The sequence below is a fragment of the Aegilops tauschii genome, chromosome 2 (genome assembly GCF_002575655.3).
Source record: "Aegilops tauschii subsp. strangulata cultivar AL8/78 chromosome 2, Aet v6.0, whole genome shotgun sequence".
NCBI lineage: Eukaryota > Viridiplantae > Streptophyta > Magnoliopsida > Poales > Poaceae > Aegilops > Aegilops tauschii.
Window position 1 is genome coordinate 547,013,814 of NC_053036.3, and position 72,089 is coordinate 547,085,902.

General features: G+C 44.8%; 2 protein-coding genes across 2 annotated transcripts; both read left to right on the forward strand.

The window, feature by feature from the left end:
- The first annotated feature begins 6,185 nt into the window (after positions 1–6,185).
- LOC141041240 (uncharacterized) lies at positions 6,186–16,579 on the forward strand. The gene is made up of 15 exons (XM_073507361.1): positions 6,186–6,266; positions 7,073–7,609; positions 7,715–7,909; positions 8,012–8,370; positions 9,503–9,524; positions 9,587–9,827; positions 10,403–10,658; positions 10,754–10,970; positions 11,478–11,501; positions 11,626–11,840; positions 12,132–12,422; positions 13,133–14,324; positions 14,446–14,799; positions 15,023–15,260; positions 15,576–16,579. The coding sequence occupies exons 1-15, from the start codon at positions 6,186–6,188 to the stop codon at positions 16,577–16,579; spliced, it is 5,226 nt and encodes a 1,741-aa protein (XP_073363462.1).
- On the forward strand, positions 16,497–19,019 carry LOC120973699 (uncharacterized). The gene is made up of 3 exons (XM_040399680.3): positions 16,497–18,144; positions 18,239–18,354; positions 18,506–19,019. Exons 1-3 carry the CDS (start codon positions 16,618–16,620, stop codon positions 18,804–18,806), a joined length of 1,944 nt encoding a protein of 647 aa, XP_040255614.1. The 5' UTR covers positions 16,497–16,617; the 3' UTR covers positions 18,807–19,019.
- Positions 19,020–72,089: the final 53,070 nt, after the last annotated feature.

Consider the following 72,089-nt stretch of genomic DNA (forward strand, 5'->3'; position numbering starts at 1 on the left):
ATGCATATGTAGTGTAGATCCTTGCTTGCGAGTACTTTGGATGAGTACTCACGGTTGCTTTGCTCCCCCTTTTCCCCCTTTCTTCTTCTTTCCGGTTGATGCAACCAGATGTCGGAGCCTAGGAGCCAGATGCCACCGCCGATGCCTGCTACCACGTGGAGACCGCTGACGACCAGGAGTAGTTAGGAGGCTCCCAGGCAGGAGGCCTTGCCTTTTCGATCGTTGTTCTTTTTGTGCTAGCCTTCTTAAGGCAAACTTGTCTAACTCATGTCTGTACCCAGATATTGTTGCTTCCGCTGACACTTGTGTATTCGAGCCCTCGAGGCCCCTGGCTTGTAATATAAAGCTTGTATTATTTTAATTTGTGTCTAGAGTTGTGTTGTGATATCTTCCTGTGTGTCCTTGATCTTGATCGTACACATTTGCATGTATGATTAGTATATGATTGAATCGAGGGCGTCACAAAGTAGGACTCCCTCCACGGCGCGACCCCCCTTGGGCCGGCCACCTCTCCTCCCCCCTTTAAATACGTGGGAGGGCGGCACCCCAAAGGCAGACCAAGCCTTCTCTTAGACATGTGCGGTGCCCCCTCCATAGTTACACACCTCGGTCATATCGTCGTAGTGCTTAGGCGAAGCCCTGCGCCGGTAACTTCATCATCACCGTCGCCACGCCGTCTTGCTGACGGAACTATCCCTCGGCCTCAACTGGATCAAGAGCTCGAGGGACGTCATCGAGCTGAACGTGTGCTGAACGCGGAGGTGCTCCACTACGATTTGGATATTTGATCCGAGGGGCCTCTGGCCTGATAGCACTAACCATCACGTGGGCATAGTATGGGCGTTCTGCATCGTATGCATCAGCCGAAGCTTTAATAGACGTCAGCGACTGAGCGGCGCGCGCCGGGTTGGACTGCGTAAGCACCTGCCTTTTTGAAGGAGGTAGCTAGGTTTGCTCACCGGCCGCGTTCGCAACGTGCAGGAGTTCCCGGTGCGATGGCCCATGACCCCTGGGGGCATAGGTTTAGCCCGGCGTGCTGACCTCTCTATTAAGCCTAGGTCGGGTTGCGGCGTATTGTTTGGCCGAGGCCGGGCATGACCCAGGAAAGTGTGTCCAGCCAGAGTTAATCGAGCGTGGTGGGTAAGTTGGTGCACCCCTGCAGGGTAGAAAACATCTATCGATAGCCTGTCCTACGGTAACGGACACTTGGAGTTGTATCCCGATCGATACAACTAGAACTGGATACTTGAGATGAGACATGGATATAAGAAATGGATAGTATGTCTCTGGGATTGCTTTCTCGCAGGGAGTCGAGAAAGGATCTCTGGCCGAGGTTGATAACACTTCTACTACTTTACTTTATGCTACTCTACTCCCTCCTGTTGCTGCAAGATGGTGGTTTCCAGAAGATGCTAGTCTTCGATAGGCTAGGCTTTCCCCTTCTCTTCTGGCATTCTGCAGTCCAATCCACAGATATAGCCCTTTTCATTGATACCGATGCATATGTAGTGTAGATCCTTGCTTGCGATTACTTTGGATGAGTACTCACGGTTGCTTTGCTCCCCTTTTCCCCCTTTCTTCTTCTTTCCGGTTGATGCAACCAGATATCGGAGCCCAGGAGCCAGATGCCACCGCCGATGCCTGCTACCACGTGGAGACCGCTGACGACCAGGAGTAGTTAGGAGGCTCCCTGGCAGGAGGCCTTGCCTTTTCGATCGTTGTTCTTTTTGTGCTAGCCTTCTTAAGGCAAACTTGTCTAACTCATGTCTGTACTCAGATATTGTTGCTTCCGCTGACACTTGTGTATTCGAGCCCTCGAGGCCCCTGGCTTGTAATATAAAGCTTGTATTATTTTAATTTGTGTCTAGAGTTGTGTTGTGATATCTTCCTGTGAGTCCTTGATCTTGATCGTACACATTTGCGTGTATGATTAGTGTATGACTGAATCGAGGGCATCACAAAGTAGGACTCCCTCCACGGCGCGACCCCCCTTGGGCCGGCCACCTCTCCTCCCCCCTTTAAATACGTGGGAGGGCGGCACCCCAAAGAGAGACCAAGCCTTCTCTTAGACATGTGCGGTGCCCCCCTCCATAGTTACACACCTCGGTCATATCGTCGTAGTGCTTAGGCGAAGCCCTGCGCCGGTAACTTCATCATCACCGTCGCCACGCCGTCTTGCTGACGGAACTCTCCCTCGGCCTCAACTGGATCAAGAGCTCAAGGGACGTCATCGAGCTGAACGTGTGCTGAACGCGGAGGTGCTCCACTACGATTTGGATATTTGATCCGAGGGGCCTCTGGCCTGATAGCACTAACTATCACGTGGGCATAGTATGGGCGTTCTGCATCGTATGCATCAGCCGAAGCTTTAATAGACGTCAGCGACTGAGTGGCGCGCGCCGGGTTGGACTGCGTAAGCACCTGCCTTTTTGAAGGAGGTAGCTAGGTCTGCTCACCGGCCGCGTTCGCAACATGCAGGAGTTCCCGGGGCGATGGCCCATGACCCCTGGGGGCATAGGTTTAGTCCGGCGTGCTGACCTCTCTATTAAGCCTAGGTCGGGTTGCGGTGTATTGTTTGGCCGAGGCCGGGCATGACCCAGGAAAGTGTGTCCAGCCGGAGTTAATCGAGCGTGGTGTGTAAGTTGGTGCACCCCTGCAGGGAAGAAAACATCTATCGATAGCCTGTCCTACGGTAACGGACACTTGGAGTTGTATCCCGATCGATACAACTAGAACTGGATACTTGAGATGAGACATGGATATGAGAAATGGATAGTATGGCTCTGGGATTACTTTCTCGCAGGGAGTCGAGAAAGGATCTCTGGGCGAGGTTGATAACACTTCTACTACTTTACTTTATGCTACTCTACTCCCTCCTGTTGCTGCAAGATGGTGGTTTCCAGAAGATGCTAGTCTTCGATAGGCTAGGCTTTCCCCTTCTCTTCTAGCATTCTGCAGTCCAATCCACAGATATAGCCCTTTTCATTGATACCGATGCATATGTAGTGTAGATCCTTGCTTGCGAGTACTTTGGATGAGTACTCACGGTTGCTTTGCTCCCCCTTTTCCCCCTTTCTTCTTCTTTCCGGTTGATGCAACCAGATGTCGGAGCCCAGGAGCCAGATGCCACCGCCGATGCCTGCTACCACGTGGAGACCGCTGACGACCAGGAGTAGTTAGGAGGCTCCCAGGCAGGAGGCCTTGCCTTTTCGATCGTTGTTCTTTTTGTGCTAGCCTTCTTAAGGCAAACTTGTCTAACTCATGTCTATACTCAGATATTGTTGCTTCCGCTGACACTTGTGTATTCGAGCTTATGTATTCGAGCCCTCGAGGCCCCTGGCTTGTAATATAAAGCTTGTATTATTTTAATTTGTGTCTAGAGTTGTGTTGTGATATCTTCCTGTGAGTCCTTGATCTTGATCGTACACATTTGCGTGTATGATTAGTGTATGATTGAATCGAGGGCGTCACAAAGTAGGACTCCCTCCACGGCGCGACCCCCCTTGGGCCGGCCACCTCTCCTCCCCCCTTTATATACGTGGGAGGGGGGCACCCCAAAGACAGACCAAGCCTTCTCTTAGCCGTGTGCGGTGCCCCCTCCATAGTTACACACCTCGGTCACATCGTCGTAGTGCTTAGGCGAAGCCCTGCGCCAGTAACTTTATCATCACCGTCGCCACGCCGTCTTGCTGACGGAACCTTCCCTCGGCCTCAACTGGATCAAGAGCTCGAGGGACGTCATTGAGCTGAACGTGTGCTAAACGCGGAGGTGCCGTACGTTCGGTGCTTGGATCGGTTGGATCGCGAAGACGTTCGACTACGTCAACCGCGTTACTAAACGCTTCCGCTTTCGGTCTATGAGGGTATGTGGACACACTCTCCCCGCTCGTTGCTATGCTTCTCCTAGATAGATCTTGCGTGATCGTAGGAATTTTTTTGAAATACTACGTTCCCCAACAAAATTATCAAAGTAGCGAACACGAATCGAACCAACATGATGAAAGTGACTAGATGAAATTCCTGTGTACCCTCAAGAACGCTTTGCTTATCATAAGAGACTGTTTTGGCCTGTCCTTTGCCTCAAAAGATTTGGCTACCTTGCTGCACTTTTGTTACTATTACTGTTACTTGCTCGTTACAAATTATCTTGCTATCAAACTACTCTGTTACTTACAATTTCAGCACTTGCAGACATTACCTTGCTGAAAACCAGTTGTCATTTCCTTCTGCTCCTCGTTGGGTTCGACACTCTTACTTATTGAAAAGACTACAATTGATCCCATATACTTGTGGGTCATCAAGGGACTGAGAAATTAATCAAGTACAAAACTTATCTTCAAGCTTTACCTTATTTTGATCGTTTAGAAGGTGATCGTGAAGTCAATGAATGAAGTCCTCCCTCCCTATCTTTCGGAGGTGCTGCCCCGCTGCAAGGCAAATATGACTAAGTGACATATTGAATATGGCGATGACTACAACATGTTGTAGAAGGAGATAAGAGGTGGAGCCAATGACCCACTAAGACTCACGTATGTACAACTACATTCCCGAGGTCAAAATATCAGCTTGCTAGTTAAGTGGTGGTGAAAACTTGATATACAGCAAGGCCTTTGGCAAGATGTGATTCGAGCTAAATATCTTAATCGAGACATGATGGCTTCGGAACAGGGTTTCAAATGGGATCTCTTCGGAACAGAGACTTGCGACAGCGATAAAATTCTTCTGGAGGTACAACAGATGGTTTATTACGGTGGAAATAGGTCAAGGCGGTATCTGTGGGCCCCACATGGACGAGGGTGCGGCCACCCCCGAGCCACGCCACCTATTCGTGTGGGCCCCTCGTGACTCGTCTTGACTCCTCTGAAGCTTGCAGTGTTTCTTGTTGCCCCTAAAAAGTCATGTTAAGTGGGCAATATATTTTGACCTCCGTAGATATTGACTTCATGCGATAAAAAAAGCAGAAAACAAGAACTAACATTGGACATTGAACACTAAATTAATAGATCCATAAAAATGATATAAATTGCTATAAAAATTATGAAAAATGATAATGTAATAGCATTACACAACCAAAAATTATAGAAAAGAGGAGGAAGACTAGTCAACACCAATTTTTTTTTGAAATGACCTAGATCTATTATCAATGTTCACCTGAAGTACAAAGTATCTCAAACATAATAAAAATTACATCAAGATTTCAAAACCACCCAAACTACCACTACGGCCATCAGAACGAGCCGTCGATGTGTCGCCGTCGCCACTCCCGTACCGGAGCCGGCTTGATCTTACAGATGACAACCGGAAAGACACGGTCGTCGCTGTTGAATCATTGCATAGATCTGAAGCACCTAACACCAAATCACGACAAGAATCTACGCTGGAACTCTGTCGACTACGTCCAGACAGATGAACCCGAGGAGGATCGGAGCCCGGAGACGAACTCGAAGATGAACCCAAGGAGGATCGGAGCCCGGAAGACAAACTCGAAAAAGTAGCACCACCATCCGCCCAAGCTATTAACCGGAGCGGAGGCAGCAGGATTCCCTCTCCGCCATCGATCGCCGAAGTGGGAGGCTGAGGGGAGGCGAAACCACTGGCTTGCCGGCCGGTCAAGACCAAACTGACAACACGTTTTTTCTTTTTTTAGATGACTGACGTCACGTTCTACTACCTGTATTTTTTCCTTCAAAAGAAATAGTATTACCTGCATTTTTACCGCCACGAATTTACCCTACCAGCCAGCTCCGTAAAACCGGAGCCACTTCGCGCACTGTGCACCTCCGCCGCAGTCCATTCACCGCGGTTTACCTTCCCCGTGAGAAAAGGGCCGGACTCCCAAGCGTCCATTGATCACTCCCTCCCGAGAATCCCAAAAGCCTAGTAGCCCCGTAGCATCTTCTCCCAGAAGCAAAAGATTTCTGCCTGCGCAGCAGTAGCACGCACCCCTCTTCTTCCTCTCACGTCCCGTCGAGGCGTCGACCACTCCTGCCTTTCTCCACACAGCGCAGCAGCCACCCCACCCCGCCTCCCCCTTTGACTCGGTGAGGCTGCTCCACACCCCCTTCCTTCCGCTTCCTCCTCCAAATGCGTCTGCTCGCTCCGGTGTTGGCGCGTGAGCCCGCGGCTGGGGCGCGAGAGGACGGCCGGTGATAGCTACTAGTGCGATAGCCCCGGTCTCCGGCGACATGGGGGAGGTGGATTTGGGCGACGTGGTGCTCTCCTGGTCCATCCGGGACATCAACGACGACGACCTCTACCGGGGCAAGGTTCGTGCGCCCGTCATCGATCCTAGTTCCGGTGACGTTTTTCGCGAACGCGCGGCTGCCAGTTTGAGCTTCTTTTCTTTCCTTTTTTTTTTTGAATCTGTGCGCAGTCCCCCGAACGGGCGAAGTTGTAGGTATGCATGCATACGCGGGAGCTAGGTTTCCAGCCGTGCTTAAATCGGTGAATCGGTGATTGATTAGTGGCTTCTAGACTCTAGTGCTGGTCACGTTGCGAATTTGGTGATTCATGGTATTTCTGAAAATTTACATGTTGCATGTTGGTGCCATTTGTGACTGATTCGTGATGGTGTCCACTGCTGTTCAAAACAATGACGCACTAGTTTCATTCGTCAAGTGTTGCACTGCTCTTAATCGTCGTAGTATAATCGAGCCCGTCTCATTCCAAACACTGTAGAGATAACGCGCTAAATACATGTGGTTAGGTTAGACAGGTATGCTAATGTGAAAGGTTTACTACGTTGTGATATTGTGTACTAGTATGTTGCTGACACAAATTTTAATTTATTTTCTGTGCCAAGTTATGTCTTCAGAGTTCAGACTTTTTCTCACTTGTGTAACATCCTTGCTTGATCTTGCAGCTCTGTATTTATCCCTGTTTTTTTTTGCGGGGAGTATTTATCCTTGTTTGATTTTGCAGTATATGAGATTGACCACATAGCGCTGTTCTGCTAGCATTAGTTTTTTTAGAAGGTTCCAAAATTATTTGCATGCCATTTCTGTGCTCAAACAATCTTTAAAGAATATATTTTGCTAGCTGTAATTGTATTTTCGTTAACTTTTTTATGCAGGTTGAGACTATTCCCTGCAAATTCAGTTCACTTGATCACTATCTCCAATCATATCGTCCTCCACTGATTGAAGAAACAAGGTCGGATCTATGCTCATGCCTTGAACTCATCAGTGAAGCGCCCTCGTCGAAAATACTTTTCATGAAGGTAGCAGGAAAACCAGGATTATACTTCATGGATGTGGACTTTTGGGACAATGGTGCTGGCTTTTCTGCTGAGGCATATACGGCGAGGAGTGGTGATATATTCATTTTGTCTAGCTCGAAACCTGAATCTGCAGAGGACCTTAACCGCTACGGTGTGACATATTGCTTGGCAATGGTTACTGAGGTTTCTTTGGATGATGAATACCACAAGGCTTTCAGAGTTAAAGTTGCAAAGGATATTGGTTTGGAAGAAGACTTGAGTAAATTCAGACATGCAATATTTCTCAGTAATATCATGACAAGCATACGGATATGGAAAGCACTTTCCTATGACACGCACATGGATAACAATTTCACAGTAATCAAGTCGCTGTTAGCCCCAACAAATTTGGTAATATAACCTGGATAGTTGTGATTTAGTTTTACCTGCTTTTTTCTGTACCACTATAAATTGGTCTCTAACTTTTTGAGCTCCTCTCTGTTTGGTCTTTTGCAGGGTGAAGATGTGTGTGGTATCTGCAATGAACAGGATGAGGGCCCTTTGCCTTCTTTGACAGAGCAGTTACTTTCGATTAAACTTAATCAGTCACAAGTGGATGCTATTGAATCTGTGATCTCAGCTGTACGATGTAGGCATATGAACCTCTTGAAACTTATATGGGGTCCACCAGGTACTGGAAAGACCAAGACTGTTAGTGCTTTACTATGGGCTTTGGCGTGTATGAAATGCAGAACTCTTACTTGTGCTCCCACTAATGTTGCTGTCGTTGGAGTTTGCACTCGTTTCCTTCAGAACTTGAAGGATTTCAACCAGCACATTGACAAAAATGGTCTACCCTTTTCTCTTGGAGACGTCGTGCTGTTTGGGAACAAGCAGCGAATGGACATCACCGAGGATCTTCAGGAAGTTTTCTTGGATTTTCGTGTGGACGAACTTCTTGAGTGCTTTTCCTCGTTGTCTGGATGGAACTACAGAATAGCTTCAATGGTGTCCTTTTTTGATGACTGTGCTTTACGTTACGACATGCTTCTTGAGGATGATGGGAATAGTGATCCTGTCAGCTTCCTGGACTTCATAAAGAAGCAGTTTGATGTGGCAGCAATAGCTCTTAAGAGATGCATAGTGAATTTGTTGGTTCACCTTCCCCGAAGGTGCTTTTCTCGCGATAGTGACATAAATATATCTACATTGCTTAATATGCTGCAAAAATTTGGTGGCCTTCTGTGCGACGTAGGCTTGACTGACGACGGCTTGAAAAGGGGCCTTGGTTGTTTGTTAACTGAAAACTCCGTTTTTGCACGGCCAATATCTTCTATTGAGAAGGAACTGGATGGAGCAAGATCTGCATGCCTTAAATTGCTTAAAGATCTACAACACTCCCTCAATTTACCCACTGGAGTAGAAAAAGACTGGGTCCAGAGCTACTGCATACGCAATGCTACACTTCTTTTCTGTACTACCTCCAGCTCTTATCGGTTGCATCACATGAAGATTGCACCCCTCGACGTCTTAATCGTTGACGAGGCTGCTCAAGTGCGGGAGTGTGAGTTGGTGATCCCACTACGTTTGCATTGGTTGAAGCATGTTGTTTTGGTAGGAGATGACTGTCAGCTGAGTGCAATGGTTAAAAGTAAAGTAAGTTTCGCCTTACCCTCTTTATACTGTATGGTGTCATACTGTCATTCCGTAGTCATCAGTTCAGTTCTCTACACCATCAACTTCCGATAATAAAATGACACAACATTCTTTTTTGTTATTGGTGTATCTGTCTACAGAACTATTGACCACGCATGTGAATGCATGTCTTGTCTAATATAAATTAATAAAAAAATCTATTTTACAGTACAATATTTTTGTACATTCTAAATTTAATGAAGATTTATACCATAAAAGTTGCAAGCATCAAAATTAACCAAACATGGAATTGTCTGCATTGGATAAATTTAATATTTTCTTTTAAGTTGGATGGATAACATCATAACACGATCCATACAACTGTTCAAATGGCTAAAAAAAAGATGGATTTGGTACAAGTATTTTTTGGGATATTTGGTACTCCCTCCATCCGGAAATACTTTTAGGAGAATGAATGTATCTAGACCTATTTTAGTTCTAGATACATCCATTTTTATCCATTTATGCGACAAATAATTCTGGACGGAGGGATTATCTCTTTTCGGGAGATTGGTTCATGATAATCTTAGTTCTTGCCTTTCATTTGGAAAAAAAGCTAGATCTGTTCATGATAATAGTAGTTCTTACCTTTCATTGTTTTATCTTTAGGTATGCAAAGAAGCTGGCTTCGGTACAAGTCTTTTTGGGAGATTGGTTACACTGAAATTCGATAAACATTTGCTGAATATACAGTATCGCATGAATCCTTGTATTAGCCTGTTTCCAAATGCTCAGTTTTATGAGAGGAAGATTTTAGATGGTTCAAATGTCCTGTCTCCTAGCTATAACAAGGATTATAGAGGCCTCCCATTTGGCAGCTACACTCTTATAAATGTCACTGATGGTAGGGAAGACAAAGAGGGCACAGGAAACAGCCGACGAAACATGGTTGAAGTTGCTGTTGTTCTGCACCTCATCCAAACTATCTTTAAATGTATGTCTAAGCTGAACCCTCTTTTCTTCCAATATATCCTGCCTCGATATCCTTGGTAGTTATTAAATTGTTTCTGTATCAAGTGACTTCGCTGATACAACATGGCATCTTTAGAAGCTTATAGGGTCTTCCTTGTATTACATGTTGCATAACCTTCGTTGATAGAAAGGTGATCGCTGCAATACTTTATGTTCAACAATCCAGTTTGTTACCAATGTATATCTTCTGATTTTTTAACTCCATCATTCTGGGTTAATGCAAATTCAATTCCCTATGTATGTCTGTCAGCAAGTCCACTGTCATCTACTTCCCTGTTTAATAGATAATGTGACATTTTTATTTAGAAAAACTGAGAACATTAAGCAGTTGACATGAAAGATGAAACATAGTTGGCCACTACATGTACTCACTTTTGGTGTTTGTTTTTACCTTCAGAGCTGAAAAGTAATGCTATATCAAATGTAAGCTGATACAGAATCAACTTCAGTTTGCTAAAGAAAATTTTCTTTGCTAGTGTTGTGCAAAATCGACCCCAAAAGATCAGTAAAGACTTAACAGTTTAGTTTTTTCTGCAGGTTGGAAAAGTACAGGCAAAGCGCTTAGCGTTGGTGTGGTCTCTCCATATAGTTCTCAAGTTGATGCAATTAATGCTAGACTTGGCAAAAAATACGACACATGTGATGGCTTTCATGTGCGCGTCAAGTCTATTGATGGCTTTCAAGGAGAAGAGGATGATGTAATAATACTATCAACAGTTAGATCCAACGGCAAGGGAGTTGTTGGGTTTCTTGCTGATAAGCAAAGAACAAATGTTGCTCTTACCAGGGCAAAGTGAGCATTTTTTTTCCAGGACTTTGTTTGGTTACTGTTTAAAGTATGTCAGATTGATACTATAATTCATCTAATGGATGCTTTATTTGATGCAGGCACTGTCTTTGGGTTGTTGGTAATGCTCATACACTGTACAAAAGTGGAACTGTCTGGACAGACCTTGTTTCTGATGCTCAAAGACGTAAATGTGTTTTCAATGCCACTAATGACGCGGCCTTATGTAAGTTGGTTTTGCAAGTAAAGAAAGTGCTTGATGAACTTGAGGATCTTCTTAATGCTGATTCGGCTGTTTTCAGCAATACCAGATGGAAGGTAAGTAACATAGTGATGTTTAGTCAGTTTGACTTTGACCATACTTTCATGTGCTCCCGCTGCGTGTGCCTTTCTTTTCCTCCTTATCTTTTTGTTAGTAGTTTAGTTTGTAGCTTTTTCCTCTGTTGGTTGGCTTGGCTGCCAATTTTGAGCCATTTTGTAGCATGTTTGGACGCATGCTTGAGAAAAAAATTAAGTTGGTTCGGTTATTTGCATTTAGTGACTGTGCAAACTACATGTATGCATATTAGTCTGATAAGACTCATGCTTGTTGTCGGCTGCCAATTTTGCGCCATTTTGTAGCATGTTTGGACACATGCTCGAGAAAAAAAAATTAAGTTGGTTCGGCTATGTGCATTTGTTGTACTGGCTTTACTGAATATACAGTTCCTTTATAACATGTGGTTTTTTGTGTGGCCATGATTCATGAACAAATGTGTCTGCTTCTTGGAATCATCCATGTGGTTCGCTTGTTTCTGTTATGCTGTTTGTAATTAAAATTTGCAGGGACATGTGCTACTTTACACCATGGTATTCCTACAGATTACAGGCGATGTTGTGAATCTCCTAACTTTTTTTAAAGAACTATACCTGTATATATTTTTTAAAATCATCCTTACTCAGTCTCTATTTTGTGTACTGGTAAATTCAACAGGTCATTGTTAGCGATGAGTTTAGAAAGTCTTTCACCAAGCTGAAATCATCACAGCTCAGGAGGGAAATACTTCAAAAGCTTATTAAACTTGGTGATGGTTGGAGGACAACAGTTAGGAACTTGGATATACCTGGTGTTTCCCATCTTGCAAAAGCATACAAGATCAGGGACCTTTATCTTATTTGGAGTACTGACGTGGAGAAAAGTGAAGGAAGGTATATCCAGATAATAAGAATTTGGGACCTACTGTCACAACAACATGTTGCTAGAACCGTTCAACGTCTCGAGAACCTTTTTTCCATGTACACACATGATTACATGGATCACTGCCGAAGAGTGCAGACACTGGGGTATGCATTGTTCATTATTATTGGGCTATTCTTTGTTACTATTATTCTTTTACCTTTGATGCTTGAAAATGAACTGTTCTTAAATAGACATGCTTATAAATGGGCTGCTTGTAGACATTCTTCTTACTTTTTGCCTCTTTTTTTGGTGGATTACAGGAAACTGGAGGTTCCTATGGTTTGGGATGTTGAGCCTGATATTATTCGCTATAAGAAGGATTGCAGAGTTGATGCCCAGGAAGAGCTTGATCTAGTGGATACATCATATGCTATGGAAAATTCAAAAGTTCGCGAAAGCTTCTTGCTGATGAAATTCTACTCGTTATCATCTGGAGTGGCAAAACATTTGCTTACAGCTGCTGATGGTTCCGAAGTTGATATCCCCTTTGAATTGACTGATGAAGAGAAGATGATAATCCAATTCCCGCTCACTAGTTTTATACTTGGGAGGTCAGGCACCGGAAAAACCACTGTATTGACAATGAAACTGATTCAAAAAGAGCAACACTCATTGCTTGCATCCCAAGGTCTAAATTTGGATGGAGCTGATTTATCTGGGGTGGATGATAAAAATATTATGCCACTGAAGGACATAGGAGAAAGTTTTGTAAAACAAGTGTTTATAACTGTAAGCCCAAAGTTGTGTTCGGCCATAAAGAGTCACATTTCCGGACTCAAAAAGTAAGTTGGTTGAACTAGCCCCCTATTAGAAGTTTACACATGCTTAGCATTTTCGAAAATGTTTGTAAATATATTTAAAGTGGACAGGAATATGTGTGCAAGTTGGTTCAAGATATTTCTAACTGTACTCACTCCATTTTTATCGTATTTACGACTTTTTTTTATTTGTGAGGGTACCTATTTATAACTTCAAACTCTATAGATTCTTCCTTTGTTATGCCCCTTCAAAGTCTTTAGCGGTTTTATACATCTGAAGTACATTTTCTCTTTATATACTTTAATAACGATAAAAAACACTATACCTACGGGGACTAGCCCTTGTGGGTGGCTTGCACTTAAATGAATAGCCAAATGAGGGACTCTCCCTTTTTTTGTTGTTGAAATTTACACTCTTTGAATGATATTCACTTTGATTATTTTATGAGTTAGTCAACCATATTCCTCATATTAGTTGTAAGTGATCTCAATCTTTTTTATAGGTTTGGCTCTGGTGATGTCTCTGATCAGCCTAGTATTCTTCATATGCACGACATCTTTGATGACCAGGAAGAGTTTACGGAAATACCTGACAATTTTAGCAATCTACCTCATGAGCATTATCCTCTTACTATAACATATCGAAAGTTCTTGATGATGCTTGATGGAACATTCCGGATATCATTTTTTGATGTGATTTATGGTGAACTGAAGTCTAGCATTGATAGATGGCATTCAAACTCCCGGGCGCTGCAAACTTTTATTGAATCAAAGGAAGTTACCTATGAGAAATTTGCTGCTTCCTATTGGCCTCGTTTTAATGCAGACCTGTCGAAGAATCTTGATGCATCCACTGTCTTCACTGAAATAATTTCTCATATAAAGGGTAGATATCAAGCAAGCAACCCTTATATTGGCAAGCTTGGAAGACAAGATTATGTGATGCTCTCAGATAAAAGATTTTCATCTCTGAACAGTGAGAAGAGAGATAGGATTTATAATATTTTCAATACTTATGAGAGTATGAAATCCACTGCCAGAGAGTTTGATTTGTCAGATTTTTTCAACAGTCTTCACATCAGTCTTGTATCCGAGGGCTACAGTGGAGATCTGGTGGATTTTGTATACATAGATGAGGTGCAGGATCTAACCATGACACAGATTGCACTTCTTAAGTATGTCTGCAAGAACTTCAAGGAAGGCTTCCTTTTTGCTGGCGACACTGCACAGACTATAGCAAGGGGTATCGATTTCCGGTTTGAAGATATCCGTTCACTTTTTTACACTGCATTTCTATCAGAAACTGAGGTGTTTAATCAGGGAATTCAACATGGGAAACAAGTCCAACTCTCTGATATGTTCCAACTTACTCAAAATTTCCGCACACATTGTGGCATCCTTCACATGGCACAAAGTATCATGAGCCTTCTCTACTTCTTTTTCCCATCAAGTGTTGACAAGCTTAATCCAGAGACTGGACTAGTATATGGAGAAGCTCCCGTGCTGCTGGAGTCTGGTAATGATGAAAGTGCAATTATGGCTATATTTGGAGAAATCAAAAGTAAGCATGGTAACACGCATGCTGAGCAAGTCATATTAGTTCGTGATGATGCTACCAAAAAACAAATTGTTGATCTTGTTGGCAAACAGGCTCTTGTGTTGACTATTGTTGAATGCAAGGGCCTTGAGTTCCAGGTATGAGCATCTAAATTCACTTCCATCTGTGTTCATTTTGCAAAATCAATTATTAGTAAAGTGCTATGTTTTAACCTTTAAGATTTTGAGCGTTCTTACTGACTTTGAAGACATGGTGTAGGATGTGCTGCTGTACAACTTTTTTGGCTCATCTCCTTTGAGGAACAAATGGAGAGTGCTGTACAGCTACATGAAAGATAAAGATATTATAGCACAGTCTGGGGAGATCTCTCATCCGGATTTCGACAGAAGCAAGCATCATCTTCTCTGCTCAGAGCTGAAGCAACTCTATGTTGCAATCACACGCACGAGACAAAGACTGTGGATATGTGAGAATACAGATGATTACTGTCGACCAATGTTTGACTATTGGAAAAAGTTGCGTCTTGTAGAGGTTAGATTACTTGATCCTTCCCTCATTCAAGCAATGCAGACAGGAAGCAGTGCTGATGATTGGAGACTACGGGGAACCAAGGTCAGTGATCTTGTTTTCTGTGGAAAGCCAGTTTACCTTGCCATGCATTGTATGTTTGGACCTTTTTCATTTTCATGAAATTCATGGGCCTTTGTTGTTTGACAATTGGTCTATGCACATAAATTCTGTTTAGAGGTGTAATTGTGCCTACGCACTCTCAATTTTACTGTACTTCTCTTTTGAGGTTGTTATTCCATATCAGATGTGCTCGTTTTTCTTGTAGTTATTCAACGAGGGGCAATTTGAAATGGCTACAATGTGTTTTGAAAAGGCTGGTGATGCATACAGAGAGAAGTGGGCAAGAGCTGCCGGACTTGTAGCAATTGCTGAACGTGCGACGTCCTCAAATTTGGAGAATGGCAAGGCTCCAATGCAGAAAGCATCAGAAATCTATGAGTCCATAGGCATGCATGAGAAAGCTGCTACATGTTATATCAAATTAGGCGACTACAAAAAAGCAGGTCCGCTGACTCTACATAAGTTTCAAGCTGTATCCATTACTTCTGGGATTTATCATTCCATAACGTTTTTAATACAAGTTCTTCCTAAAGGGTTACCGTACAAGTGAACACCTTTATTTTGTAAAACATTTATGCTGTATCCATTATTTCTGTGATTTATCATTCCATAACGTTTTTAATATAAGTTGTTCCTAAAGAGTTACCGTACAAGTAAACACCTTAATTTTTATAAACATTTATGCATATTTTTTAGCTTTCATATGCACTCTACGCTACTCTATCTGACTAAACATTATTTTCCTTTCACTTCCCTAGGTATGCTCTATATGCAAAAATGTGGTGCTTCCAGGCTTGAGGATGCTGGTGATTGTTTTGCAATGACTGAGTGCTGGTTAGAGGCAGCTAAAGTGTTCTTCAAAGCTAAATGTTACACCAAGTGTTTATCAATGTGCTCGAAAGGAAAACTATTCGATCTTGGCTTGCAGTTCCTGCAACAGTTGAAGGAGGAACATTTGCTTGAGAATTCAAAATCCTTGGAGGTTTCTGCTATTAGAAAGACTTATCTTGAAAGTTGTGCTCAGCATTATTCCGAGCACGGCGACATAAAGCATATGATGCCTTTTGTTAGGGCTTTCAGTTCTATGGATCATGTACGGGCATTCTTGAAGTCTAAGAATCTTCTTGAAGAACTGTTTAGCTTAGAGGTGGATAGGGGTAATTTCCTCGAAGCTGCTGGAATAGCAAAGCAAAAAGGACATATCATACGGGAGGTAGACATGCTTGAGAAGGCAGATAAGACTGAGGATGCAACGCGGCTTCTCCTCCTCCATATCATTGCAGATTCCTTTTGGTCTTCAAATAGTAGAGGGTGGCCTCCCAAAAGATATCCAGAGAAGGAACATTTGCTTGCAAGAACCAAAGAGATGGCGAAAAAGGTCTCCGAGTGCTTCTACTGCTTTGTTTGCCTGCAAGCTGATGCACTGTCAGATATGAACAAGTCTCTTCCCAGTTTAAATTGCATTTTTCTTGAAGGCAGAAAATGTGGAAACTTGTTCGCTGAATTTATTGCTTCCCGTTCGATTCTTCATGTTCATCTTCAGTCTCAAGTCTCTGGATACAATTTGGAATTAGGGCCAGGATCTGAAGATGAAAGTGGCTGTAATGATATGGTGGCTCGTAACCAGATATCACCCGAAACCCTAGCGTATGCCTGGAATCACTGGAAGTCAATCATAATCAAAGTACTATCTCATCTTCGCCACACTGATGGTCCAGAATTAAATGAGTATGAAGATCTTGCGCTAAGTACTTTGGGTTGAGGAAAGATGGTGAAGATGACCGATATGTTGTGCTAAACATGAACTCAAGTTGGCTGTCTAACGCAGGCAGAAATTCTTTGCAGCAAGATGGCAAGCGTTGTTGGCTGGATATCCTTCAGTATCATTCATGTGCCCAGTCTTTCTTGATGAATGAGTTGTCTTCTGTTGGTTTCAGTGTACTTAAGAAGTTGGAGTCCATTGCTCGAATTTCTCCAAAGCCAGCATCTTCGTATGCCCTGGTGAGAACCATCCTTATTGTGAAGGAGATAGCTAACTTTCTGGAAGAACCAGAGTTCAGTATGCCGAAAAGTACAATGAAGTTAAGAAGCTTCTCTGTTCTCTGGGAGCGTCGCTTCTTCGAGTTAATTTTTCTTGTCTGGAGAGATGGGGCGCGGAGGAGCCTCTCGCATATACTTGACTCACCAGTTTCATATGGTTTGATTTCTGATTACATTGGTGCAAATCTTCAACCAACAAATAGAAAACTGACTCATGGGCATCTTGGGAGGACAACCATCCTTCTTGTCCATGCAGCACGATTGGATGATGCACTAATTTCAAGGCTGCTACAGTACCTAGGCAATGATTCTGAGTGGGCAAGTTTTTATCGATCTTTGAAGAGTTTTCTTGATGCTGGTGTCGATACCTCCTTGATCTCGAACTTCAGGCTTGCTCTTGACTTTACCTTCAATAGTGTTGAGTGGAGGGGTGAACTGGACTACATATCCCCAATATGCTATGTGGGTCTGATGGAGTGCCTTGGTTTTTTGTCTTCAGCACACCTGCTACAGAAAGGTTGTGGTGTGTACTGCACGAAATCTCAGTTGGTCAATATGCTGGAGTGCCGCACCAGCAAGGTTTACCTTGAAACCTGCCTGGCATCTACTTCAAGACCAGATTACGATCTTTATCAGACGATCTTCGATTCAGGCCGTTTCATATTTCGGACAATTATGAATATCCTGACAGATAAGAAAATGCTTCTGGAGTGGGTCCGGAGGACTTCAACTCCTAGTAGTTCATACACTGAAGTCCTCCTGAGACTAGTGGTCACACTTTATCCACTGATCCTAACTCATGACGTGGGGATTTCCTATTATAAGATCACAAATACTCTTCTGGAGTGTGGAGTCTTCGAGGATTTACCTCGGAAGTTCTCTCAGAAGATCTTACATGCTTTGCAAATGAGGCCTCGCGCACCAAGCAACTTGATAAGAGTGGTTGCTGACGCACTTGCTGCAATAGGAGATCGTATGGTCGTTATGGGTCCGTCCAAAGGCCCAGCAATCTGCGAGAACATAAATGTTGATATGATTAGCAAGGAGGATTTGTATGATGTTCCGAAGATAATGGCCATTCTTTGCCCTGAAGAGGGAAGTTCTGTAAAGCAAGAGGCTGCACTGCCAGAAAATTCTGATGGTAACAAATTGTGCAATGTTGCTGGAAACGTACCTAAGGCTGTACATGATACCAAGGTGGAGAGTACTGGAGAGATAGATTTACGCGATGAGAGTATTGCCTTCTGGGAGATGGTTGAGACTTTTCAGGTCAACAAGGAAGGCCAGGTGAGTTTCATATGTTACAATGCCTGTTCTGTTAATTTTCCATTTTGTCCCATTGAAACAAGGTCAACTTATTCTGAAATCTAATTTTCTGCAGAAAGATGCAAGGTCTATTATTCAGTTCCTTAGGAGCGCCATTCCATGGCTGACTGATGCACAACTGCTGGAAGAGGTCAGGCACATCTGCAGCGAATTCGAAGAATGTTCTGCCAGGTAGGCAAATGTTAAATCAGGGCCAATTCTAAATATCTTGATGGTAGTACACATGCCGTATTGCTCTTGATAGTAGACCGGTATGAGTGACTTCTTGTGAAACATGACTAGGTGATCCTGAATTTTTTGTGAAAATTTGCCATTTGCGCAGGACGGAGAAGACAACATGTCTGACTGTGGAGGATCTGTACTCAATGTGGCAAGGTGGCGAGAACAAACTGCAGACGATCATCAGCTTCCTGCGTTCCGCAAGGGCGTCCACGAAAGAAGATGGCAGAAGGAATGAAGCCGCAGCCGTCGGCCAGCCGCAGACTGACGGGGCAGACGGCCAGGCCGGATGCTCAGGCAAGGAGACGGAATCGGTGAAGGAAGAAGCGGCCACACAAAAGGGGGCTCAGAAGAAGAAGAACAAGAAGAAACCCAAGAAACCCAAAGGCCGTGGCAGGAAGTGAGGGGCTGTTTGGTTGCTACCCTGAGATGAATTTGCCTGGCCACAAGCTAGCCAGACACTGGCCTGAACCTTGTTTGGTTGCTACCCTGAGCATTCGTGCTGCTAGCCTGACCTGACCACACAGGCATGTGATTAGCCGGAGTCAGGCCACCGAAATCGGAGGCCTGAGACTCAGGCACGCGCATGCAGCTTACTTTAATGATTCACTAGCGTATTGATGGGTGTATGTATGGGCTGCATGCATGTAGCAATCAATGCTTGCTATCATTTTTTATTGCCTCATGCTCAGGCACGCTCAGGCACGAACCAAACAGCGTCCCAGCTAGGTTGCCTGGTCAGGCTAAAGTCGCAAGAATCACCGGCTACTCTCAGGCGTCTATTTTTCTCAGGCACGCTACTCAGGTCACCAACCAAACAGGTCCGAGCCGCTGTAGGGTGTAGGCTGTGCAGTTTCCATCTGTAACTGCAAACCCTTGCCTGCATTGGAGACCAGGGGCGAAACTGGGCCTGTGGCAGCTGGGGCTATAGCCCCAGGCGTGGCCCAAATAGTGTTATGCATCCAATAAATTTTTTTGTCTGGTTTCTAGCCTTAAAGAGGTCCAGTCCTAGGCGTCCTAACCCAACCACAGCCCCATGACTCAGCCCACGTAGCTCTGCAGCCCAACTGAGTTCCACGAACCCATGCTTCTTCAATCGCTACCGTTTTTAGGGTTAATCGCTACCATTTTCATCTCTCGTCTGATGCCCCGATCGTCGTTAAAATAGTCCTTAGTTCCTCCGCTGCGCCACCCCATTCGTTTCCCTCAGACGTACCAGGTGTACTATAACTTGCTAGATCGGATCTAAAACATGGATATAATTGTGTTAACATAAACGGTTCAGATCTGAGTTCATGGCATTCGGGCCTAAAATGAGCATTAAGCATAGCAAAGTCATAGCAACATCAATCTTAGAACATAGTGGATACGAGGGATCAAGCCCTAACAAAACTAACTCGATTACATGATGAATCTCATCCAACTCCTCACCAACCAGCGAGCCTACGAAGGAATTACTCACTCCCGGTGGGGAGCATCGTGGAATTGGTGATGGAGAAGGGTTAGTGATGACGAAGAACGAAGATCCCCATCTCCGGAGCCCCAAACGGACTCCAGATCCGGCCTCCCGATGAAGAACAAGAGGTGACGGCGGCTCCATCTCGTGGATCGCAATAATTCTTTCTCCCTAAATTTTTTCTAGAAAAATAGGATTTTATAGCATCGGTTTCAGGGTCTGCGGGGCCACCAGGTGGGGACAACCCACCTAGGCGCGCCAGGAGAGGGGGGTGCGCCCTGTTGGGTTTTGCCCACCCAGGGGCCCCTCTCCAGTAGGTCTTGACTCCAGAAATTCTTATATATCATATAAAAATTCCTCGCAAAGTTTCATTCCATTTCGAGAACATTTATTTCAGCAAAAAACAACACCATGATATTTCTGCTGAAAATAGCGTCAGTCCGGGGTTAGTTTCATTCAAATCATGCAAATTAGAGACCAAAACACGAGGAAAAGCGTTAGAAAAAGTAGATACGTTGGAGACGTATCAACTCCCCCAAGCTTAAACCTTTGCTTGTCCTCAAGCAATTCAGTTGATAAACTGAAAGTGAAAAAGAAAAACTTTTATGAACTTTTTTGCTCTTGTTTGCATAAATAGGCTTAAACAACACCCAGGTTTTCAGCCAACATTATAACTAACCATGCCGACAATAACTCTTAAAGATTATATTAACTCATATCAATGACATAATCAGCTAGCGAGCAATAATAAGATATCTCAAACAGCAACAAGTTGTCAAAACAACCATGATATAATATGACAATAGTGGTATCTCGCTAGCCCTTTCCGAGACCGCAAAACATAAATGCAGAGCACCTCCAAAGTTCAAGCATCGACTAAATATTGTAATTCATGGTAGAAAAGATCCAGTCATGATGCAGCCAACATTAGCTACATATAATGCATAAGTCATGACAACTGTGCTCTTAGGTTCTGGCGCTTGTTTTAGAAGGTGATGACACAACATAAAAAATAAATAGGTAGTCCCTTCGTAGAGGGAAGCAGTGATTTGCAGAGGTGCCAGAGCTTAAGTTTTTAAAACAGAGGTAAATGATATTTTGAGACATGCGCTCTTCCCATTTACTTCACGATCATCAGTTATTAATATCTTCCATGCTAAGCACGCTAGTGGCGGTTCCCAAGCGATAAAAGTAAAGGTTTTGACTCAATTAGGAGTTTTTGTTTGATTATTTGAGAGATTAACTCTTTTTCAGTTTGCAGTTTGGGACTGGGCATCCCTATTACCGCCCTTTTCTCGTGCGATGGCAAGTGAGTAAACACTCGACCTGAGAATAACCCGCTTAGCATGGAAGATACCGACCACCTACTGTCGTTCCATGAATGATCCGGGCACACAAAAAGGATATTTTTTTAGAAGTTTTTAGAGGTGGCACATGCAAATTTACTTAGGACGGCAGGGTAATACCTCATATAGGTAGGTATGGTGGACTCATATGGAATAACTTTAGGTTCAAGGTTTTTGATGTACAAGCAGAATTCCCACTTAGTACAGGCGAAGGCTAGCAAATAGATTGAGAAGCGGCCAACTAAAGAGCAACAACAGTCATAAACATGCATTATGCATAAGTAACATTGGACACTAGCATGAGTAGGATATGAACACCATGAACATAAATATCATAGAGGCTATGTTGGTTTTGATTCAACTACATTCATGAACATGTGTCATGTCAAGCCACTCGAACATTCAGAGGAGGATACCATATCATCATACCACATCACAATCATTTTAACGCTATGTTGATATCCAAGATAAATCATTATCCACTCCTAGCTACTTATGCATGGCATGAGAAACTATAATATTTAATTGTCATTGCAAACATGTTTAATCATAATGGGCTGAATCATGGATTCTAGGTTAAACATATTTACACAAACAGAACAAGTCGAGTTCATACCAGTTTCTCTCTGCCACAGCCAGTTCATCGAATATCGTCATTATTGCCTTTCACTTGCATGACCGAATGATATGAAAATAATAATAGTGCAAGAGTGCCGTGTACTAAGCTGAAATCTGCAAACATTTTATTCAGCAGGAGAAGACAAGGTAAAATGGGCTCTTTATTAGTTTAACATTTATTCATATGAGAGCCACTCAACATTTTCATCGTGGTCTTCTCCTCGGTAAGACTCAAATAAAAAGAAAAGAAATTCAGAGAAACACACTGAAATATTTTTGGAGTTTTTGGTTTTCTTGAACATGCAAATAAAAGGAAAAACAAAAACAAGAAAAACTAATTACACGGGAAAGCTCCCAACAAGCAAAAGAAGAACAAGGAAATCTTTTTGGATTTCTTTTTAGTGCTACTACTAAGCATGCATAGAAAGTAAACTACTACAACTAATTTTTTTTGTTTTTCTTAAGTTTTTCAAACACATAAGAAGAAAGCAAGAAAATAAATTTAAGCATGGATGATACAATGAAAAAGTGTGAACACCGACAAATGGAATGATATGCGTGAACATGAATATAATGTCGGTGAGGAACACATACTCCCCCAAGCTTAGGCTTTTGGCCTAGCTTAGTAGTCGATCAGTAGCTTGAATAGTAGTCGGCGTGGTAGCTCACGGAGGCTCTTGGTGCGGATGCCTAGGCCCGCCGTGCTGCCTCCACCGCCGCATTGTGAGCTCGGGCCTCACTCTCAAGAACAAAATATGTTCCCTTGCTGATAGTCAAAAAGAGCAGGCGCACGCAAATATGTGTGCACAACAGATGTTTGGTTAAACAACAAATTGTAAGTGAAGTCATGAATCTTTCCTTTAAGGATTTTATGATCTTTTAAGGTGTCAAAATCTAAATACCGCATGGGTAGGATAGGATCAAAGGGCAAAGGTGAAACACTCAGCCCTCGTGCTAAACGCGTGGCATATATTCCACCATAGGAATAGCCACTGTTAGTGTTATGCTAAAGTCTGCGTGCAACAATCGCTCCAAGGTTATAATTCCTTTCACCGGTGAGAGCGGTGCGAATGAGGGTTAAGTCTGGAGCATAACGTGTACTACAGTCTTGCTTGCCTACTATACATTTCCCGTTGTTCACTAGTGAGAGCGGTGCGAATGAGGCTTAAGTCTGGAGCACAAAGTGTACTATAGCCTTGCTTGCCTACTATACATTTCCCGTTGAATAATGCAAAGTACTGAATTGCGGGAAAATGAATGCTTTTATTCTACCTTGTGTCACTCCCCTCCTTTCACCATAACAAAGACTAGTCAAGAAAGATTCGAACTCAGCCCTTGGTGGTTCGTCAAGCGAACCCCAAAATGGAAGTTTGCAATGTTAAGCAAAATTTTCGAGTGAAATAGTAAATGGATTATCATAAAGCATAAAAGACACCCTAGACTCACGAGAGAAGAATTTAAATCCTTTGACAAACGACTCAGTGAGAAGGTGGCGTTGTTCGCACTTATCTGAAATGTAGGGACCGAGTCCGGCATTGTGAACATATTTTCCTCCTTAATGCCCACACGCATCATATATTCATCGCAAGGCCATAAGCATGTTTCGGTGGCGGCATCTCGTGTGGAGCTTTCACTTGGTTCTACATAAGACCAGCGGGCAGAACTGTCACTAGAAGATGTCCCCGAGGATCGCCTCCTCGAAGAGCTCCTTCCAAATAGGTTCATCATGTCCGCGTACAATTTTCTATAAAAATTTGGGTGACAAAAATTTGTCAACAAAACTTTATTAAATTGATGGCAACTACTCATAGGGATACATAGAGGCCATAGCAAGCATTCAAACTACTTAGAACTCTAAGAATTCAACATGCAAGCTCATCTACTGCAGCACCAAGAGTAGCTAATTATTCAAAATATAAACCACTAAAACAAAAACTAATTGGACAAACGGCGGAGTCACATACCAAGCAACAATGCCCCGAAACAGTTTCAGAAACGGAGCTTCGAGCAAAGAGGTCGGAATCCGTGGGTTTGAGAGCAAGAACACGGGAGAGAGAGCAATGGAGATTTTTTTCTGGAGGTAAGTGATGATGTGGGATGAAGAGATAAGTGAGGGGTCCCACGTGGGGACCACAACCCACCAGGGCACCTCCCTCTGATATTATTTGCACCAGAAATTCAGAAATATTAAGAAAAAAATCGTATTAAATTTTTAGAGCATTCGAAGAACTTTTATTTTTGGGTCCTTTTTTATTGCACGGGAAATTCAGAAAATAGAGAAAACATGGCATTTTATTTTATTTAACTAATAAAAACATAAAACAAAAAGTAGGGACAAAAGGTAGTGCTTACTAAATTCATCAACTTCATACCGCAAAAAAATGATTCATTAATAACCTTGATCAGGTCTTATTAACAACCACTTTCGATTAGCATGAAACAGAAGAACCTTCGTAAATCACTAAGTTACCTCAATGGGGATATGAATGTCCCCAACAATAAGCATTTCATATTTCTTTTTGACAGTAGGTAGAGGCATTTGAAAACTTCCAATAGTGATTGTCGGAGATTTTTCAATAAGATTAATACCATTCACTTGGAATTGTTTCTTCAGAAAGTGCACCGTATGCTCATTACCATTAATATGAAAAGTGACCTTGCTTTTATTGCAATCAATAACAGCCCCTGCAGTATTCAAGAATGGTCTACCAAGGATAATCGACATGTTGTCGTCCTCGTGCATCTCAAGTATAACAAAGTCAGTCAAAATAGTAACATTAGCAACAACAACGAGCACATCCTCACAGATACCAATAGGTAGACTGATTGGGTGCTAAGATCCAAAGTCAAGAGGGAAACAGCCCAGATCGTACGCTAAGGTCCCTAAGCAATCACTCAGTGGAAAAGCAAGTGATCGAGCGATGACAACCAGGAGGTGGGCTTGGAAGCAGCCATCCTTGGCAGTTGATTTGTCAGCCATTTGCAAAGATATTTCAGTAGGTGTGAGTTTATTCAAGTCAAGTCTTTTATATAAAGAGAAAGGCATAACACTAACACCAGTTCCTAAATCACACGAAGCAGTTTTCACATAATTCTTTTTGATAGAGCAAGGTATAGTTGGTATTCCCGGATCTCCAAGTTTTTTAGGTACTCCATCTTTGAAAGTATAATTAGCAAGCATAGTGGAGATTTCAGCTTCCGATATTTTTCTCTTATTAGTGATGATTTCTTTCATGTACTTTGCATAAGGAGGCATTTTCAAGATATCAGTCAAGCGAGTACGCAAAAAGACTGGCCTCAACATTTCAGCAAAGCGTTCAAATTCTTCATCATCTTTCTTTTAAGTTGACTTGGGTGGAAAAGGCATAGGTTTTTGAACCCACGGTTCTCTTTCTTTACCGTGTTTTCCAGAAATGAAGTCTGTTTTATCATATCTTTTATTCTTAGGTTGTGGGTTATCAAGATCAACATGTGGTTCTATCTCAACATCATTATCTGGTTCTTTTTCATTATTTGGTGAAAGTGCGTTATATCGACTAGAGGGGGGGTGAATAGGCGATTTTTATGAATTCTTCACTAAGGAATTTGCCGGGGAGGAAATTCCTTAGCGAAGAACTACTTGCAGCGGAATAAGTACTCAAAAGTAAACATAACAGAACACAAGCATGGTCATCATGATGAAATGAAGACAAGCACAGAGTACAGAAAGCGTAAACACAGGATAGCACAGGATGAAGACAAACAGACTGAAGAAACTGAACTGAGGAAATGGAGAAAGTCTTCAGTCAAAGTCTTCAAACAGATATGAACAAGTACACAACACAGTAATGAGGAAATGAAAGAGTTGAGGAAATAAAACCAGTAAGCTTGGTGAAGACAATGATTTGGTAGACCAGTTCCAACTGCTGTGTCAGTTGTACATCTGGTTGGAGCGGCTAGGTATTTAAACCTGAGGACACACAGTCCCGGACACACAGCCCTCACCGTATACTCCTTGATCTAAGGTCACACAGACCTCGCCCAATCACTCGTGGTAAGTCTTCAGGTGACTTCCAAACCTTCACAAACTCGGTCACTCGGCAATCCACAAATTCCTCTTGGATGCTCAGACCATGACGCCTAACCGTCTGGAAGAAGCATAGTCTTCAAAGGTAACAAGCGTCGGATCTACGCAAGATCAATCTCTTCAGTGATGCTCGATCACTTTGGGTTTGTAGGTGTTTGGGTTTGGGTTTCCTCACTTGATGATTTTCGCTCAAAGTCCTCAGAGGATGGGATGCTCTCAAATGACAAGTGTCAGTTTCTCTCGGAGCAGCCAACTAGCTAGTGGTTGTAGGGGGCGGCTATTTATAGCCTAGGGAGTAGCCCGACATGATAAGACATAAATGCCCTTCAATGATATGACCGTTAGGTGGGTAGATATTTTGGGACAGCTGGCGCAAGGCACATCAACGGTCGGAAATTTGAGGCTCAAATTCCTCAGGGCTATCATGTTCCTCACTGTGTAGGCAATCCGCACTAGTGAATTCCTAACTCCTCAGTTAGAACAAATTCCTCAGAGACCAGAAGAACTTCATCTCTGTCACTGAAGAATATGACTGAACTGTATGAGATTTCCAAAGGCTTCACTCGAAGGGATTGGTAAGTGTAGGATTTTGAGTTGAGCATCACTTGGAAATTTTTCCTTAGTATTTCCTCGACCCCCTTTAACAGTACGGTGTTTCCTATGACTCAAGAAAGAGAAAATGAAACTACGAAAACAAAAGTCTTCACGCTTCATGTTCCTCGAATGAATACCAAGTCTTCAAGGTCACACCAATTTCTTCACTTTCAAATTCTTCAGAAAGTCTTCAGAAATCCAAAGTCTTCAGTCGAAGAACTTCATTTTTAGGGGTCGACTTTCACTGTAAATATCAAATTCCTCATAGACTTATAGACCTGTGTACACTCATAAACACATTAGTCCCTTAACCTATAAGTCTTCAATACACCAAAATCACTAAGGGGCACTAGATGCACTTACAATCTCCCCCTTTTTGGTGATTGATGACAATATAGGTTAAGTTTTCAACGGGGATAAACATATGAAGTGTAAATACTGATATTGAGGAATTTGATTGCAAGATATAGAAGAACTCCCCCTGAAGATGTGCATAGTGAGGATTTTGCTTTTGAAGCAATGCACACTTGAAGAGTAGAATCATGGAGATCTCCCCCTATATCTTGTAATTCATACACGCATTTGACATATAATATGAAGGACTTGAAATGCATGATGAAATATGGTGACTGATGTAATTCAACATGCGTGCATTAACATTAATGAGGAATAAGCATGCAGAAGAGCTCAGCAAAAGTATCAGACCACCATAGAGTTTAAGTTTACAACTCGATCAGCAAAGTCTTCAAAAGAACGAGAGTTGTAACTTAGCAAAAAAACTCCCATATAAGTAGACCCGCTTGAAGACTAACTCAAATTTCTCCCCCTTTGTCATCGAATGACCAAAAGGATCGAAAATGAGGACTAACTCCCCGGAAGAATATCATGTTGATGAAGGAGCGCCAGCGTTGTTGGGGTCGTTTTTCGTTGTAGGCGATAAACATGGACGAGAGACTCGCGTGGTTAGTCAGGTCGTGGCCGACTCCCTCGCCAGGCTTCCGCTTGAAGGTTGCCGAGATACACGACGTGTACATGGTGGTAAGTGGCGAGAGCGTGTGTGAAGAAGTACACCCCTGCAGGGTTAACATCATCTATTCGAATAGCCGTGTCCGCAGTAAAGGACTTCTGGTTGCCTGTACAGTTCATAGACAAGTGCAAGTGGATACTCTAAAATGCGCAAGATAAGCGTGAGTGCTATGGATGGCGTTCTCGTAGGGAGATGGGAGCGGATCCATAGTGGTGTATTGATATGGTGAATATGTGGACTCGTGTGCGCCACCTCAAAAGAGTTACTTGCAGTCGTAGTTCAGGATAGCCACCGAGTCAAAGCTGGCTTGCTCCAGTTAAACTCCACCCCCCTTTATTGATACCAATGCATATGTAGCTAGTTCTGATGTAAGTCTTGCTGGGTACATTTGTACTCACGTTTGCTTATTTTATGTTTTGCAGAGAGACTTCAGTCTCGCTAGTAGTTCCGCGTGGACTTCGATGTTTAGCTTGTTACCTCAGCTACGATCTTATGCCATCAGCAGGGTCTTGTAGATAGTCAGGCTTCTCAGCCTTCTTCATTTGTAGTTGTCTGTACTCAGACAAGTTAAGCTTCCGCATGTGCTTGTTGCTTGTATGCTCTGTATGTTGGGTCATGAGACCCATGTTTGTAATACTTGGCTCCTCGGAGCCTAATGAATAAATACTCTGAGTCGTAGAGTCTTGTTGTGATGCCATGTTGTATTGCACATATTGAGCATATTGTGTGTATGATTGAAATGCTTGGTATGTGTGGGATCCGACAACCTAGTTGTTTATCCTTGGTAGCCTCTCTTATGGGGAAATGTGGTCTTGTGCTTCCATGAGCCATAGTAGTCCGCTACAGCCCGGTCCACCGGAGTCCTGCTAGCCCAGCACTACTGCTCTGGAACACCTAGACTGGCCGGCATGTGATACACTTCGTTCCTGTGTCTGTCCCTTCGGGGAAATGTCACGCGGTGACCTCCGGAGTCCTGTTAGCCTAGTTGCTACAGCCCGAATTCACACGCTGTTGACCGACATGCTCGATGTTGTTTCATGTATGCCTGTCCCCGTAAGTTAGTGCCACTTTGGGTTCACGACTAGTCATGTCGGCCCGGGTTCTCTGTCATATGGATGCTAGCAACACTATCATATACGTGAGCCAAAACGCGCAAACGGTCCCGGGCCAGGTAAGGAGACACCCGTGGAATATCGTGCGTGAGGCCGCAAAGTGATATGAGGTGTTACATGCTAGATCGGTGTGACTTAGAACCAGGGTCCTGACAGCTTTGGTATCAGAGCCTGACTGCCTGTAGGATTACCAAGCCAAACTGGTCGAAGTCGTGTCTAGAAATGCTTTAGTTATGTAAGGGAATTGATTGTGGAAGGGAACGTAAGGCTCTTTTTACTCCTTAACCTTATGTCCTTCTGATCTGAGTCACCCTCCTCTTTTCTACGGGGATTAAGAACTAGGCTTTCTCTTCTTTCTACCAGGATCACGTGTTACTAATCCGTAGACTCTTAGGATTGTTGGTTCCAAGCCTCAGTTCAGTTCTACTACTTCCGTATGTTCATAGCTGGCCTCAGAACCTTGATATTGTGATGTTGAGTGGTTATGCCACCATTTTTGCAGGATGTCTCAAATAGTTTTGAGCATTTACAGCCGTTATGCTGTCCGAGTCATCCCAGGTTTCTAAATAGTCTGATGCATTTGCAACCCCCTTCTTTCTGTTCCCGATGTTCCTTTGGGCCAGATTAACCACACTAACCAGTGGGTTGAGGTACTCTGTTGCCTCGACATATATGTTGGAGCTATTATTATGACCCTAGGTGTCTTAGGGAGTCACCTAGTAATCTAGCAATGCTTTGTATTCCTGGTGTGATGATTCTGGCCATTATTCTCGAAAGCATCCCGTGATGCCATTTAGTTAGTAGGCATTCTATTTCAGGGTTCTTGAACCCAAGATTCACTCTACTTAATTCGTGTAGATAGTGTTGCTCATTCCTTTAGGATATTAGTAACCTTGTGACAGTCCTCGAGGTCCGTGGTATTTACTTCTTCCAAATACCATGAACCATTAATGCAGAAGTTCTTTGAACCAAAATATCACAATCAGAGTACTCTTGAGGAGTTCTCCATCCATAATTGTGATTCTGCCAGTTCTACCTTTCTGCATGGGTTATCTGGAAGAAACCTGTTGAACTTGGTTCGACATATTAATCTATGCATCCAAAACTCAGAAACATATATGTCCCCTTGAGTTGTCCCTCTTCATTTGTATTCCGACCATCGTCTGTCAATTGATAGTCAGGAGTAATTGTGCATCCGTGTTATCGATGCTTATTATTCTTGTGGTCCGTCAAGCCATCCTATTCCAGAATGACTAGGAGAAACAAACTCCAGAACCTCATCCATATCTAGGATTGGGTCAAAACAATTGTATTCCGCAGATCAAAATGCCAATCCAGCTTTTGCTCTGCTCTACCTTGGAGTGTTACCATCTTTATGTCAGGAGTGTCATGAGAATTGCACCACCTCTTATGAATTCTTGACGCAGTAATACTTCTTGCCATCATTGTTCATTCCTCGGTTCTGTGTTATTGTAACCGAATGCCGACAAGTGTACTGTGATGTGCGAAATCAATACTCCTAGCAACTCCGTTGCTTGGTAGTTAATGGACAATACTCTCATTCTTAGCGTGCTGGTTATTGAATCATCATCCTAAGATTGATCGTGCTACCTAGTCCATATTTCCGGGTGCACTCATCGACCAATGAGTTAGGATTGTGACAATCCCTCGCTCCTTGATCATATCGTCTTGCCCTGAAAAGCAAGATTGTTCTCGAGCTTAATAACATATCGGTGGTTCGTGATTTTCCGAATATCTTCTCGGAAGTATTACCAGGTTGTTCCCTGATCTCTATGTTGAGTCCGTGATCATGTTGGTTTTTCTCTAAACCATCAATTCTCCAAGAATCTGTGTTGGATACCCCGAGCTAGTTGGTTAAGCTAAACAACAACTTGGAGAGTTGGAAGATGAAAGCTTGTCCAACTTAGTTCATCACTAAGGGATATCCTTGAGTGTGTGTGCGTGTTGAAGAAAGATGATATCTTCATCGACTGATCCCCGTGATCAGCTGTTGAATCTATTGTCTTGTCCAAACCTTGATTTGAGTGTGGGCTATCGTCAAATCAAGATCAAGTTAGAACCAACGATATTTGTAATGTTGTCTTACTCGTGGTTGATTCCTCGAGCATACACCATTACATCTTTTGGGCTGACCAATACTATCACATTGTTCACATAATGGTGGAAGTCCAGTGATATGGAAATTCCGATGAGTTGCTGTTGAGCCCATCAGCAGCATTTTGTCTCCTCCCTGATTCGTGCTGAACATCCAGCTAGTGTCTGAAACTTGTGTAAGCATTTTCTTCATGCCCCATTCATGAAGTATATGTTTGGATGAAAGTAGTGACTTCCTCTAAATTCACGTGCAATCGATGCAAGTTGCCGCCGTGAATTCGAGGGAGCTTGTTTTTGCTTCCTTTGGAATCATCCCAAGTCAGTCATGCATTCGTGCGAAGTATTCTATGGTTTGGTAGATTAATTACCTCCACTCCATATGTGTTCCTAGCACACCAAGCCACTGATTGATTTGTTCAAGGATAATAAGTTTGAAGTGCTAGTCCTGAAGGTACCAGACGGATTTGTACAAGATTCCGTTATCCTCGATGATGGTTCCCAACCAGAACTCGATAGTGTTTTATTGCAAGACTACTACATGGTCATGTTTGTCTCGGACAACATGTTCACACGTATGTAGCAGAACCAGCTCATATTTTGGAGTTTACTATCGTAGTTCATTTCCCGAGAATCTTGCAACGTCATCTCGCCGATTTGTGTTGCAAACTTTCATTTTTCTTTCCAGACATGCTGTCTGAAATATTCTGTTACCATCCAAATCTGAATCTCAGGCAGATATGATGGTTGGAACTTTTCCAAGATCTATGATGTAGGTCCTGATAAGGTTGATGTTCTGGCCGACACACCTAGCCGGAAGATGTATTATTGTAGTATCTTGAATGAGCAATTTGTCCATCTTCTCAATGAGGATTTCATGCGACTTATTCTAGGAGTTGTTCCTTAGGGATCCTTGTTCTCTTAGTTTTTTTGGTTATTCTATAACCACTCAAACGGTGGAATCACTCTCGACTGTTGAGTTATTTACGAGTTACCAGAATCATTCCCAGCATTAGCATTTTGTTCCTAGCTTGCACCGCCATTGTGCCATTCTATCATGGACTACCCTTCTCGGTAATCTCTGGTCAGGATCATCTTCAACAGTGGTCCTACCATGGGTCCCATCCATTTCTTATGATAGGAAAAAATCATCCATTATGTTGTCTTCAACAAGGTAGTCCACATCTTTCGTTCTAGTCCGAGTATGTCATTCTTCCGAACTCCTTCAAATGATCGTTTGTGATTGCCTTAGGCTGGTAGAAAGAGTTCCAATGATCTCAGTATCAAAAGTAATTCTTTTGCCACTTGAGGGAATATATCTATGAGTCACCTTCTCTAAGGTGCCCTGTTATGGAATCATGGCAATTATTTCCTCGCTACTCTGAACTCTTGTACCATCTTACTCAAGCGTGGAATTCTTGCCTACCAAATTGAACTTCCGTCATCTGTTTCCTTCCTTCCCACTTGACGTGAGTTAGTGTCTCAGCTCATGAGATGTTTCAACATCTCACTCCCTGAGTTGGTTTTGAGTTTCTCGATCTTTGAGAAGATCTATTCCTGTAGAGTTTCTTCTGCTGTCACTGCGTTGGACAAAGATCTCGAAAGCAAAGACGTCAAGATCAATTGGAGCAGTGAATCAACATCTTCGAGAAGGGAAATTGGATCATGAAGATCGTGTCGGCTTTGTGTCCCATCTATCTTCTTACCTCACGTCTTGAATCTCGGGATGAGATTCTTGTTTAGTGGGGGTGAGTTGGCACATCCCTATAATTTGGTTGCAGATAGTGGCATTGCATCCATGCATCATGTCTAAAGTTATGTGAAATTGAAATGGGGATTGTTCCAAACCCTAGCACCAAAATTAAATCAACTAGGTTCAACTAAAAATTGCATTCAACGAACCCAAAATGCCTTCATCAATGTTTGATATTTTTGGCAAGGCTTTGAGTCCAAACCAAAAAATGGTGAACATTTTTGTGGAATATTTTGGGCACTGAATTTAAATCATTATTGTATTTGAATTTGGAATTATATTCATAATATATGGAATATGTTTCAAATAACTTTGAAAAGATTTATGTGCTATTGGAAAAGTCCATCGAGCAACATAAAAATATTCAAAGGGTTTTTGTCACTGTTTTGTAATTGTCCTGAATTTTAAACAGTGGCAGAATGTTAATCAAAAGATAACAAAACAGGAAGTTAAAAAAAGGGCAGAATCCTCACCTGGCCTCCCTGTAGCCTGGCCCAGCTTCTCTCGGCCCAGCCCACCAGCCCAACTGCCAGGAGCTTCTTCAAGCTCCTGCCAGTAGGAGCTGCTGCGTGCCCGCATCACAGCCGACCGCGGCCACGTCTCGCCGCCACCTCCTGCTTCCTTCCCTGTCCTCGACCGGGCGCCTGGAGACGCCCGAGCCCCCTGGTCCTTCCCCTCTCTCGCAACTCACTCTCCCTTCCCCTGCTCTCTCTCTGTAGCACACCCGAGCGCGTCTGTCGTCGCCGCTCGCAGTAGCCACGGCCACCGGCCACCCCACGCCTCGCCAACGCGCTAGGAAGCTTCGCTACTTCGTCCTCGTCCCTCCTTTGAGCCACGCGATGAGGAGAGCCCCGAAGCGATGCCTGCAACATCATCTCCAACCACGGCCGGCCGAGATCGCCGCCGCCGTCTCGTCGCCCCCAGGCCTTCCCCGAGCACGCTGACCTTCCCTACGTATCCGCTGTGAGCTCACGGACCGAACCCCCCTCTCCTCCGCCTCGATTGCTCGCCGTAGTCATTGATTCATCGAATACAGAAACCCGCCGTCGCCCGAGCTCATCGCCGGTGATGCTCCGGTGGCCTTTCAATCACAATGACCTATCCAACACACTTGCACACGCACGTAGTTGCTGCCCCGCTGCTCGCTTTGCTCGCCCGCTTGCTCTAGCCGCAGCTGCCTTACGCACCGAACTCCGGCTGCCGCCCAACTCGCCGTCCCCGCCGTTGCACGCCACCCCAGCGCCGCCCGAGGCCACCAACGGAAGCGCCTCGTTGCGCCGCTTCCAACGCGCCCGGCCGCGCAACCTCTTGTCGCCGGAGTTGGCCAGACGGGCAACCCCGCCGTGTCCCGATTAGCACTGGCGGCTAACTGCCGTTTTGGATGACGTGGACACGTCATTAGCGGCTAATTGCCACTAATTAAACCTCCGGTGAAACTGACAGCCGGGCCCCACCGCCTAACTAACCGGCTAACTAAATAAGATTAAGTTTAACCTAACAACAGTGGGCCCGCGTGTCAGTGTTGACTATGCTGACATGGCCGTTGACCCGACCCCACCTGTTTGTGACTCTAGCCAGTGCTGTGTCGCTGACCAATGGACCCCACGGGTTAGGTTTGACCAGGACCGGGTCAGTTGACCTGGTGACCTCATCATGACGTAGTGCTGACGCAGTAATTGTTTTCTGGAGTTTTAAATAAATCAGAAATGATTTATGAATTCTAGAAAATGTTATAAACTTCTAAAAATCATAGAAAATCAACCGTAACTCCAAATGAAATAATTTATATATGAAAAATTATCAGAAAAATCCAATCTATACATTTATGCTACTTTCATGCATGAAAAGCCAACTTATACCTGCTGTATAAGTGAAAACATTCAAATGGCATTTTAAATGCTCAAACTAGAGTTTGCATTTGAACCTTTGGTTCAAATGGACTCCCTTGCACTTGTTGCTAGCTGCATTAGCTCAATTCATAGCATATTGCCATGTCACATTCATGCATCATATTGTTGCATTGCATTGATTGTGTTTCCTCTCTGTTGCCGGTGTTTGTCCCCTCTCAGTAGGCGTATCCCGACGATGAGTTCGATGACACCGATGAAGAGCTATAATATCTTCAGAAGTGCCAGGCAAGCAAAACCCCCTTGTTCATTCCGATACAATCCCACTCTCTCGCTCCTGCTCTCTTTTACTGCATTAGGACAACAACGATTCATCTGTTATTTGCTGCGGTAGTTGAACCCCTTTTCCTCTGCATGACTTGTCATTGCCACAGTAAATAGATGAAACCCACTACCATGAGTAGGAGTTGTTTGAGCCCTGGCGTGCCTACTCATTCATGCTTGTTTGTCATGCCTACTATTGCTTAGAGTTGTGTCTGGTCTGATTCATCGGGGATGAGTTGGAAAGTTGTGAACATGTCCTACTGTTGAGAGCTAAGTGTGTGAACACGATTTGGTAAAGGTAGCGGTGAGAGGCCATGTAGGAGTACATGGTGGGTTGTCTCATTGCAGCCGTCCTCAGGAACTGAGTTCTGTGTTTGTGATCCATGAACAGTTACTACCACACATTGGGCTCCGGGCGCTCCAAGCTCTCTCGACTTATTAATCAACCTGATCTCTGTCCAGGAGTTGCAACTAGTTTCTGGTGTTTGTAGGTAGTGTTAGTAGTCTACCAAGTGGCACCCGGTAGAGGTGGGCTTGGGACAGACTAGGCACAGTGGCACGGTGTACCAAGTGGCACCCGGATGGTGGGCTTGGGAACCCTGCTCACATCGTTTGGGGCCGTGAGCGACACCCCGGTCGGATCTCCTTGCGGATGGAACCCGAATAGGCGATAAACCTAGACGAGAGACTTGTGTGGTTAGTCAAGTCGTGGCCGACTCCCTCGCCAGGCTTCCGCTTGAAGGTTGCCGAGACACACGACGTGTACATGGTGGTAAGTGGCGAGAGCGTGTGTGAAGAAGTACACCCCTGCAGGGTTAACATCATCTATTCGAATAGCCGTGTCCGTGGTAAAGGACTTCTAGGTTGCCTGTACAGTTCATAGACAAGTGAAAATGGATACTCTAAAATGCGCAAGATAAGCGTGAGTGCTATGTATGGCGTTCTCGTAGGAAGACGGGAGCGGATCCATAGTGGTGTATTGATATGGTGAATATGTGGACTCGTGTGCGCCACCTCAAAAGAGTTACTTGCAGTCATAGTTCAGGATAGCCACCGAGTCAAAGCTGGCTTGCTGCAGTTAAACTCCACCCCCCTTTATTGATACCAATGCATATGTAGCTACTTCTGATGTAAGTCTTGCTGGGTACATTTGTACTCACGTTTGCTTATTTTACGTTTTGCAGAGAGACTTCAGTCTCGCTAGTAGTTCCGCGTGGTCTTTGACGTTTAGCTTTTTACCTCAGTTACGATCTTATGCCATCAGCAGGGTCTTGTAGATAGTCAGGCTTCTCAGCCTTCTTCATTTGTAGTTGTCTGTACTCAGACAAGTTAAGCTTCCGCATGTGCTTGTTGCTTGTATGCTCTGTATGTTGGGTCATGAGACCCATGTTTGTAATACTTGGCTCCTCGGAGCCTAATGAATAAATACTCTGAGTCGTAGAGTCTTGTTGTGATGCCATGTTGTATTGCACATATTGAGCATATTGTGTGTATGATTGAAATGCTTGGTATGTGTGGGATCCGACAACCTAGTTGTTTATCCTTGGTAGCCTCTCTTATGGGGAAATGTAGTCTTGTGCTTCCATGAGCCATAGTAGTCCACTACAGCCCGGTTCACTGGAGTCCTGCTAGCCCAGCACTACTGCTCCGGAACACCTAGACTGGTCGGCATGTGATACACTTCATTCCTGTGTCTGTCCCTTCGGGGTAATGTCACACGGTGACCTCCGGAGTCCTGTTAGCCCAGTTGCTACAGCCCGGATTCACACGCTGCTGACCGACATGCTCGATGTTGTTTCATGTATGCCTGTCCCCGTAAGTTAGTGCCACTTTGGGTTCACGACTAGTCATGTTGGCCCGGGTTCTCTGTCATATGGATGCTAGCAACACTATCATATACGTGAGCCAAAAGGCGCAAACGGACCCGGGCCAGGTAAGGCGACACCCGTGGAATACCGTGCGTGAGGCCGCAAAGTGATATGAGGTGTTACATGCTAGATCGGTGTGACTTAGAATCGGGGTCCTAACAAAATCCTTCAAAGTTTCATACCACGCCCGAGGGGCCTGCTTGAGGCCATAGAGGGCCTTATTGAGTCTGAAGACTTTGTCAGGATTCTTTGGATCTTCAAAACCTGGGGGTTGAGCAACATATACTTCTTCCTCAAGCTTACCATTGAGGAATGCACTTTTCACATCCATTTGATATAAAGTGATATCATGATGGTTAGCATAAGCAAGTAATATGCGAATAGCCTCAAGTATAGCAACATGTGTCGGTGTCAAAACCGGCGGATCTCGGGTAGGGGGTCCCGAACTGTGCGTCTAAGGCGGATGGTAACAGGAGGCGGGGGACACGATGTTTACCCAGGTTCGGGCCCTCTCGATGGAGGTAATACCCTACTTCCTGCTTGATTGATCTTGATGATACGAGTATTACAAGAGTTGATCTACCACGAGATCATAGAGGCTAAACCCTAGAAGCTAGCCTATGGTATGATTGTTGTTGTCCTACGGACTAAACCCTCCGGTTTATATAGACACCGGAGGGGGCTAGGGTTACACATAATCAGTTACAAGGAAGGAGATATGCATATCCGTATTGTCAAGCTTGCCTTCCACGCCAGGGAGAGTCCCATCCGGACACGAGACAAAGTCTTGAATCTTGTATCTTCATAGTCCAACAGTCCGGCCAAAGGATATAGTCCGGCTGTCCGGAGACCCCCTAATCCAGGACTCCCTCAGTAGCCCCTGAACCAGGCTTCAATGACAATAAGTCCGGCGCGCAGATTTGTCTTCGGCATTGCAAGGCGGGTTCTTCCTCCGAATACTCCATAGAAGATCCTGAACACGAGGATGGTGTCCGGCTCTGCAAAACAAGTTCCACATACCACCGTAGAGGGAATAATATTTCTGCCAACCTAATCTGCTGACGACTTTTCATAACGTGACATCACACGACGGCCCGATCTTTATTCGAACCATTTTTCTCAATCAGCCTGCCACCGCACGTCTTGCGAGGCAATTTTATTGGCACGTCTTGTCGAAACAGAGATCGTGTCCCCCTTATTATGGGATTCACATCAATACGGATGTGGGTAACCCAATCGTGCCCGTTGGTATGACTCCTCGATTTTTGGCAAGTCTCAAACGGACACGAGGAGGACGCTTGATATTCACCCTCTTTATAAAGAGGCCAAGGCCCGTCCTTTTTTTCCTCTCGCACTCAATCGAATCCTTCCCCTGCCTCGAGTTCCAACACCCAAGGCACAGGTAAGGCGCTTCGGACCTTCAACCATGTCCGGATCCAACCTTCAAGGTCGGTGGATGCCTTCCTCTATCACAGAGGAAGACATCAAGAAGCTAAGAGAGGCCAGGTATTTGACCGGCGAAATCTCGCACAGGTTGCCTGCCCGAGGGCAGGTCATTCCCACTCCCGAACCCGGCAAGAGCGTTGTATTCATCTCCCACTTCCTCCGAGGGCTGGGCCTTGCTCTAGATCCCTTTGTGAGAGGGCTCATGTTCTATTATGGGCTGGACTTCCATGACCTGGCCCCAGATTCCATCCTTCACATCTCGTCGTTCATCGTCGTGTGTGAGGCCTTCCTCCGCATTACCCCATGCTACGTCTTGAGCTTGCGTTGGTTTTCCCCGAAGAGGAGAGGATGATGCAGCAGAGCAGCGTAAGTATTTCCCTTAGTTTTTGAGAACCAAGGTATCAATCCAGTAGGAGGCCACGCGCAAGTTACTAACTCCTCGCAACCAACGCGAATAGGGGTTGTCAATCCCTTCACGGTCACTTACGATAGTGAGATCTGATAGAGATGATAGATAATATTTTTGGTATTTTTGGTATAAAGATGCAAAGTAAAATAAAAAGGCAAAGTAAAGAGCAAAGCAATAACAAAAGCATAGGAAGATTAATATGATAGAAATAGACCCGGGGGCCATAGATTTCACTAGTGGCTTCTCTCAAGAGCATAAGTATTTTACGGTGGGTGAACAAATTACTGTTGAGCAATTGACAGAATTGAGCATAGTTATGAGAATATCTAGGTATGATCATGTATATAGGCATCACGTCCGAGACAAGTAGACCGACTCCTGCCTGCATCTACTACTATTACTCCACTCATCGACCGCTATCCAGCATGCATCTAGAGTATTAAGTTAATGAAAATAGAGTAACGCCTTAAGCAAGATGACATGATGTAGAGGAATAAATTCATGCAATATGATAAATACCCCATCTTGTTATCCTCGATGGCAACGATACAATACATGCCTTGCAACCCTTTCTGTCACTGGGTAAGGACACCGCAAGATCGAACCCAAAGCTAAACACTTCTCCCATTGCAAGAACTACCAATCTAGTTGGCCAAACCAAACGGATAATTCGAAGAGATTTGTAAAGATAACTCAATCATACATAAAAGAATTCAGAGAAGATTCAAATATTGCTCATAGACAATCTTGATCATAAACCCACAATTCATCAGTCTCAACAAAAACACCGCAAAAAGAAGATTACATCGAATAGATCTCCACGAGAGAGGGGGAGAACATTGTATTGAGATCCAAAAAGAGAGAAGAAGCCATCTAGCTACTAACTATGGACCCGAAGGTCTGAAGTAAACTACTCACACTTCATCGGAGAGGCTATGGTGATGATGTAGAAGCCCTCCGTGGTGGAATCCCCTTCCGGCGGAGCTCCGGAACAGGCCCCAAGATGGGATCTCGTGGATACAGAAAGTTGCGGCCGTGGAATTAGGTTTTTGGCTCCGTATCTGATCTGTCGGGGGTACGTAGGTATATATAGGAGGAAGGAGTACGTCGGTGGAGCATCGGGGGGCCCACGAGGCAGGGGGGCACGCCCTCCACCCTCGTGGCCGCCTCCATCCTTTCTTGACCGAGGGTCCAAGTCTCCTGGATCTTATCTGATGAGAAAATCACGTTCCCGAAGGTGTCATTCTGTTTGGACTCCGTTTGATATTCCGCTTCTTCGAAACACTGAAATAGGCAAAAAACAGCAATTCTGGGCTGGGCCTCCGGTTAATAGGTTAGTCCCAAAAGTAATATAAAAGTGGAAAATAAATCCCAATATAGTCCAAAACAGTAGATAATATAGCATGGAGCAATCAAAAATTATAGATACGTTGGAGACGTATCAGGCATCCCCAAGCTTAATTCCTGCTCGTCCTCGAGTAGGTAAATGATAAAAAAGAGAATTTTTGATGCGGAGTGCTACTTGGCATAATTTCAATGTAACTCTTCTTAATTGTGGTATGAATATTCAGATCCGAAAGATTCAAGACAAAAGTTCATATTGACATAAGAAATAATAATACTTCAAGCATACTAATAAAAGCAATCATGTCTTCTCAAAATAACATGGCAAAAGAAAGTTCATCCCTACAAAATCATATAGTTAGGCTATGTTTCATTTTCGTCACACAAAGATGTTCCCAACTTCTATACCCCCGATGACAAGCCAAGCAATTGTTTCATACTTAAATAATTTCAAACTTTTTCAACTTTCACGCAATACATGAGCGTGAGCCATGGATATAGCACTATGGGTGGAATAGAATATGATGGTGGGGATTGTGTGGAGAAGACAAAAAAAAGAGAAAGTCTCACATTGACGAGGATAATCAATGGGCTATGGAGATGCCCATCAATTGATGTCAACATGAGGAGTAGGGATTGCCATGCAACGGATGCACTAGAGCTATAAATGTATGAAAGCTCAACAAAAGAAAACTAGTGGGTGTGCATCCAACTTGCTTGCTCACGAAGACCTAGGGAATTTGAGGAAGCCCATCGTTGGAATATACAAGCCAAGTTCTATAATGAAAAATTCCCACTAGTATATGAAAGTGACAACATATGAAACTCTCTATATGAAAAACATGGTGCTACTTTGAAGCGCAATATATGAAACTCGCTATATGAAGAACATGGTGCTACTTTGAAGCACAAGTGTGGAAAAAGAGATAGTAACATTGCCCCTTTTTATTTATTCCTCTTTTTTTTGGGCCTTATTTTTTTTCTTTTTGGCCTTTTTTTGGGACAATGCTCTAATAATGATGATCATCACACTTCTATTTATTTACAACTCAATGATTACAACTCGATACTAGAACAAAGTATGACTCTATATGAATGCCTCCGGCGGTGTACCGGGATGATGCAATGAATCAAGAGTGACATGTATGAAAATTATGCATGGTGGCTTTGCCACAAATACGATGTCAACTACATGATCATGCAATGGCAATATGACAAAAGTAAAGTATGTCATGATGATGATGAACGGAACGGTGGAAAGTTGCATGACAATATATCTCGGAATGGCTATGGAAATGCCATGATAGGTAGGTATGGTGGCTGTTTTGAGGAAGATATAAGGAGGTTTATGTGTGATAGAGCGTATCGTATCATGGGGTTTGGATGCACCGGCGAAGTTTGCACCTACTCTCAAGGTGAGAAAGGGCAATGCACGGTACCGAAGAGGCTAGCAATGGTGGAAAGGTAAAAGTGCGTATAATCCATGGACTCAACATTAGTCAAAAAGAACTCATATACTTATTGCAAAAATTTAGAAGTCATCAAAAATCAAGTACTACGCGCATGCTCCTAGGGGGATAGATTGGTAGGAAAAGACCATCGCTCGTCCCCGACTGCCACTCATAAGGATGCACAAGCCAAGTACACTTCATGTTTCAAATTTGTTGCACAACTTTAACCATACGTGCATGCTACGGGACTTACTAACTTTAACACAAGCATTTCTCAAATTCACAATTACTCAACTAGCATGACTCTGATATTATCACCTCCATATCTCAAAACAATTATCAAGCATCAAACTTTTCTTAGTATTCAACGCACTCAAAAGAAAGTTTTACAAATCTTGAGTACCAAGCATATTATTATTTTAAGCAAATTACCATGCTATTTAAGACTCTCAAAATAATCTAAGTGAAGCATGAGAGATAAATAGTTTCTTTTAAAACAAATTCACCACCGTGCTCTAAAAGATATAAGTGAAGCACTAGAGCAAAGCTCAAAAGATATAAGTGAATCACATAGAGCAAAACTACAAAGCTCAAAAGATATAAGTGAAGCACATAGAGTATTCTAGAAAATTCCAATTCATGTATGGCTCTCTCAAAAGGTGTGTACAGAAAGGATGATTGTGGTAAACTAAAAAGCAAAGACACAAATAATACAAGACGCTCCAAGCAAAACACATATCATGTGGTGAATAAAAATATAGCTCCAAGTAAAGTTACCGATGGAAGTGGACGAAAGAGGGGATGCCTTCCGGGGCATCCCCAAGCTTTGACTTTTTTGTGTACTTGGATTATCTTGGGGGTGCCATGGGCATCCCCAAGCTTAGGCTCTTGCCACTCCTTGTTCCATAATCCATCAAAAGAATTTCACCCAAAACTTGAAAACTTCACAACACAAAACTCAACAGAAATCTCGTGAGCTCCGTTAGCGAAAGAAAACAAAAGACCACTTCAAGGTACTGTAATGAACTCATTCTTTATTTATATTGGTGTTAAACCTACTGTATTCCAACTTCTCTATGGATTATAAACTATTTTACTAGCCATAGATTCATGAAAATAAGCAAACAACACACGAAAAACAGAATCTGTCAAAAACAGAACAGTCTGTAGTAATCTGTAACTAACGCAAACTTCTGGAACTCCAAAAATTCAGAAAAAATAGGACGACCTAGGAAATTTGTTTATTTATCAGCATCAATTGGAATCACTATTTTATCATGTTCTGGTAATTTTTAACAATTGTTTTCGTGAACAGAAAGTTTCTGGAAATTACAGCAAGATCAAATAACTATCATCCAAGAAGATCCTATAGGTTTAACTTGGCACAAACACTAATTAAAACATAAAAACACATCTAAACAGAAGGTAGATGGATTATTTATTCCTAAACAGAAACAAAAACAAAAAAACACAAAGAAAATTGGGTTGCCTCCCAACAAGCGCTATCGTTTAACGCCCCTAGCTAGGCATAAAAGCAAGGATAGATCTAGGTATTGCCATCTTTGGTACTTGGAAAGGAAAAATAGGATCTATTTTCAATGGCATTCATTCTTCTATTTAGGGTAAGCACATGGCCATTAATGGATGAAGTAAGATTAAGCACGTTACGGAAATTTGCATCTAGGCTAGACTTCATCTCTTTGATAATTTCATTTTGATAAAAGCACAAGAGAGTAGTTGATTCAACCTTATCATTCATAGGGTGCCCAAATATGGTTTTCAATTTTTCATAAGTATCTATAGCGTCCCCTTCAAGAAAACCTTCTTCAAAAATAGAATCTAAAACTTGTTTGAAAGAAGCGGGCAAGCCATCATAGAAACTTTTTAAGTAAACTTCAATTTGATATTGTGGCACATAGCTAGCCCGAATCCTTAAGAACCTATCCCAAGCATCTTTTAAAGACTCATCAAGTAAATAACGAAAGATTCCAGAGTCTTCCTCATCAAAATTATTTAAGCTCTCATTGGTGACCCCGGTGGGTCTTTCTATAGCATCATTATTCATGAGCTTAGAGAGGATAGAGGGTTTATCCAAGGTACTGGAACTCGGGAGAGAACCCCCTAATCTTTTTGGTTACAACATGGTGAGGGAAAAGCGGGCGAAAAGAGGTAAACAGAAAAGAGAGGGCGAATAAAACGGCAAGGTGAAGTGGGGGAGAGGAAAACGAGAGGCAAATGGCAAATAATGTAATGCGAGAGATAAGGGATTGTGATGGGTACTTGGTATGTTGACTTTTGCGTAGACTCCCCGGCAACGGCGCCAGAAATCCTTCTTGCTACGTCTTGAGCTTGTGTTGGTTTTCCCCGAAGAGGAGAGGATGATGCAGCAGATCAGCGTAAGTATTTCCCTCAGTTTTTGAGAACCAAGGTATCAATCCAGTAGGAGGCCACGCGCAAGTCCCTCATACCTACACAAAGCAAATAACTCCTCGCAACCAACGCGAATAGGGGTTGTCAATCCCTTCACGGTCACTTACGAGAGTGAGATCTGATAGAGATGATAGATAATATTTTTGGTATTTTTGGTATAAAGATGCAAAGTAAAATAAAAAGGCAAAGTAAAGTGCAAAGCAATAATAAAAGCGTAGGAAGATTAATATGATGGAAATAGACCCGGGGGCCATAGGTTTCACTAGTGGCTTCTCTCAAGAGCATAAGTATTTTACGGTGGGTGAACGCATTACTGTTGAGCAATTGACAGAATTGAGCATAGTTATGAGAATATCTAGGTATGATCATGTATATAGGCATCACGTCCGAGACAAGTAGACCGACTCCTGCCTGCATCTACTACTATTACTCCACTCATCGACCGCTATCCAGCATGCATCTAGAGTATTAAGTTAATGAAAACAGAGTAACGCCTTAAGCAAGATGACATGATGTAGAGGAATAAATTCATGCAATATGATAAATACCCCATCTTGTTATCCTCGATGGCAACGATACAATACGTGCCTTGCAACCCTTTCTGTCACTGGGTAAGGACACCGCAAGATCGAACCCAAAGCTAAACACTTCTCCCATTGCAAGAACTACCAATCTAGTTGGCCAAACCAAACGGGTAATTCGAAGAGACTTGTAAAGATAACTCAATCATACATAAAAGAATTCAGAGAAGATTCAAATATTGCTCATAGATAATCTTGATCATAAACCCACAATTCATCGGTCACAACAAACACACCGCAAAAAGAAGATTACATCGAATAGATCTCCACGAGAGAGGGGGAGAACATTGTATTGAGATCCAAAAAGAGAGAAGAAGCCATCTAGCTACTAACTATGGACCCGAAGGTCTGAAGTAAACTACTCACACTTCATTGGAGAGGCTATGGTGATGATGTAGAAGCCCTCTGTGGTGGAATCCCCTTCCGGCGGAGCTCCGAAACAGGCCCCAAGATGGCATCTCGTGGATACAGAAAGTTGCGGCGGTGGAATTAGGTTTTTGGATCCGTATCTGATCTGTCGGGGGTACGTAGGTATATGTAGGAGGAAGGAGTACGTCGGTGGAGCTTCGGGGGGCCCACGAGGTAGGGGGCGCGCCCTAGGGGGGGCGCGCCCTCCAACCTCGTGTCCGCCTCCCTCCTTTCTTGACCGAGGGTACAAGTCTCCTGGATCTTATCTGATGAGAAAATCACGTTCCCGAAGGTTTCATTCCGTTTGGACTCCGTTTGATATTCCGTTTCTTCGAAACCCTGAAATAGGCAAAAAACAGCAATTCTGGGCTGGGCCTCCGGTTAATAGGTTAGTCCCAAAAGTAATATAAAAGTGGAAAATAAAGCCCAATATAGTCCAAAACAGTATATAATATAGCATGGAGCAATCAAAAATTATAGATACGTTGGAGACGTATCACCCCACACTTCGGCCTATGGCTCAAAACTTTCAATGTGAAGCCAAAGATGATTGAGGGGCGACACGCAGAGTGCGGAGGTGCCGTAATAAGCAAAGGCGCCGATATTCCATGGCCAAAAGGTTCCTTCCTGGAGGTGTCCAGTTTATGGCAACGGGAGTGGTTTTATATCACAGCTCCCCGGCGTACCAAGTGGGTGGCCCCCTGCCTTTCGCTCGGGCCCCCGACCACAACTGACGCCATGGATCAACAAGGGGCTGGACTGGGGGCCAGTAAATGATGTGCCGATATTGCAGAGTCGCATCTGAGATCTCCTCGAGAGAGATGTCAGCCTGGTCACGGTAATGCAAGTCATGCTAGTTCGTCGAGTCCCGCCTTGGAAACGTCGACCCCTCCGTATGTGGGAATGCAACCCGGAAGGACCGCGAACTATTCAGCACTTCCTCGGTATGACGCTCTAAGAGATGTACAAATTGTTCTTCGGACCACAAATAAGGTGTCCGGACACCACCGAGGATGCGGGTCTGAGCTGCAATCGTCCAGATACCCAAGTAAGTAATCCCGTGGCTGAATACGCTGTCTTTTTATTTATCACAACATCATTCTGAAAAGTCGCTCTTTGACCAGGACTGGGTAACAAAGGCGAAGATGATCAGGTGTTCGGCCCCCCTTCCCGAAGGCTCAGCCGATCCAGTACTGGCCAGAATGCTCGAGCCGGCGCCTTATCAGGCGCCCTCAGGGGAAGATAAAGGGGGGAATAAAGAGGCTGAAAGCGGGCCTCACTCATTATTCATCCAAACCGGGGGAATTAGCGCCTCCGCGAAGGAGGATAACCGGGGAGAAGAATCTGAAATTCCCTCTCCCCAAGGAAGGAAGAGGACCACCTCTGAAGACCCGGAAACAAAGGTTTCCAAACGGGGGAAGAAATCTTCGCCAGAGGGTCCTGCCTCGGAGGGTACCCATGCCGCACAGTGTCCGCAAGGGGATCAGCCCTCCACCGAGCTGTAAGTAAACAAAAAGTACTTAATAGTAAAGATATCCCGCTTTACCTCTGAGGACAATAACCGAAGCATATATCCTGTAGTTTGGATCACAGCCCTTCTCGACAGAGTTTGTCTTCAGGAGATCTTCTTTCGGAGATGATGGAGAGCGAAACACCTCCCCATGCCACCCCGCCTCATGAGGCGGGCGACGTTGAAGTGTTTTCACGAAGGGTTTCTCCTGATCCGCCAAGGCCAGAGGGTAATCCCTCAGCCACCCGAAGTACTCAGTATTCGGCTCCTAAAGAGAGCAACAGAAAGAGTCCGGAACCGTCCGGTGTGCGATCGGACGCACTGAAGGATCTTCTGGAGCAAGCAGCTATCTCAAAAGTGCATCGTACGCTAATGGGTACGGTGATTCAGAGGATTTCATCCGCCGAAAGCGGGTTGCATGAAGCTTTTATGAGTTTGCTGAAAGGCTTTGAGCTACGTGAAATAGTGTATGCTTTTGATGGTACCGCACACGTTAGGTGTGCCCTATGCAGATAGTAGCCCCTAAGACTCTGGTGGCCGTCGAGAACGGCGACAAACAGAGGATCATAGTCCCAGGTAATAATCAGGCAGCCTTCATGTGCAGGTGGCGGAGGGTCCGGTGGCTAGTCGCACTGGTGAGTTAGCCGAGCTGAAGCGGCAACTTGATGCGGCAGATGCCGACATCGTGCTTGTCAACAAGCGGGTCGACGAGGCACAGGGTATGTGATTTCTCCGGTGATCAACACATAGTAAGAGGAGCATGATGCTAGTATCTTTAATATGTTGTGACTGCAGATGGAGCTGCCGCCGTGGAGACCCTTCGGGCAGAACTTGCCCGAGCCAAGGAATAAGCCAGGAATAGTGATGTGGCGCTCTGAAGGCGGTCGAAGAGCTGAGAGCCGAACAGGCTGCGCATTGCCAAAGCAAGGAAAAAATAGCCAAGATGGCCGTTGAGTTGAAAGATGCCGCCGACCGTTACCAGCTTCTTGAAAAAGAAAGCCGAGCGAAGGCGATGGACCTGGAGAAGGCCATGGTAGCAGCCAAGGAAGCCCGCTCTAAAATCAGAGCGGCGAAGGAGGAGCTGCGTCAAGCTGGAGATATCATGGCTGGGAAGCCCTTTTTGTTGCGGACGAAGTTCGGAGATCCAAAGTATGCCCCTCTTGATCAACTGTGGAGTTCTGCCGACGCATACGTGGATTTGGCAGCCAGTGCTGCTGATGCGGCTGAGTACTTCAAGGATCAAAAAGATCGTGAAGTGGTAAAGCTGCTCTGGTCATAGTTCAATGTTCCAGTGCGTCCGCTGCTGTTGAATGAGCGAATGGCCGAGTGGGCCGAGCTCCATAGGTTGTCGGGGCTTGCCATGAGGTCTTTTGTGAATCATCTGTGGCCGGAAGGGCCAAGGCCGAATAGTTATTTTAGTTCAGTGCAACAGTTCCTTGGTGCTGGGCCGCACATCGACGCTATGAAGAGGTCGGCGTGCATAGAGGGTGCGCGGATGGCACTTGCCCGTGTCAAGACATACTGGGTAGAGATGGAGGCCACCGCTATTGCAATAGAGGCTCAGTGCTCGACGAATATTATGTTCTAGTGACATGTATTCAGATTGTAAAAACAATGTTTTATTGAATTATAAAGGCTGTGTTTATAATTTTGCCTGAAAGTATTATGATGCCTCCTGTGCGGTTGTTTATGTATATATATATAACCTGAAAGTTTGCAGTCGTCGTCTTCAACCCCCACGCATATAATGCGGGGGTGTTCGCAAAAAACGCGTATTCACACTTGATCCAACGTCTTGGTCCATTAAGGAGGTGGTAGCGAGCGAACGAGGCAATCGGACTATATTGCTTTAACACTTTCACTTAGCCATAGGAGTTTGATGGTGGGACTACTATATAGCCCCTGGTACCTCCGCGCTCTTCCGAATACGGTGCGCGTAAGTACATGACCGGGAAACGGCCCTTGGTTAATGCGGAGGAATCCCGAAGATTCCGCTAAGTCATCGAGTGGTTGACCAGTCTCGCGCTTTATCATGACAATCAGTTTTCGGCTTTCTCTACTGAGGTGCTCATCCGGATGAACCAGGGCACAATCACAGTAGTTCTCCCGGTGCCACCTTAGCCGATAGAGTGGAACGTAAGGTAGCAAAACACGGGAGCTGGGCAAACCCAACATTTGACCAAAGACATGATTCGGAGCTGATGCATATAAGGCCAAACTCGCAACGCCGAACACTCCCGAAGGTATTCGGTCTTTATAACATATGCTGGGCTGAGCAATGCCCTTGATAATGAACCCCGAGTGTCCAGGTACGTGCAATGCTTTGACGTGGCGAAATGCCAATAACGCCAGCATCCTTCTCGATTATACTAAGTATCCGGAGGATGTGAACAACAAGAGACAGTAAAAAAGGTTTACGCAGGGTCTTAATCTAAAAAGAAACCTTTGAGCGGGTCCCTGCTGCACGTCTGCGCCTGTGTCTCCGTTGTGTCGTATCCTGGACGGGTGTGGCACGATTGTCATTTGTAAAAGAGAAGAACTTAGGTGAAAGTTGTCGTGCCAAAAAATTGGTTATTCTCAATAAACCATTAAAATTCAAGATAAGTCAAGTTGAGCCGAACTAGCCCTGATTACACGCGGGAAGCCCCTGGTGCCGTCTATGGGGGGATAACCATCAAATCCATTTCGGGTTTATCTAAGCTGTTATAGCTAGTAATGCGCCGGACTCGTCTAGCTGTGTCCGCGGTCTTGACGACCGATCCTTTATTCTGGTTGGAGGGGCCATTTAGTGTTCAGCTGTTAAAGCCGTCGCACATTCTTCCACTTGTAAGGAGCATTCAATGTTTCCGCTAATGGTGATGATGCCACGTGGACCGGACATCTTAAGCTTGAGAGAAGCGTAATGCGGTACTGCATTAGAACGAGCGAAAGCCGCTCTTCCGAGTAGTGCTTGATGGCCACTTCGGAATGGAGCGATGTCGAAGGTTAACTTTTCGCTTCGGATGTTGTCGGGAGAACCGAATACACCCTCTAGTAATAGAGAGCCCGTGCAGCAGGCCTCTTCGCCTGGTATTACCCCCTTGAAGGTAGTATTACAGTGGGTGATTTCTGTCGGGTCTATCCCCATTTTGCGGATTGTGTCCTGATATATCAGATTTAGACTACTGCCGCCGTCCATAAGGACACGTGTGAGATGGTATCCATTTATTATTGGGTCTAACACCAAGGCAGCCAATCCTTCGTGCCGGATGCTTGTCGGGTGATCCCTGCGATCAAAAGTCATCGGGCAGGCCAACCAGGGGTTGAACTTTGGGGTGACGGGCTCTACGGCGCGTGTGTCTCGGAGTGCATGTTTGCTTCTCCTCTTCGTCACGTGGATCATGTTTACTGTTTTAACCTCTGGTGGGAATTTTTCCTGTCCCCCAGTGCTTTGCTGGCGAGGTGCATCCTCGTCTTCGCTTGGTGTCTCCCTCCCCTTGTGTTCGGCGTTTAGCTTGCCAGCCTGCTTGAAGACCCAGCATTCTCTGTGGGTGTGATTTGCAGGTTTATCGGGGGTGCCATGAATCTGACATAGTTTGTCTAGAATCTTGTTTAGGCTGGACAATCCATCTCTGCTGCCTTTGAAAGGCTTTTTCCGCTGACCCGGTCAAGAGCCCCTGAATCCGGCGTTTACCGCCGTGCTATCTGGGCTGTCTTCTTTATTTCGGCGCTTGCTTTTACTGCATCGTGGTTTTCCATTGCCATCCCTGACTTCGGATGTGCCTGGGGCGCTGGTGCTACTACGGGCTAGCCAGCTATCTTTGCCCGCGCAAAAGCGGGTCATGAGGCTTGTCAGGGCTGCCATTGTTCTCGATTTTTCTTGGCCGAGGTGTCTGGTGAGCCATTCGTCTCAAACGCTGTGCTTGAAAGCTGCTAAGGCTTCTGCGTCCGGGCAGTCGACGATTTGGTTCTTCTTAGTGAGAAACCTGTTCCAAAGCTTTCGGGCTGACTCTCTGGGCTGTTGAATTATATGACTTAAATTGTCTGCATCCGGAGGTCGGACATAGGTCCCTTGAAAATTAGCCCGAAAGGCATCCTCGAGCTCCTCCCAACTTCCAATTGAGTTTTCGGGGTGGCTTTTCAGCCAGTGCCGAGCCAGTCCTTTAAGCTTTAGGGGCAAGTATTTGATGGCGTGGAGATCGTCTCCGCGAGCCATATAGATATGGAGGATAAAGTCCTCAATCCAGACCCCAGGGTCTGTGGTCCCGTCGTACGCCTCTATGTTCACTGGTTTGAATCCTTCTGGAAATTCCTGGTCCAGCACCTCATCGGTGAAACATAGGGGGTTTGCGGCACCCCTGTATTTGGTTGTGTCATGGCGTTCGGACGTTTGTAGTATTCAGTTTTGATTTTGTGTCGGAGCGCGCTTCCTAGATCCATAGATGGATCTGGTCATACTAGATTTTTGGCGCAAGTCCTCACGCAGATCGTGTGTTGACTTATGTGCAGCCTTGTTAGCCGCTCTAGCGCGGCCACAAGGTGGTTGATCCGACCGGTTGGCCCTTTTATTTTTTGGCTGTGTGGGCTCTACGGCCTCATCGTTGAATTCAGGCAGTAGCTTGCGCTTTGGATAGCTCTTTGTGTGGTAACTTCCACCGTACTTTTCTTCGTTGTCTAGCACTTTGTTCCATCTGCTGTTGAGCGTATTTTGTGCGGCCTTAAGCCTTTGCTTCTGCTTCTTCAGACTCCTGCTGTGGCAATAAGCCTTCTGCGGAGGTTCTCTTGTTCCAAGTGCCTTTCCGGGATGATGTGTGCATCTTCGTCCGGACTGTTTTCCTCCCCGAGGGGAGGTTGATGAGCTTTATCCTCGGCGTCGCGGTGTTCGGGCATCGGATCCGTACTATGTTCGCCGTTTGCAGTTTCATCGTGCTCTGCCGCTGGGTCAATGTGGTCGTTGTTTCCTCTGGAGTCGACTGGGGTGTTATTTTCTCTTGCGCTGTTATCGCCTGTTTTTGCCGAGGCGGGATTTGGAGCGGCGCCTACGCCGACGCTTTGTTTGCTTCTCGAGGGAGCTGTCCTTCGCTGCATCCTACCGTTCTTCATCATTGTTTTCTTTGGGTGTATCCACCATGTATACGTTATGTGATGAAGTGGCTGTCTAGCGCCCTGTGGGCACAGGTTCCTGTTCCTCTCCTGCATCGTCGTCCATGCCGTCGATGTCTTCGGAGTCGAAATCGAGCATGACGGTTAAATCGTCGACAGAGGCTACTAAGTGGGTGGTGGGTGGGGAGCGAATTTCTTCGTCGTCCGCATCCCATCCTAGCCGGACATAGTTCGGCCAAGGTTCTCCTGACAAAGAGAGGGACCTTAATGAATTTAGCACATCGCCGAAAGGCGAGTGCTGAAAGATATCCGCGGAGGTAAACTCCATGATCGGTGCCCAATCGAATTCGATAGGCACGGACACAGGTGGCTCGGAGCCTGTGGCCGGGGACGAATCCAATAGTTCGGCAACACGGCTCTCGCAAGGGGTGAAGTCAGTATCCGGCTCTATCGCCACTAAGAGTGCGGCCTCCATGGCGGGGTCTACCCACCCGTCCTCGTATGGCGTGGTTTGCTCCGGACTGAGGGCCGGAGTAGTTGCAGGTGTGATCTCCCAAACACTGTCCGACGGCAGAGCTAAATCATGCTCGTCGTGATCGTGCGGTGCACCTGGCATGGGCTCGAATCCATCGAAGATCAAGTCTCCGCGGATGTCGGCAGTGTAGTTTAAGTTTCCGAACCTCACCTGATGGCCAGGGGCGTAGCTCTCGATCTGCTCCAGATGGCCAAGCGAGTTGGCCCACAGTGCGAAGCCGCCGAATACGAAGATCTGTCCGGGGAGGAAAACCTCAACCTGGACCGCATCGTTACCGATGATCGAAGGAGCCATCAAGCCTTACGGTGACGGCACAGTGGAACTCTCAATGAAAGCACCAATGTCGGTGTCAAAACCGGCGGATCTCGGGTAGGGGGTCCCGAACTGTGCGTCTAAGGCGGATGGTAACAGGAGACGGGGGACACGATGTTTACCCTGGTTCGGGCCATCTCGATGGAGGTAATACCCTACTTCCTGCTTGATTGATGTTGATGATACGAGTATTACAAGAGTTGATCTACCACGAGATCGTAGAGGCTAAACCCTAGAAGCTAGCCTATGGTATGATTGTTGTTGTCCTACGGACTAAACCCTCAGGTTTATATAGACACCGGAGGGGGCTAGGGTTACACAGAGTCGGTTACAAGGAAGGAGATCTGCATATCCGTATTGCCAAGCTTGCCTTCCACGCCAAGGAGAGTCCTATCCGGACACGAGACGAAGTCTTCAATCTTGTATCTTCATAGTCCAACAGTCCGGCCAAAGGATATAGTCCGGCTGTCCGGAGACCCCCTAATCCAGGACTCCCTCAACAGGTGCAAAAGTTTCATCGGAATCAATTCCTTCAACCTGTGTGTAGCCTTGAGCTACAAGCCGTTCCTTATTCCTCACCACAAGGCCATTTTCATCTTGGTTGTTGCGGTAGATCCACTTTGTGCCAATGATATTGTGCTTGCGAGGATCTGGACGTTTGACCAGTTCCCAGACGTTGTTGAGCTCGAACTGATGTAATTCTCCTTGCATGGCTTGAATCCACTCAGGCTCCAGAAATGCTTCATCTACCTTAGTGGGTTCTGTGATAGAGACAAAAGCAAAGTTCCCACAAAAGTTAGACAAGTGTGAAGCTCTTGAGCGTGTGAGAGGACCTGGTGCTTCAATGTTGTCGATGATTTTCTCAATTTGCACTTCGTTTGCAATGCGAGGGTGAGATGGTTGTCGTCGAGGAATTTGATCAGCATTTTCTTCGGCACCATTTTCTTCAGGTGCATCAGCTCGACGTTCTTCATGTTCTGGAATGAATTCTTCAGCAGATTCTTCGGTAGGGATGACATCCTCAGTAGCCTTGAACTTGATAGTTTCCTCAGGTGCGGGTTCATCTATCACAGAAGGTAGGTGCTTTCTTTGCGAGCCATTAGTTTCATCGAACCGCACATCTACAGTTTCAACAACCTTGTGAAGAACGTTGTGGAAGACTCTGTAGGTGTGCGAGTCCTTTCCGTAACCAAGCATAAAACCTTCATGAGCTTTCGGTGCAAATTTTGAGTTGTGATGAGGATATCTAATCCAACATTTAGCACCGAAGACTTTGAAATAACTCACATTGGGTTTCTTGTCAGTGAGGAGTTCATAGGCAGTCTTCTTGAAGAATTTGTGAAGATATACTCTGTTGATGATGTGGCACGCAGTATCAATTGTCTCAATCCAGAAACGACGAGGCGTCTTGTATTCATCAAGCATAGTGCAAGCCATCTCAGCAAGAGTCGTGTTCTTGCGCTCCACGACGCCATTCTGCTGAGGAGTATAAGGAGCAGATAACTCATGAGTAATACCAAGTTCATCAAGATAATCATCAAGACCAGAATTCTTGAACTCAGTTCCATTGTCATTTCTGATGTGCTTGATCTTCACACCAAAGTTGGTTGAAGCCCTCGAGGAAAATAGTTTGAAGACTTCCTGCACTTCATGTTTGTAAGTGACAATATGTACCCATGTGTAACGAGAGTAATCATCAACAATAACAAAGCCATATTGAGATGCATCATTTGAAACTGCAGAATAATGATTAGGACCAAAAAGATCCATGTGAAGCAATTCAAATGGTCGAGTAGTAGTCATGATAGTGTTCGCTATATGCTTGGCCTTGCTCATCTTTCCAGCTTCACAGGCTCCGCACAAGTGATCCTTGAGGAATTTGACATTCTCAATGCCAATGACATGCTTCTTCTTCGCAAGCGTGTGCAAATTCCTCATGCCTGCATGACCAAGTCATCGATGCCATAGCCATCCTTCTAAAGCTTTTGCAAGTAAACACACGGCTGGTTGAGGTCCTGTAGAGAAATCAACAATATACATATTTCCTCTCCTAAAGCCTTCGAAGACTTTGGAATTGCCAGCTTCCATCATCACAACACAACGATACTTGCCAAAGACAACAACCATATCAAGATCAGAAAGCATTGAGACAGACATGAGGTTGTATCCTAAGGACTCAACAAGCATGACCTTGTCCATGTGTCGATCCTTTGAGATCGCAACCTTACCTAGACCTAATACCTGACTTTTGCCTTTGTCGGCAAAGATGATATGCTTCAGATGTGATGGAGATAAGGGAGCATCCATCAAGAGATTCTTGTCACCAGTCATGTGATTTGTACATCCACTATCGAGGACCCACTCAGTGGCTTTGGGTTGATCATCCTGCAGATGAATTAGTGCAGCTTACGAACTCATATACTTCATCTGTGAAGAATATGACATCACAAGTCATCATATCAATTTCATCAACCAATAGAACAGATAAAACAGAATGAGGATGTGAGAAATGACAGTTCATTTCTTCATGATTAGCCTGCGTCCTTTCAGGCATTTTCAGGTCTCCAGCAAATTCTTCAGACGTTTAAGCATGTTTGGAGACCTGACCCTGCATAAGAGATTAGTTCTTTTTCTTCACCACCCACATCTGAAGGGGTGGCAAAGAGTTCATCACTCTGCGAGCTCCATATGAGGAAGGTGGCATAGAGGCCAGTCCATTTCGTTTCACATATGAGGAGTTAGGATAAGCATATGAATAGGCAGAGAAATTCTTCGAGGACTTATGAACATAATGGTTAGAATAATAATGCTCATATTCATAGCCCTTAGCTCTTCCCTACGAAACAGAATTGTTATCATGATGATGTTCATATGAGGACTTTGATCCTTTTGAGGAATTTGATCCACGTGAGGAATTTGGTCCGTATGAGGACTTGGATCCATATGAAGAATTTGATCTGGGGTTCCTATTCTTCACTGGTGGTGTCACGATGATATTCACCTGAAGATTTTCAAGGCACCTTTTGGGAACCCAGATTTTCTTCATAGGGGAACCATTCCTGCAGTTAGTGCCAACATATCTAGCAAATACTTCACCATTCTGATTTTTGAACAGTTTATAGTTGGAGTCAAATGACTTATCAGCAGAATGAGGAGATTCACATGTAAAGCCAGATAAATTGGATGGATCAACTGGAGGTCCCTTTGCAGCAACCCATGAAGTTTTGGGGTACTTCTCAGGCTTCCAATATGTACCATCAGCATTGAGTTTCCTCTCAAAGGCAATACCCTCTTTTCTAGGGTTCCTGTTGAGGATCTGCTTTTTAAGCACATCACAAAGAGTCTGATGCCCTTTGAGGCTTTTGTACATGCCTGTCATGTACAATTCCTTCAGCCCTGCATCATTAGTGATACTAGCAATGTCCTCAGATGAGGAATTAGTGATAGCAGAGACAGGTGAAGAATTTGTAGCAGATGAAGCATTTGAACATTCAGGTGACGAATTAGCAGTTTCACGTTCAATGCACTTCAAACATGGAGGAACAAATTCTTCCTGAGTAGCGCTGATATGTTGAGCAAGTAATGAATCGCGCTCCTTCTGAAGATCTTCATAACTCTCCCTTAGCTTCTCAAGATCTTGCTTTCTTTGAAGAAATTCATAAGAAAGCTTCTCATGATCGGATAAGAGAGTGTTATGATGACTTTGAAGATTGTCAAACTTAGACTGAAGTCTTTGAAGATTTTCGGTCAAGGTTTTAGTGTGATCCATTTCTTCACCTAACATATCATCACTTTTGTCTAGCATATTTTGAACCTTTTCAAAAGCCTTTTGTTGTTTCACAACAATTTTAGCAAGTTTAGAGTAGCTAGGCTTAAGGTTCTCATCAGATTCATCCTCACTTGATTCAGAGGAGGGGTATTTGAATACCTTGGCACCCTTTGCCATGAAGCAGTAGGTGGGAGCGTAGTCATCATTTCATCAGCCTTGTTGGTGAAGCCATTTTCTTCAGAGTTCAAGATGGACTTGCTGACGAATGCAGTAGCGAGAGCTAGGCTCGCCACACCAGAGTCGGACTCCTCAGATGCCTCCTCTTCCTCATGTTCCTCAGATTCAGCCTCAGAGTCCATTTCCTTGCCAATGAATGCCCGAGCCTTCATGGAGCTGCTCTTCTTGTGAGATGAAGACTTTGAGGATTTTGATGATGAAGACTTTGAAGATTTCTTCTTCTTCTTCGCGTCATCAGAACTGTAATCCTTGTATTTCTTCTTCTTTGATTCCTTGTCCCACTAAGGACAATCTTGAATGTAGTGACCAGGTTTCTTGCATTTGTGGCATAGCCTCTTCTTGTAGTCACTGGATGAGGAATCATTGCTTCTTGAGGATTTTCCGAAGCGACCACGTCTTGAGAACCTTTGGAATTTCTTCACGAGCAGTGCTAGCTCCTGACTTAGTTCTTCAGGATCACCAAGGCTACTACTAGAATCTTCACCTTCAGATTCAGAGATGACCCTGGCCTTCAGGGCACGTGATCTGCCATAGCTTGAACCATAGAGATTTCTCTTCTCAGCAAGCTGGAACTAATGAGTGTTTAGCGTCTCGAGGATATCAGCGGGATCAAGTGACTTGTAATCAGCACGTTCTTGTATCATCAGTGCCAGAGTATCAAATGAGGAATCAAGCGATCCCAGCAATTTCTTCACCACTTCATGATTAGTGATGCCAGTGGCACCAAGTGCTTGAAGCTCATTTGAGATGTCAGTGAGGCGATCGAAGGTTTGCCGAACATTTTCATTGTTGAGTCTTTTGAAGCGGTTGAAGAGATTGCAAAGAACGTCAACTCGAGAGTCACGCTGTGTTGAGACTCCTTCATTGACTTTGGACAGCCTATCCCAGATAAGCTTAGCAGTTTCCAAAGCACTCACTCTTCCATACTGCCCTTTGCTCAGATGGCCACAAATGATGTTCTTCGCTTGGGAGTCGAGTTGCTTGAATCTCTTCACATCAGTAGCATTCAGAGAAGGTGTGACTGAGGGAACACCATTTTCCATAACATACCAGAGATTGTTATCAATTTCCTCAAGATGCATTCGCATCTTAGTCTTCCAGTAGGGGTAGTCCGTCCCATCGAAGGTAGGACACCCAGCAGAGACCTTGATCATACCTGCGATCGACATAACTAAAACTCCAGGCGGTTAAACAAAAATCACACAGAACAAGGGAGTACCTTGCTCTGATACCAATTGAAAGTGCGTTATATCGACTAGAGGGGGGGTGAATAGGCGATTTTTATGAATTCCTCACTAAGGAATTTGCAGGGGAGGAAATTCCTTAGCGAAGAACTACTTGCAGCAGAATAAGTACTCAAAAGTAAACATAACAGAACACAAGCATGGTCATCATGATGAAATGAAGACAAGCACAGAGTACAGAATGCGTAAACACAGGATAGCACGGGATGAAGACAAACAGACTGAAGAAACTGAACTGAGGAAATGGAGAAAGTCTTCAGTCAAAGTCTTCAAACAGATATGAACAAGTACACAACACAGTATTGAGGAAATGAAAGAGTTGAGGAAATAGAACCAGTAAGCTTGGTGAAGACAATGATTTGGTAGACGAGTTCCAACTGCTGTGTCAGTTGTACATCTGGTTGGAGCGGCTAGGTATTTAAACCTGAGGACACACAGTTCCGGACAAACAGTCCTCACCGTATTCTCATTGAGCTAAGGTCACACAGATCTCGCCCAATCACTCATGGTAAGTCTTCAGGTGACTTCCAAACCTTCACAAACTCGGTCACTCGGCAATCCACAATTTCCTCTTGGATGCTCAGACCATGATGCCTAACCGTCTGGAAGAAGCACAGTCTTCAAAGGTAACAAGCATCAGATCTACACAAGATCAATCTCTTCATTGATGCTGGATCACTTTGGGTTTGTAGGTATTTGGGTTTGGGTTTCCTCACTTGATGATTTTCGCTCAAAGTCCTCGGAGGACGGGATGCTCTCAAATGACAAGTGTCAGTTTCTCTCGGAGCAGCCAACCAGCTAGTGGTTGTAGGGGGCGACTATTTATAGCCTAGGGAGCAGCCTGACATGATAAGACATAAATGCCCTTCAATGATATGACCGTTAGGTGGGTAGATATTTTGGGACAGCTGGAGCAAGGCACAACAACGATCGGAAATTTGAGGCTCAAATTCCTCAGGGCTATCATGTTCCTCACTGTGTAGGCAATCCGTACTGGCGAATTCCTAACTCCTCAGTTAGAACAAATTCCTCAGAGACCAGAAGAACTTCATCTCTGTCACTGAAGAATATGACTGAACTGTATGAGATTTCCAAAGGCTTCACTCGAAGGGATTGGTAGGTGTAGGATTTTGAGTTGAGCATCACTTGGAAATTTTTCCTTAGTATTTCCTCGACCCCCTTTAACAGTACGGTGTTTCCTATGACTAAAGAATGATAAAATGAAACTACGAAAACAAAAGTCTTCACGCTTCATGTTCCTCGAATGAATACCAAGTCTTCAAGGTCACACCAATTTCTTCACTTTCAAATTCTTCAGAAAGTCTTCAGAAATCCAAAGTCTTCAGTCGGAGAATTTCATTTTTAGGGGTCGACTTTCACTGTAAATATCAAACTCCTCATAGACTTATAGACCTGTGTACACTCATAAACACATTAGTCCCTTAACCTATAAGTCTTCAATACACCAAAATCACTAAGGGGCACTAGATGCACTTACATTTGGTTGAGCATCTTCATGAACATCAACATATCTTTTTCATTATCACTAGGTGGATGTTCATTACCAGATTGAGTTTCAGCATCAGAGATAGAAGTTTCACTATCATTATCAGGAGGTTTCTCTACTTCAGGTTCACTAGAAGCATGCAAAGTCTTATCATTTTTCTTCTTCATTTTCTTTTTAGAAGGACTAGGTGCACTAGTGTTGTTCCTTTGTGAATCTTGTTCAATTCTTTTTGGGTGTCCCTCAGGATAAAGTGGTTCCTGAGTCATTTTACCTCCTCTAGTTGCAACTCTAACAGCAAAATCATGCATATTATTATTCATTTCATCAAGTAATTCTCTTTGTGATTTAGCAACTTGTTCTAACTAGGTTTGTACCATAGAATCATATTTTCCAGCACCTCTAACATCATTTGAGATTCTAAATAACAAGTCACTCAAGCGAGCAATCATATCAGAATTGTATTTCAATTGTTTCATAACATTTGCATTGAAGTGATCTTGTTTTCTAATATAGTTTTCAAACTCATAAAGGCATTGACTAGGATGCATATTGTGAGGATTGTCATTATCATTGAACTTAATTAGAGAATTTACCTCTACCACCTTAGGTGGTGGTGGTGTATTAAGCCCATGTATTTCTTCAATAGGAGGTAAAAATTTAACATCCTCAGCTTTAATACCTTTTTTCTTCATAGATTTCTTTGCCTCTTGCATATCTTAAGGACTGAGATATAATATACCCCTCTTCTTCGGAGTGGGTTTAGCCGTGTAACGACCCGACCTCAGAGGTCAAGTCTCTGTGCTTAAGTGTCATCCCTGGATCGGTATTGTTGACACACACAGTACTCGAGGATTTATTGCAGAGTTCAATCACACACTTATTACATCGAGAGTCTCAAAAGAGTACTTATCACAATAATATGGCTGAAGGCCATCTAAATAAGATAACTGCGGAAGCTTCGAAGATAAACGAGTCCATCCAACTCCACGACAATGGTGAGTGCACGACAACGACCTAGCGCACCTTACTCTTCGTTGAAAACTCTGCAACATGATACGTTGCAGCCTGTGTAGGTCAGCACATGGAATATGCTGGCAAGATAACACTATAGAGCAATGAACAGAATAACAGCTATCACTACATGCATATATGGCTGGTGGAGGCTCTATGGTTATCATTTGCATAAAGCTAGTTTTCCCTACAACAAAGGAATATATCTTATTTAACTACAAAGTTTGTTGAGAAACATTGAGAAGGTAACCCCAACTCAATCCCAAAATTAAATATTAAATACCCGACAAATTAATTAAGTAGAGTGATGAGATCAAAATAATAATTCAAGTACCAGATACTCAAGATGTCCATAACCGGGGGTACGGATAACCATGATTAGTTTGTACACTCTGCAGAGGTTTGCACACTTTTCCCCACAAGACTCAATCTCCTCCATTGGATTTCTCGCACTACATGATGTTTGAGAAACGGATGACCGAGACACCGTCTTTCAGGAGCATTAACTCTTTACTATGGGTAGACAGTACCACCTACATCCCCTACATCTGCTAGTCTACCACTGAAAGAGGTCACACAACATACTTAACTATGCTAGAACCATAATGGCTTGTGGCTGCACACGGAAGTTTCCAGCTTGAATAATCTTATGATCCCTTTGATCCTGGGTGGCAAACAATAGGATGATCACACGGGTTCCCCGGGATCTCCTTGGACAACACTGGTATATCCCCAGGTGCCCACAACCAATCCACCCAGATGTGTATTAAAGTAGCCACCTTAAGTTAAACCTTAGTTAACAATATCTCTCACATCTTTCATGAATTCTTTCAAACCAAACCACGTCTACTAGCATAGCATGGTAGTATAAGCATAACGTAGTAACACCCAAGGTTTGAATTTAAGACAATAGGTTCCTACCTCATCATCTACTTCCCAATACCCACATGTTATCAAAGTCCTACTCATGCAATGTTTGAGGGTTGAAACTAATGCATAAAAACTGGGTAATAAAGGGATATGATCAAAGTTTTACTTGCCTTGCTAATGATCGGAAAACCCTAGTGATTCGTAGTAGCAAGCCTCGCACTCCGAAAACTCTATCGTGAACAAACAGTAGCATACATACGCACTCAAGCATAATATGCAAAGTTAAAACCCTAAAGAGAAGATCTAAACAGAAAGTTCGAACGAAGAGCTTCGATTTGAAAAAAGAATCAATCGAATCAGAGCTATGAAACTCAAACTACAATCAAAAGAAGTTCAAATTCAAATCTGCTTGAAACCAAATTTTAAATTTTGAAAATCATGTTCAAGTTGTTTATCTGAACAGAGGGGATCTAGATGAAGATTTTGGCGTTGGTTTCACTGGATTTGGATAAACGAGCAAAAAGTAGCAAAGGTTTGTAGATCAGGGACTAAACTGCGATGAAAGTAATTACAGATAGGTCCCTGGCCAAAAAATTAAACTAAAAACAAAAACCTAACGAACGAATGTTCGCTAACAGAAACTAACGAACGAATTCGTTCGCTAACAGAGAAGATCGGGTGAACGTTCGCTAATTAGCGAACCCTAATAAAATAAAACCGATCTGAACGAATAAACAAAAAAAATTCGGGGCGGGCGGTTCGGTTTTTACCGGTTTGGCAAAAGAAACCGGCGGCGGCAACGGCTTGCCCCGGCGAGCGGCGACAGCGGCGAGCAGCAGCGGCGTCGGCGGAGAGCGGCGCGGGGCAGCAGTGAGTCGGCGGCGCGACAGCGGCGAGAGGCAGCAGCGGCGGCGAGCAGTGGCGGCGGCGGCGCACACGGCGGGATGCGGGGCTGCGGTGGCGGTGGTGATGAGGACGGGCTGGCGGGGCCTCGGCTTATAAAGCCCCGGGGAGGGGCGGCTTGGAGGAGGGGGCACAACGGCGGAAGCGGAGTCCGGTCCGGACTCGGCCGGCGGCGGCGAGGCGGACTCCCACACGGGGAGGCGGCGGCGGTCGCGGGCCGGCTGTGTCGTTGGCCCAGTTCGGTCCGAGGGAAATGTTTTTTTTAATAATTCACCGAACGGAAAAATCCCAAAAAATAGAAATAAAATCCTAAAAATCCCGGAAACAATTTTCACGGCCCTCTACTAATATTTAGGACAACATGATTTTTCTGGGCTAAAATACAATTTTTAAAAATGCAATTTTCCCTAATTTACTCGATTAAAATCTCAAATAAAATTCAAATAAAACAAATATTTTTATTTAAAATTAAATTTCCATTATTTCCTCTGTTTTGAAGAAGTCATATTATCTTCTCTCATTATTTTATTTATTTTAGAAATAATCGGAAAAATAATTTCAAATAAAAAATCACTTTGATCCAATTTACCAATTTTGAAAAATTCAAAAATGGATTTTATGAAAACCTCCAACTCTCTCAAACGGTCCTTGAGTTGCTTAAGGTCTATTGGATCAAAACTGGCCAAATAAACCAAATAAAAATGCAAAGAGCATGGATGCATATGATGACCTAATGATTAACATCCAAATTGAAAATTGGGATGGTACAAGCGAGTGGTTCAGGAAGAGTCCAATCATCATAATTTTTCAATATGTTATTCAATAATTCTTCAGCTTGTCCAACAGTTTGTTCCCCAAAAACACAACCAGCACAACTATCTAGGAAGTCCCTAGAAGCATCGATTAGTCCATTATAGAAGATATCAAGTATTTTCATTTTTCTTAAGAGGATGATCAGGCAAAGCATTAAGTAACTGGCAAAGCCTCCCCCAAGCTTGTGGGAGACTCTCTTCTTTAGTTTGCACAAAGTTAAATATTTCCTGTAAGGCAGCTTGTTTTTTATGAGCAGGAAAATATTTTCAGAGAAGTAATAAATCATATCCTGGGGACTACGCACACAACCAGGAGTAAGAGTGTTGTACCAAGCTTTAGCATCACCCTTTAATGAGAAAGGAAATAACTTGAGAATAAAGTAATAACGAGTCTTCTCATCATGAGTAAAAAGGGTGGCTATATCATTCAACTTAGTAAGATGTGCCAGAACAGTTTTAGTTTCATAACCATGGAAAGGATCAGATTCAACCAAAGTAATTAACTCTGGGTCGATAGAGAATGCATAATCCTTATCATCAATAAAGATAGGTGAAGTAGCAAACTTAGGATCATATTTCATTCTAGCATTCAGAGATTTTTCTTTATACTTGCATAGTAATTTCTCTAGATTATCTCTATCCCTACAAGCAAGAATATCTCTAGTTGTATCCTCATTCATAACATAACCTTCCGGTACCTTAGGCAATTCATATCTAGGAAGGCTAGTTCTAGCAGGTGTTTTAGGAGTTTCAGTTTCAAGCTCATACTGGTGCGCATCGGTGCTAACCAAATGGTTTTAACCCCTTTCTGCGGCGGCATTTGGAACCGTCTCCAAGTGAGTGTGGCTGATAGGGGGGTCCTTCCCACACGACCCAGAAACCATAGGGGATATGCCCTCCTAGCACACACGTTCGGCAAAATGAGGTCGTGTGCCACCGGCAAGCGCTCAAATATGGAAATACATACAATAGATCTAAAAAAAATACAATTATACGGCGAAATTGTATTCGGTCGCAAGTACATCCCACACAGTCAGTCCCCGCTAAACATTTCCGTTCGTATGCACATCCCACACAGTTGCTCCAAGGAAATTCCGTTCACAGGTACATCGCACACAATTTTTCCCGTTAAATCGTTTGCGTTATTGAATGTATCACACACGGTCCGTAGAAGAAACTGTGTGGCAAAGGCTGTCCATCACACACATTTTTTATGTGGTAAACATTTGCGCAAGGTGGCCTAACACAAATAGTTTTCAAGAGAAAGTCGTGTGTGATTGTTCATTGATCCAACACGGTTTATTCCTAGAAACTGTGTGCGTTTCCTGAGGTCATCGCTGTCGGTGTCAAAACCGGCGGATCTCGGGTAGGGGGTCCCGAACTGTGCGTCTAAGTTCGATGGTAATAGGAGACGGGGGACACAATGTTTACCTAGGTTCGGGCCCTCTCTATGGAGGTAATACCCTACTTCCTGCTTGATTGATCTTGAAGAATATGAGTATTACAAGGGTTGATCTACCGCAAGATCGTAATGGCTAAAACCCTAGAAGTCTAGCCTGTATGACTATGATTATGATGATTGTTATCTACGGACCTAGCCCTCTGGTTTACATAGACACCGGAGAGATCTAGGGTTACATAAGGTCAGTTACAGGGAAAGGAGTCTTCATATTCGATTGCCAAGCTTGCCTTCCACGCCAAGGAGAGTCCCATCCAGACACGGGTAGAGTCTTCAGTCTTTGTATCTTCACAGCCCATCAGTCCGGCCCATGGCAAACAGGCCGTACGCCCGAGGACCCCTTAGTCCAGGACTCCCTCAGTAGCCCCCGAACCAGACTTCAATGACGAGGTGTTCGGCGTCTAGATTGTCTTCGGCATTGCAAGGCGGGTTCCTCCTCCGATGACTTCAAAGTGATGTATTCGGCCTTATTTAATGACGTACCCCTCGTCTTTTGTGTATCAACAACTTCAGCTTCCACGTGTCAAGCGAATGCGAGAGGTCAAGGTATTTTTGCACATAGCACCCGCCTATGCGAGGAAGAGCGTCTATTTAAAGAGATTGGATCTCAGATCCATTCAGCACCACGCGGAAAAATCCTCAGAGATTGCTAGGAAAGACCACTCCAACATGGCTAGCACTCCCAGCTCCTCCTCCCATCCCTGCAGCCTAGAAAAAGGCGAGTGGGAGAGGTGCTCCGTATCCCATGGTCAGCTGGAGAAGCTGCAAACACAGGGATTTCTTCCTCCTGTGGATTTGGTCCCTGTTCGAGCAGGATTGACCTCCTTCAATGGCGGGGCTCAGGCTGAAAATTTCCCCAATCCATCCAGGGGGAACGAGTGTGCTTAGTCCCTTATCTGCTAAGAGGTGTTGGATTTCCAATTTATCCATTCCTCCGAGGGTTTCTGGAGTACTATGGCCTCCAACTTCACTCCGGCCTCCATCCTGCATATCGCGGGTTATGTCACCCTTTGCGAGCTATTCCTAGGTTGTGAGGCCCACTTTGAATTGTGGAGAAAGTTATTCTGTCTCGTCCCGCGCAACCAAGAGGGAGCAATATTTGAAGTGGGCGGAGCCGAAATATGGCTCATCGCCGAGACCGGATACCTATCCGGCACAGCAAAGAAGGCATCTGAAGAGTGGCCTTCCGAATGGTTCTATATTGAGGATGTCGCACTTCTAGACCCAGTTCGGAGGGGTCTTCCCGAGTTCACAAGCGTTCCTTTGAAGAAACACCACAGCTGGTGCCCTCGGAGCCTCGAGGAGGAAGATAGTGCGGAAGTTCGTCAACTCATGAGCAAGATAAGGACGCTCGCTCAGTCCGGCTTATCAATAGTTGAAGTAATGGCGACCTCCATAGTACGGGGGGTTCAGCCACTCCAATACAGAGGGCTTCCCATGTGGCACTACAATGGGGAGGATGACGCCTCCCGCTGCGGCAGGAAGGGTCCGGGCACCCCCGCCGCTCTGGCCAAAATATTGGCCGAACTGTTCAAAGGGGAGGCAGAGGAATTTCTACGTATCAAGCACAGAGATGGATTTTCCATGTACAGTCCTCCTAGCTGGGTAAGTCCCAACTCCTCTGCTCTACGCACTCCACTCCCTGAGCTACTTTCAATGAATATTAATCCGTCCATTTATAACAGCACTGGCGAAAGATTTCTGAAGGGCTTCAAAGCCCCGCCCCGCAGCCCGAGGGCCACAATCGGGACCTTGACCCTGGATTCGAAGAGGATCCGGATATATTCGTGGTGCTCGAGGATGGGGTGTTTTACCAGGCGAGCTACGACAGCAAAGAAGTGGCCATCATCACCGATTATCCTGGTCTTCTCCCTGCTTCACACGTAAGTAATCAGGAGACATCTCATCTGAAAGAGTTTTCTCATTCTGCCTCACCCACCGCACCATCCTGTGCTCAAAAGGGGAGGCGTTCGGCATGCCACGCTGTCCCAGAGGCATCTCCAAAGAGAGCGGCCCCCACGCCGAGCAAGCCTTCGAAGAGGAAGGCAAACGAAGATACGGCCGAGCCTTCGTCGAAGAGGTATGGATTTGCAAATATGTCCTTCAGCAGTCGCATCCAATTGTGACTTTTATGTTTATCCTGTATCAGGAAAAGAGTGTGCCGGACTATGTCCGGGGGTCCGGCCGGTCATACTCCCCACAGCCGGGATCCAGATCCTGCCGTAAAGACGGGGGCTGATACGGGGGTGACGCCGGATTGTCCTCCAGCCGAGGATTCGGATGATGTATCCGTCACCAAGTCGGAAGTGGAGAGCGCCATGAATCATCGGTGCCGAAGGGCCGTTTTACGAGACCCCAGCTTCTCAGAAGAGGCATTTAATGCCTTCAGCTCGGCTGATGCATACATCCAAGCTGCTCGAGATGGGCTTAACAGAGCCACGAATCAACATTTAAAAGATGTGCAAGTAAGTTTACTTTGTCCGAATATGATAACCATATGCCAGTAGCCCCCGAGACTTGAAGCAGTTGGTACAAATGATTTAAGGATCGTTGTATAACCAGGTTCTTACGAAGAAGAACGACCTGCTAGCCCAAGAGCTAGAAAAGTGTCGGACACAGCTAACTGCTGTTACCGCCGAACATGAAAAGTCCAAGAAGGCGTCCTCTGGTAATATTTCCCTCCATCGAGAAACAATATTTATATACCAGCTGTGCTAATACTGTTGCTTATCTCCTAACAGGATCGTCAGATCAACTGGAGGAGAAATTGAAAGCCGCTCAAGCAGGCAAGAAAGAGGCGAAAAGACTGCGTGTTCTGACCTGTGTCAGAGATGAGAGAAACAAGCTGCAGGATGCCCAGACCCAGCTGGGCGAAGAACTGAAAGATGTATGGGCCCAGCTGCCTGATTCCGTGAAGGAAAATAAGAGGCTGCGAGGCGGCATATTCAGTATGTGGTCGAACTTACCTTCGAATAATTCGGAGATAAAAGGGTCTGACAAAGTTATGTCTGCAGGTACGCTGACCGGTCGTCCCGAAGAGGAGATGTCCGGATTCTCGGGCGATCTATTACAAGAGCTGGCACACATGCACAAGCAGGCACGACAGGCGATGCGAAGCATTTCCAAGGCCTTGTAGCCATCTGCCTCCCCTCCAGTAAAGATGGAGGAGCTCATAGAGCTATTCAAGGGAGCGCGGTGGCGCTTTTGATTGTGGAAGATATCAGCCTGCCGGGAAGGTGCACGAGAAGCCTGGGCCATGGTGAAAACACGGTACACCAAGCTTGATCCGAATCATATGGCTCGGGTCAGACCTCTAGGGTCAGATGGGAAAGAAGTTCCCGTTAATTTGGTATATGACCAAGTAAAAGTAGCCGCCAAGTATTCCCAGCAGGATTGTAAGTTAGACAGCCTGCTGGACGGTATAGAGGAGGAAATTTTTGAGTCCAAGTGACTATGTACTTTCCTTCTAGCCGAATTGTAAAACGATTGTCATGGTAGACCTTTTCGCTTCGACCTCTAGACCCGAAGGTTCAGAGTGTTTCCGAATACCTGAGCGGTACAATAGACCGGGGTATGCGTGGAAACCAGGCATAGGGGTCATAGTTGCTTGAACAGACAAGTTGTATCTGGCTAGTTATGTTATATTACATTATGATTGTAAGGAACATCTTCCAGAGAGAATAGTTCCGTTAAGGGTTCCTTTCCCTGGGTGTGCATGCGCAAAAATACATGTCCCAACTGTGATTGGAACAATCGCAGTATAAGTAACATCTGGGGGTTCACAATGGGGTGAATGCAAAAACGTCTTTAATCCACCGACCGAATATTCCCTTAAGAACGCTAGTTTTCTGCTTCACCCAGTCTGAGGCACACATCCGGATGACCCGGCAGTAACAATCGCAGAGGTGCTCCCTTTATGCCCTAGCCAAACTAACGGGAATGTAGGGTATAAGCACAGGAGCCAGACAACCCAGCTTGGCCAAAACTTAAGTCATGTCGATGCATATAATGGTGAAGAAAAGGTACATATGGGGAAAACGCGCATATGTGACGAGCTTGATGCTCGAAAAATAACATTAACAAGCTTATGTCAAAGAAGCCCCCAGGTATAATGGACGTACATATTTGAGTATGTGTATGACACAGGTGCACGGTTGAGCCGCACGAAAAGCTTTAAGGCTAAAAAAAGGAAAAAGTGAAAAGAGAGGAAAAAGCGATGGGAACAATAGGGAGAAGGAGACGAACAAAGAGTTTAGCGCTAGGCATAGAATCTTCGGAGTCTGGCCACGTTCCAAGGGTTCGGCTCTAGGCGATTGTCTCATGCATCTCGCAGGCGGTACGCTCCTCCAGTGAGAACTTCGTCAATGATGAAGGGACCCTCCCATTTGGGCTTGAGTTTGTCCTTTTTCTTCTCCAGCAAGCGGAGAACGAGTTCGCCAACATTATAAGTCTTGGCACGTACTTCTCTGCTTTGATATCTGCAGGCCTGTTGTTGATAAAATGCGGAACGGGCTTTTGCAACATTGCGCCCCTCCTCCAGGGCGTCTAGGCTGTCCTGCCGATCGATCTCGGCCTCTCTCTTCGTACATGCGCACTCGAGGTGAGTCATGAATAATGTCGCAGGGTAGCACAGCCTCTGCGTCGTACACCATGAAGAAAGGTGTGTACCCGGTAGTGCGATTGGGCGTCGTCCGCAGCCCCCAGAGTACGGAGTCGAGCTCCTCAACCCAGTGCTTGTCTGATTCCTTCAAAGACCGCACCAGCCTAGGTTTGATGCCGCTCATAATAAGACCATTGGCCCGTTCGACTTGACTGCTTGTTTGCGGGTGATAGACGGAGGCGTAATCGAGCTTAATGCCCAGATTGGCGCACCAATTTTTCACGTCATCGGCTGGGAAGTTGGAGCCGTTATAGGTGATGATGTTGTGTGGAACACCATAACGGTGTACAACGCCGGATATAAAGTCTATCACTCGTCTAGCTTCGGCCATTTTAACTGGTTTGGCCTCTATCCACTTAGTGAATTTATCCACCATGACCAGCAGATATTTTTTCTTATGGCTTCCTCGTTTAAGGGGTCCGACCATATCAAGCCCCCAGACCGCAAAAGGCCAAGTGATGGTGTTTTTTGCAGAGCGGTGGGTGGCATATGGCTCTGGTTGGCGAAAAGCTGGCATCCGACGCAACGTTGGACAAGGTCCTGTGCGTCTGCTCGGGCCGTCGGCCGATAAAAACCTGTACGTGTCAGGATCGGATTTTCGGGATATCTTTCCTAGAAAATGGCCCTTGTGCTCACCAGCCCCAGGATTACTGTTAGCTGATGACGCACCAACTTGATACAGAAATTCCAAGCAAAATACAAAATATGTAGTACAAGACCATTGTGGCCTATGAGTACAACAATTGGTTTCTAGTGGTTGATGGTGGAAGCGGTTTGCAGAACATCAGCGTCCACGGGGCTCCATTTCCCACAGGAACAGCTGACCCGGATAACTCCTATCTTCGCGAGGCTGCTATCACCGTTGCTTAGGTTCCGGGGCTGTCATCGCAACGCTCCACTCCAAGCAAGAAATCTGGCCAAGACAATAGCCAGAGACAAGCCAGTGAGTACTTTGAATGTACTCGCAAACATTATGAACACAGGTATAATATAACGAATGATAATCGTGCTCTGAAATATTCTATGATCACAACGTCAGTCACAAAATAAAAAAAAATCCACGATGCACGCAAGCAGGTTTTTCATATACCACATGAATATGCAATAATGGGGCAGAAATAGAATGCACCGATCGGGTGTCTGGAGCGACGCCTCAAAAGGATGAACATATAAAACATGCCTCAGTCGGGCGTCTGAGCGACACCACACAAAGGGCTTATAGAGTAAATAAATAACAAGCATGCCACAGTCGGGCGTCTGTGCGACACCACATGAAGGGCTTATAGAGTAAATAAATAACAAGCATGTGACAGTCGGGCGTCTGTGCGACGCCACATAAAGGGCTTATAGAGTAAATAAATAACAAGGATGCCACAGTCGGGCGTCTGTGCGACGCCACATAAAGGGCTTATAGAGTAAATAAATAACAAGCATGCCACAGTCGGGCGTCTGTGCGACGCCAAATAAAGGGCTTACATAAGAATAATCACAGTGAATATCCAGGAGGTAGAACCGTCCTAGGGATACTCAATAATTCAAATAACGTAAATGGTTAGTCCACAATAATCATAATCATGATATGTCACAGGCCATAATCAATGTTCTGGTTTAGAAGTTTTTCCTCCGATGACCGACACTAAGACCGACACTTGACCCATCCCAAACTGTAGTCCTTACCCATGAACACGGCTATTCGAATAGATTTAACCCTTGCAGAGGGTGTACTCTTTACCCACGAGTAACGGATTCCTTTAGTCCATCGGGACTAATTCCATTTATGGTCTTTTAATTGAAAACACACCTGACTCGCACACACCAGCTTAACTTACCGGTGTCTGGAATCACCCACGACACTTGTTTAAGTAGAACTCTAAGTGGGGAGGCTACAACCTCGCGTAGCATGGGATCAAATTTATATCGCGCGCTCTAAGGGGTGCCCCCCTCTCGGTCCCAACCGAAAACACCCATGCCCCCGGACCAGGTGGCCTGCCTACCGGATGCAGCCGGTATCTTCCACCGTGGCCTCTCTGTACGGTGTGTGCCAAGAAAGTGGTCGACAATTTACTGAACTGTACCCTACCTGCGGCAGGGACAAGTGGTAGTACAAAACAAGTATGGGGGTTACTGGAACAAGACTCGATCTATGGTCGACTCAGGAGGTTTAAGTATTCCCTGCATGATTAGCATAACAAGTATATTTCAACCAACGGACAGAATCACCACACATCATACCTCATCATGCCATACCGGACGCAACCGTCTCGACGAGGAACTAGGGACAAGCTCGTCTCTACCCAAGACAGTGACTTTCCCGGCTTCCTTCCGGTAGGCACGAAAGGCATACGAGGATGATTACTATCACAAGCATATCCATTCCAACAGCAAGGAACATTAATTATGCACTCATGAGTATGATCCTATCATCACATGAAATAACGAATTCTTCGAGACAAGGGGTGTTGTAATCGTATCAAACAACACACAAAAATATTATACCAGGGTTCAGAATGCTTGCCTTCAAGTTGTGGAGAGGCAGGGTGCATTCCAAAACTTTTGAAAGTTTTCTTCTCTCTCCAAAAATCCTATTTTTGAAAATATTCAAATTAACACATAGATTCAAAACAGTGCAAAGAAGCTGTTTGAATTTTTTTCAAATAAATATGAAAATAAACTAGACAAAATTTGAGAAAGTTAGGAAAAAGAATCAACTCATTTGGAGTTATATTTAAAAAGTTATAGCCAGTCAAAGTTTGGTCAAAATTCTGTTTTTAAATAAAACAGAAAAAGAAAAACGTTTTGAAATAAATACACGTCGAAGATGTACTCTGGGATTACGCCTCCACTTACGCCAGCATGGACCGGCGCTGGGTCACTGACAGTGGGTCCAGGGGGCCCACTGGTCATGTTTGACCGGTCGCCCCGCCTCCTTCCTCCTCTGGCCAAATAGAGGCGAGGCTCCGGCGATCGACGCCGGCGATTGGCAGCTCCTCGCGGGCTCCGGAGGGTAGGGATGGATCCGCGGTTCCAGGGCGGTCCTCCCGGTGGTCGAGAGGGTGGCGAGGATGGAGGGAGTCGCCGGCGGCGAGCTTCGCGGTGGACGGCGGCTTCGGGAGAATTGGGACTTCGCGCTACGGTGGTTCCCGAGCGAGTTTGAGGTGTTGGGTGGCTCCGCGAGATCGAGGGGAAGGGGATGGTGGCACTGGTTGGACGAAGGCGGCTCTGGTTGCGACGAGTGGGGCCGGAGAGTGGCGGCGGCCGAACCTGCCGGAGATGGGGAAGAAGGCCTCCCGCCTCGCTGGCTGGCCGTGGGGGCTTTGGTGGAGTGGCTTGTGGTCGCCTGGGTGCCTGGTCGAGCTCGGGGTCCCTTTTATTGCGCGAATAGGTCGGTTCCGCGACGGCCGTGGATAAGCCCGACGGCGAACCACCGTTCTGTTGCAGCAGGGCGACTTGGCGATGGCTGGCGGGGTCTGGCAGGGCGAGGGGATGAGCTCGAGCTGTTCAGGGCGAGCTGGCGCGTGCTGTGGCTCGGGCGGCGCCGTCCACGGCAGGAGCTATCGGAGCGGCGGTGGCGGCTTGCGTCGGTG

Coding starts and splice junctions, on each gene's coding strand:
- LOC120973699 (XM_040399680.3), top strand. CDS start 16,618: ATGAACTCAAGTTGGCTGTCTAACGCAGGCAGAAATTCTTTGCAGCAA. Junction 18,145..18,238: donor AGGTCAACAAGGAAGGCCAG/GTGAGTTTCATA, acceptor AATTTTCTGCAG/AAAGATGCAAGGTCTATTAT. Junction 18,355..18,505: donor TTCGAAGAATGTTCTGCCAG/GTAGGCAAATGT, acceptor CCATTTGCGCAG/GACGGAGAAGACAACATGTC.
- LOC141041240 (XM_073507361.1), top strand. CDS start 6,186: ATGGGGGAGGTGGATTTGGGCGACGTGGTGCTCTCCTGGTCCATCCGG. Junction 7,910..8,011: donor GTACTGGAAAGACCAAGACT/GTTAGTGCTTTA, acceptor CGTTTCCTTCAG/AACTTGAAGGATTTCAACCA. Junction 11,841..12,131: donor GTGGAGAAAAGTGAAGGAAG/GTATATCCAGAT, acceptor GGTGGATTACAG/GAAACTGGAGGTTCCTATGG.